We start from the raw sequence: 72,089 nt of genomic DNA, 5'->3' as shown, positions 1-72,089 counted from the left end.
ATCAACCCCTCACTTTAACTCTACAGTAATCGCTGTAAGTTACTGCCACATAGTAGTCGCTGTGGGCTGGCACTGCGCAAGCAAATAAAAGGGTTTAAATTTATTTACAATCATAAAGAAGTTATGGACAAACATTTTTGTGGAAAATATATATCTTAAAAAAATTATGTGCGAAACCATTCAGTCATTAGAGTCTAACTATGTGGACGATAAGAGACAAGATGCTTCGTATGATATTGCTCACACCCAGGTAGCCAAAACATTTTACATGCTTCTCGAGTTTCGTCTTTGTCGCAGCAACACATGGGAGTCATAATATAAATATGTACATGTATTAGATTAGATTAGATCTTTATTAGCGATAGAATTATAAGCATACTAACTTATACTGATTAGCGAGGACTAATTGTAACAATAGTGACTGCTGCAGTTTTAACTGACATTACAGGTCGCTGTGGACTCTTTACTTTATTTAGCTAGCTAGTAGGCAAAGTGAGTACAGATTAAAATTATAAAACAAAACTGTTTCTAGCCACTACCGTAAGAGCCAGGTTCGTGTACGGTGTGGTCTTAGTCAATAATATAACATAAAATTTACAAAGAGAATTTACTGAATACGGTGAGCTAATTAACTTAATTCAAACCGAAAAATAACACACGAGCAAAAAAAAAAAAAAAGAAGAAGAAAGTAAAAAAGAGAAAAAACACATTTAATATAAATTGACAATCGGACAGAAGCCATTGATATTCAATAAAAACATGAATATAGTCGACAGAAATAAAAGGTAAAAAAAAAAAAAATACATACATTTGTTAATGTTATATATCATGAATAATTTTATAAATTTCTTTTTTAAAACGTTCAGTTTTAAAATATTTCAAATTTGGAAAATAGTTTGTAATTTTATTATAAAGTCTTGGGCCGAAACTAGCATCATGTTTAAGTGCTGCACTTGTATGACATTTAGGCTCAATTAATGGAAGTAGACTTTTGTCTTCGAGTACAATATTGATGTCGATTAGATTTATGTTTTATTAGATTTCTGTGATAGTAAGTTAGTAAACTATATTTATAAATTTCTTCAGTAGTTCATTGTTCCTGAACTGTTAATAACTGTTAAGCAAATGCGAGTTCAGAGCTTAAAATTTGTGTCAATAATGAGAAGTCTTTTATTGAAAGCTTTGAAAATTGGGAAGAAATTGGGATGACAGGTACGTGAGAAAATCATATTAATAGTTCTCAGTGGAGCAACAGTCTGTACGCAAGCACTGGAAGATTAAAAATATATATATATGTGTGTTGAAGACCTTAAATAGAAAGTGAGAAAAGTTGTTGTTTTCTAATGCCAGGCGTTTGACAATAAAGTCATTTGACCTCTTGCACTCCAATATTTTTCAAAGATATTATCATGGCCAGCCACTGAAGCACAGATTTTGTGGTGTTCCGAATCCATTTCTTGGTTTGAGTTGCACAATGGGCAGTTAGGGGACTGATATATTCCAATTCTATGCAGGTGTTTGGCCAAACAAGTAAAGTTAGCAATTCGGAAGCATAATTTCAACTTTGGTCCCTTCAGATCGCATTGTTGGGGCCCTGCTGTACTTATGAATTGTATTTTATTTTAAGGGTTACAAGGTGGATGACACACACAGTTATGTCATTCAGCTGGTTCGCACTGGTTTGCCTGAACCGCTTGTTAAATTTGTTGTAGTTCATAGAACCAGTTGTTAATTTTTTTAAGTGAAAATGTAAGCTTCTTTACAGAAAGGAAGAACATTAATTCAACAAGAAATTCCCCAACTTTTAATATTGCAGTAAACATAATGCAAAAATAAACGACAATACAGCTCGAAGTGATCATATTATTATATTGTTATTTCTCGCCAAAGTATGGAAACAATCAGAACAGGAATATGGCAATTATGCCTGCAACCTTGAAACCCATCTGCGATTACATCGACAGTCCAGTACCTCTTCCGCTTCAATGCTAATAGCGCATGTAGAACAATGAAATGTAGTGTTCAAAAACATAATTTAGCGAAATTCGGAGAAAACATCTTTGCTTATGTACGCAGATGATATGGATCTTGTATCGCCACATAAACAAGATCTTTAAAGAGCCTTGAATGCTTTGACAGAATTGGCAGACAAAACTCATTTATGCATGAATGAAAGTAATACAGTCCAGATGGTTTTTAGAAGAGGAGGCCGACTTGCAAAAAAGGACTCAATAATGCGCTAGTGTCAACAACTTGGGATTGTCAACTCCTTCAAGTGCTTAGGGATCACCCTACAACCAACAACAACATTATACCGCATTCATATACAGGACAGAACTGCAGTAGCAACAAAAGCTATGTTCGAAATAAAGACCTTCACATGCTCTCATTGGACACTGTCACTGTACTTTTCTACTGTAAAATTGTCCCTATACTGATAATCAGTTACAGACTAGAATTAATTGGTATAAACTAAGTCTCAAACACCTAGTCACTATTGAGGAAGTGAAACCTTGGTTTCTCGAAATGTAGGCTACACTTTCCTGGCTGATTTCCGAACTGGCCAAGGAAACTTTACTGCTTGAAGACCTCAGGATGCGACTCTCACCGCCCTCTACCATCCACTCATCAGACCATCTATATATATAATTTGAATGGAAATTATGGGAAATCGGCTGAATGGATTTTAATAAATAATCCCTCATTTCGAAGTTTGGAATCCAAAGTTTTTCAGAAAAATAGTTGTTTTCAGTGAAATGTCAATTTTCCTACATCATTTTCCTATTTTCCAAAATCCATCTGTCGTCAGTTTTGAGAAATAATGGCTTTTCAGAATAAAACAAAACACAAACACACTACAATAAACAATATCACACAAAGGCTATATGACCTGCAGGATTGCTGACATATTTAGAGTTCAGATGGCTCAGATTCTCTGACATCATAAATATGTCGACCTTCATTTGTGTAACTTTTTCAGAACGTTTCTGTAATATTGGTTACTGAAAACTTCAAGACTTGCTAAAAAGAATTTACAGGTCAGATTCTCTGGTGTGTAATTTTCTGAGTACAGCCGTGTGTGTATTGGATATTAAAAACTACAAAACTTAAGAATGTTTGATGACATTATTACCATCAAAATGAAATAGGAGAATGGAGAAAGTTAGACAACGCAGAACTACACGCATTGTATTCTTCACCTAATATAATTAGGAATATTAAATCTAGATGTTTGAGATGGCAGCGCATGTAGCACGTATGGGTTAATCTAGAAATGGATGTAGAATGTTAGTTGGAAGACCTGAAGGGAAAAGACCTTGAGGGAGGCAGACGTAGATAGAAGGATAATATTAAAATGGATTTGAGAGAGGTGGGATATGATTGTAGAGGCTGGATTAATCTTGCTCAGGATAGAGACCGATAGTGAGCTTATGTGAGGATGGCAATGAACCTCCGGGTTCCTTAAAAGCTATTTGTAAGTAAGTGATATAGATATTTATATGTGTGATTCTCTTCAGTATTGTCTGGAGGAAGCGCAAAAGTTATAATGTCTAAGGAAAGACCAAAAGATATTACTTATTGATAAAATAAGAGGCCTACAAAATGTTGTAGTGTCCCCAATCACTTTAGCAAGATCTCATAGCAGGATAAGATGATTCTACCCTCTACATTTCAAGGTAGTTCACGAAACATGCAGCTATATCTATTGTTGGAAAGCATGGCAAACCTGATATTTTATTAACTCTCACCTACAATCCGCAATGACCTGAAATAGCTACTGCTTCACTTCCACATGAAAAATGGACCGATCGTCCTGACATTATTACTTGCGTTTTCGCATTGAAACTCAGGAACTGAAGATGTATAGGTTCAATAAAAAGTATTTAGCAAAAAGAAAACCATTCAGAGGGGTATGGAAGCAAATAACTACCAAAATGTCTGGTATTCTTCATTGGAAATAAATTTGAAAAATTTTAATTTGAACTTCTAATGAACTTAGTTTGCAGCATTTGCTGCACAAGCCACTAATCTACTAGAAAGACGCCTGAAAAGAGAAGAGATGTAGTCAAACTTCTACTGCACTGATAATATGATGAATAGTATGGACACAACTAAATTAAGATCTACGACATACGCTTACAAGCTTGGCAGTTCATGGTTACCACCACAAAATATGCAAGACAACCTACTACCATACACCTGAAGATGACTGTGTGTTCTTTATGTGAATCACATTGCGACAGATACCACATAACAAAATGCAGAAATTAATCTGTTTCTATAAAAGAATATAGCAAAGTGTAAACACTCAACAATATACATGTTAGTGTGCTCTTCCTCTTATTAAAAACATAACTTAAAAAATATATAGACTTTCTACTACTGTCATGCCTATACACATTTTTGTGATAGACTGGAATGATAGAATACCATGCAGCCACTTAATGTTATTACAGAAGAGAAAAATTGCTGCCTGGTTTGAATTTGGAAACAGTATCGCTCAAATTAAGCGTTTACTCTGTAGACGAAGTGTTTCCAGGCAGGTGGATCAGCCAAACAAGCTCAATCTGTTGGCCTCCGCGATCACCTGATTTAACTGCCCTGGACTTCTTTTTCTGCGGATTCATCAAGGATCTATCTATGCGACTAAACCAAGCACCATTCCTGAATTAATGGAATGAATTGAACGCATGACATGCTCACCAGAGTCCATGAAGAGTTGATACGTCGCTTACATTTGTGCAGTCAGCAAACAGAAGATAGTTTGAAAATTGTACACCATAATTTGTCAACAATTGAAACTGGTTTTACATTTATGTGTTTTAATGAAGGTTTAAAACATTAACCATTCTTTCATTTAACAGCTCTTGCAGTGAGGGGAGGGAGTGTTTGTTTCCAAATCGACTGTACGGCACGGGGAAGAGTTTTTTCTCGTGAGGATGAACATCATTTCAAAAAAATTATCCAAAATAATTCATTTTTCAATAGACCCTGTACACTATTAAGTACATAAATAAGATACCGTCATTTCCCATAACTATAGTCCTGGAGCACAACTATGGTCCATTCAAATTTTGTACTATATGACATAGTACCTTGTTTATCTATATTTTTTTTCTATACTGTAGTTTGAAGTCAAGTCACTGCAGCTATCTACAAACGGTCTATGTTACTTCTACAATGTTCTTTGAATAGTTGTATCATGTACCATAGTTGTTCCAGGATCATAGTTATGGGAAATGACAGTACTTAATTTTCCTGTTTTTACACTTGTCCTACAATTTTTAATTCCATTTTTATGAAATAAATTACTTTTTTCGTTAAGAGTATGGTATTGGCAATACTGAATCTTATGTTTGAATCTCTTTCCTCTTATTTGCAGAGAGCAATCAGTATAGTGCTGTAGTGCAATGAAATGTCAAAACATTTTATCAAGTTTTTTTTTCAGTAGTGGCGGTAGAAATAACACTGAAAAAAGTAAAATAGATGATAGAGAGGTTGATGTTTCGGAAAGTGAAAAGTTAGAGGCTGTAAGTGCATGTGTAGATGCATTTTCAGATATTCAAAGCTAATAGATGTTGCAAATATTCTATATTTCTCTTCTCTCAACATTTGTGAGTTTTTAAATAACTCTACACATAATTCTTCAATAGCATGTAGCTGTGCAGTTTCTCTTTATTTATAGTTGCTTATTATCTTACTTAACATATGATGTTAAATTGTATAAAGTCATTGACAAACAACAAGACGTTTTTGATCTACAGCATGATTTGGACAGACTATATAGATGGAGTATCGATGATTTTCTTTTGTTGAATCTTAATAAATGTTGCTTTATGACGTATTCTAAAAATAAGCAGTTGCTCAAAATTCGTATGAAATTAATGGTGTGAAGTTACCTAGAGTACAATCATTTAAGGATTTGGGTATATTTTATTTTACACACAACTTATGTTTTAAAATGCACTTAAATCGCGTGGTAATTGATGCATATAGAAAATTAGGATTTATAATCAGAAATACAAAAGAATTAAAAAATATAAATACTATTGATACTCTATATAAAACTCTAGTTAGGAGTAAGCTAGAGTATGCGTCTGTAATGTGGTCACCTCAGTTTCATTCCCATCAGATGCAAATAGAAAGGATACAGAAAAGATTTTTACGTTATTTATATTTTAAAAAAACATCACATGTCGTCTAATGACAAGCAAATTTCATATAATCAGTTACTTTTTGAATTTAATTATGAAACTTTAACATCTCGACGATTAATAAATAGCCAAATTTTACTCTATAAGACTGTTAACGGTATATTGAATAACTGTAACTTTCTTAAATTCCTTCAGTTCATTGTAAAAAAAAAACAATTACGTCATAGGCAACCTTTTGTTATTCCCATTCCTAGAACTGTTTTCTTCAAGAACTCTCCGTTGTTTGTTATGTGTAATACTTACAACTCTCTGTCTATAAACTGTGATTCTCAATTAGATTTCAGTTTAACAGTTGAAAAATTTCATACGATATTAAAAAGAATTGTATTTCCTTAGATATTTAAATTATGAAGAAGTGTATTATAATGTTTTTACTCTAGTTTTTAAATATTTTGCATCATTATATTGACATTTGGCACTATATTAACTGCAAGGGCGGCCGGGTAGCTCAGTTGGTAGAGCAGCTGGCTACGGACTGGAAGGTCCGGGGTTCGATTCCAGGTGGTGACAGGATTTTTTCTCGTTGCCAAACATTCAGAACGGCCCTGAGGTTCACTCAGCCTCCTATAAAATTGAGTACCGGGTCTTTCCCGGGGGTAAAAGGCGGTCAGAGCGTGGTGCCGACCACACCACCTCATTCTAGTGCCGAGGTCATGGAAAGCATGGGGCTCTACCTCTATGCCCCCCAAGTGCCTTCATGGCATGTTATGGGAATATCTTTACCTTTACCTTTACCATTAACTGCAATACTATATTCTAGCATCTATTACCATTATGAATATTTTCTTTCTTTCGTTTGTGTTGTTTGTTTTGTGTTTTTCTCTTATTGGTATTTTGTGTATGTATCTGTGTAAGCCACCTGTAATTGGAAGCCTGCTTTTGTTGGTGGTGGATTTAAATAAATAAATATTTCATATTAAAATTATGAAATTTGGGTCATTAGCGAAAGAACTGTTTGTTGGAAAATTAGAATACCACCACTGATTACACATAAAATAGCTTCCTGTACAATTTTATTTTGCAGTTTTGAGGCAACAGAGTGGCCCAATGGACATTATGTACACACCATAGCAGGCTACAAGGAGGAGCCATCTTGTTATCATTATTGGCTGCTGTATCAGGTCCCCACACTGCCTGAACCAACCAGTCCTCCTGGAAATAATTTTGTCACACCAGTCGGTAAGTTGAATTATTGTTAAACTGATGCTCAGGTAGTATATCTTGCATGTATTTAAAAATGGGAGTAAGAAGACCATAAAAATTCGAAATTTATCTTTTGAAGAGGTGGAGAAGTTCAAATATCTTGGAGCAACAGTAACAAATATAAATGATATTCGGGAGGAAATTAAACACAGAATAAATATGGGAAATGCCTGTTATTATTCGGTTGAGAAGCTTTTATCAACCAGTCTGCTGTCAAAAAATGTGAAAGTTAGAATTTATAAAACAGTTATATTACCGGTTGTTCTTTATGGTTGTGAAACGTGGACTCTCACTCTGAGAGAGCAACATAGGTTAAGGGTGTTTGAGAATAAGGTGCTTAGGAAAATATTTGGGGCTAAGAGGGATGAAGTAACAGGAGAATGGAGAAAGTTACACAACACAGAACTACACGCATTGTATTCTTCACCTGACATAATTAGGAACATTAAATCCAGACGTTTGAGATGGACAGGGCATGTAGCATGTATGGGCGAATCCAGAAATGCATATAGAGTGTTAGTTGGGAGGACGGAGGGAAAAAGACCTTTGGGAAGGCCGAGACGTAGATGGGAGGATAATATTATAATGGATTTGAGGGAGGTAGGATATGATGATAGAGACTGGATTAATCTTGCTCAGGATAAGGACCAATGGCGGGCTTATGTGAGGGCGGCAATGAACCTCCGGGTTCCTTAAAAGCCAGTAAGTAAGTAAGTAAGTAAGTAGGAAGGCCATATTGATTTCAGTTTTTAGGATTTTTAGGTTATGTTTTTGAACATTTGAGAGAAAACAAACCTGTTTCATTCATTATACAGTACATGCTCTGAGACGTGGCATGAATAAACTCTGTCCTTATAACTCCTTTTATAGACGTACATATTTTATTTTATTTTTCACATCATTTTTGACACATTCATTCATAGTGTTCTGCCCAAGGGCAAGTCTTTCAATTCAATTTATTAAGCCATTACAACATACAGTGATAGGCTTCGTCATAATACAGAAGGGAGGAAAAAAAATCATAGGCTACATTTGAAAATACACATATAATTGAAAACAGTAAAGTTTAATTAGAATGAAGACACAAAACATTTTGAAACTCTAAAATTAATGAAAACACTTCACTCTTAATGTAATAATTGTAACTAAATCTAAATAACTTTATTTATTAAAAAACAATTTCGTATGAATTTATGTTAAGAAACTCATCTACAGAGTAGAAAGGATTAATTAAAAACCAATTATAAAATCTAGCTTTGAAACTATTGGTTGGTAACTTATAATATTGACTGGGAAGCTTATTATATAATTTCATCCCCATGAGAAAAATTTGTACTAGTTTTATGTAATCACAGTATGGAATATTAATTGTTCACTATTTCTTATTTCATGATCATGTATATTGGCTATTAATGAGTAATTGTCTATATTTTGTCCAGTCCTTCCTATTTTCTGTCTTCCTCTTTATCTCCTCATATGATCCATATATCCTAATGTTGTCTGTCATCTGATACCGTCTTCTGCTCTGAACTCCTCCCGTTCACCATTCCTTCCAGTACATCCTTCAGTAGGCAGTTTCTTCTCAGCCAGTGACCCAGCCAATTTCTTTTCCTCTTTCTGATCAGTTTCAGAATCATTCTTTCTTCATTCACTCTTTCCAACACAACTTCGTTTCTTACTGTGTCTGTTCATTTCACATGCTCCATCCTTCTCCATATCCACATTTCAAGTGCTTCTATTCACTTCTCTTCACTTCGTCTTAACGTCCAGGTTTCTGCCCCCATACATGTTTCTGCTATACTTCACACAAAGCACTTCACTTCCACAGATCCACAGAAGATGCTCCTTTTTCTATTAAAAGCTTCCTTTGCCGCTGTTATTGCCCTTTTGACTTTTAGCATATTTTACTTCTAAATATTTCTTTGCAATTAGATCGTTACAACAGTTTCTCGACAGCGATATCTTAAAGACAATACATTTTGTCTATTTTCATTCCATTATGTCCTACGGAATAATATTTTTTGGGGAAATTCAGCAGATAGTAAAAATATAGCCTTTTCATATTACCAAAAAGAGCAGTTAGAATAGGTAATAATTGAAACAAAGGCTAGAGAATCATATAGACCATTTTAATTAGAGATTCTGACCTTAACAAATCTGTTGAGGCGTTCAGAGCTAAAGTGAATCAAGTCACAAATTTTCATAAATTGAGTTTAATTCATTTTCTGTTTATCTGAAGTTGGATCTTTTCTGAGGAGTAATGGATCAAGTCTTAATTCCAAGCATTCGCCGGTAGGTGACACCAGTTACTTTTGGCTCAGATTATTTGTTCATGATGTTCTGAGCCATAGTGGATTCAAGTCAACAAAGCGTTGCATCAGTTAACATCACAATTGTTTATGTTTTATAAATCTAGAATTTGAGAATGGAGCAATAAAATTATAGCTAGTCAAATTAGATAATCCACTAGAGTAAGTTAACTTTAAGTCCTGTTATCTCAAAACTACGTCTCATGGACTTGACTCACTTTAGCCCTGAATGTCTTATATATACTTTTTAATGAATTTCCTCTTATGTAATAAAGAAAATTTTCCAACTAATCCAGCCATATAGTATAAATAAGCTTACTCGCAGAAAGAATTATTTTCATATGCCATCACCATATTTATAATGCTATGAAAGGGGAGTACTGGTATGTTACATGGCAGTAAAAATTTTCAATAGTCTTCCTGAAGACATTAAGAATCATAACCAAAACCCTGCATTATTTAAGGTAAAACTAAAAAATTACTTAATATCTCACACTTTCTATTCTGTAGATGAATTCTTGACATTTCACAGTACTGTGTAAATATTTAATACTATTAAATGGTAAACATATTGCTTTGTATAATACGTTATTGTTATTAAAGTTTTAATTTTGTATATATTTCATATTAGCATCCATCCAGAAACCTAGTAACCTTACAGCCACTTCAGATTCAATATCACTCTTAACGGTAGTGTCATCTGCTAAGATAATTTTCCCTGGAATGTAGCTGGTAAATCATTGACATCAACAATAAAAAGAAACGGACAGAAAATTGAGCCTTAAGCAACTTCAACATTAAGAGTAGGTATTTTCCCCTCAAATTCAACAAGTTGCTGCCTATTCGTAAGATAACCATTCTACTAAGGAAATCTCGTTTCCTTTCTACCATAAAATTTAAGTTTCTTCAGCAATAATCTATATCAGGAATAGAGACAGTCCAAATTCTTGAATAAAAGGGGCTAAAATTCTTGATTAAAAAGGATAAAAATTCTTGAGTAAACCTGAAATTTTCACCCTGTTTTATTAAATTATTATGTTGCTTAAGATAATTGACAATTATAATTATATATTCAAAGTTTTACGTTGACAAGAATTCTAAGATACTTAACACTATTTAACAGCCAAAGTTGTACACAGACAACAGTTCTAAGTTTATCATTGTAAGGTTTGTTCTTCTATTTGTTAGCACACACGAGAACTGTGAAAAAAAAGTTCACAGTCAGCATTAGAAACTGGAACCCATATAGCTTGGAGTGTTCCATCCACAAAATCACTGTGATCTTCACGTAATGACAGCAAACCTTCTCGCACTGAAAGTCCAGGACTATTTTTAACTATATGCATTTTTCAAACAGAAGTTCTAAAATTTCCAAATTTAGATAATGCATTTATTAATTGATGAAAAATTGCCTCCTTTCTTGAATTACGACAGAAAATATGCTAAATTCGAGATTCATAGGATTTTTACGATCTTTTGCGAGTGTTGCGCGAGTTGAAACCTGTAATTATGTGATATTTTTTATGTGAACCATGTTTAAACTATGTTTATTTCATTTTTAGGTTTTTCGCAAGTCACAAATTTTGACTGTCTCTAATCATGAGGCAAGCGATCAAATGCCTTACACAAATCACATAAACAAGTCAGGGAATTCTGTTTTAAGAAAACCTATAAAACAACATTTTCTACCATTAAGGCAGTTGATTTACCATGCTAAATCTGCCTAAAACCAATGTATTGCTCATAAAGCAAATTGTTTTCTTCAAAATATGTAAAAACTCTCTATTAATGACATTCTCTAAGACTTTAGATAATTGTTCAAATTATACTTAAGTAAATAAGGATATTATAATATATCGGGTACCTGTATATTCAGATACAGCAATAATATGCCGACTTCAAAACTGTTAAAATTCAATTCTGTTACAGTAAATTTGCCAGTACAGTAATTAACTGAAGTGTATAAAGTATTTTAATTGTTTAATAAAGTTTGAATTGAAATTCTAATCAAAATTATTTACAGACATACTGCTGCAAGATTCTTCATAAATGTGTTCGAAATAACATAAACACAAAGTTTTAATCAGCGAAAAGCTCAATGTTCAATGTTGTTATTATTGTTGTTGTTGTTGTTTTCTAATGCCAGGCGTTTGACAATAAAGTCATTTGACCTCTTGCACTCCAATATTTTTCAAAGATATTATCATGGCCAGCCACTGAAGCACAGATTTTGAGGTGTTCCGAATCCATTTCTTGGTTTGAGTTGCACAATGGGCAGTTAGGGGACTGATATACTCCAATTCTATGCAGGTATTTGGTCAAACAATCATGGCCTGTTGCCAATCTAAATGCAGCTACAGACGATTTTCGTGGTAAATCGGGAATTAACTGTGAATTTTGATGCAGAGAGTTCCATTTTTTCCCTTGAGATTTGTTATCAAATTTTGTTTGTTGAAGTCTAAGTATGTAGATTTAATAAATCTTTTCACAGAGTAATATGTAGATTTAGTAACAGGTCTGTAAGTAGCAGTGCTGCCCTTCTTTGCTAAAGCATCCGCATTCTCGTTTCCCAGGATTCCACAATGGGATGGTATCCATTGGAATACAATTCTTTTATTCAATGTTCAATGTAATAAATTGCCTACGATAGATAGAACTGAAGAAACACAAGAACGTCCTGATTTCTTCAGAGCTTGTACGACAAGATTCTGTGAGAAGTGATGGAGTATATTTTGAAAAGCATTATGGCTTTAACCCTACCACAGGCTATTTAGCATCAGTATTACACTGTTGAAACATGCTTACGTATAGTTTATTTTGACAAATTAGATTTCATTATTAGAAAATTGACCATATTTGACAGTATGAAAAATTGAAATTACTTCAGACTTCGTTAATAATGCTATTGCTTCTTTATCACTCAATGTTTTGTTTTGAGAATACCTTCTTCTTCTTCTTCTTCTTCTTCTTCTTCTTCTTCTTCTTCTGCCTGACAAGTGTTAGACCACAAGGCCTGTTACAATCTCACATAAAATTTTCACGCCATCTCTTAGCAGGACGACTCACAGATCTTTGGCCATGTGGTACATAATCATAAATTGCCTTTGGGAGTCTACTATTACTCATTCTTTCCAAATGATGTTTCCAATTAGACTGATATTGAACAATGTAATCTAAATCTGGTTGATTTTTTAGTTCCTTTAAAATTTCACAATTTCTTTTCAGATCCCACTTAGTATAGCCCGCTGTTCTTCGCATGAATCGCATTTCACAAGCCGTTATACTGCTTTTATCTGCTTTCCTCAGTGTCCATTCTTTGCTGCCAAAGCTGAGCATCGGTTGTGCCAATGTGTTGTAGAGATGTATGCGGGTGTGTTTCTGAACCAAGGATGGTTTCATCACACTATTTATAATGCTCATAGCTCTTGTGTATTTATTAATTTTCTGTGATATGTCCAATTCTTCAAAAATGGAAAGATTGTAACCTAAATATGGGAAACTATTACATCTTTCTAATGTTTTATTATCGAGACAAATTTTACTTTGTATTGGGTATTTCCCACAGTATGCCATAATTTTTGTTTTATCTGTTGAAATTTCCATATTGTATGTGGCTGCTACTTGCTGCAAATTATATATTTACCTTTAGAGGTCGTCTTCTGAAAGTGCTAATAATACCAAATCATCTGCAAAGAGAATTGAATCCAATTTAAGGTGTCTGCTAATTTGTATATATCCATGGCGAGTTTGCTTCCACTCTTTAATTATTTTGTTCATATAAATAATAAAGAGAATGTGTTCTATCATTGTAAATATAGAATAATTGAACATAAATACTGAGTGGGGCAGATAAAAGTAGCCCACCTTCCGTTTGAATGAGAATGTGATATTTTGACTGCTTGAAATTCCATTATTGTATCCTATCGTATCATAACGAAATGGGTAAACAGCTACAATAATAGACAATTTTATGCAATAATCGATTGTTGGCATTCTTCCTGGCAGTATTTCATCAATAGTTATTAGTCGAATTACACTGTCTGTTCGCATTCTGCAAAATGATTTACTCGATACAAGAAAGAGTGGAAATTGTGGAAGCTTATGTGAGAACAGATTCGATTAAGGAAACCTACGAAATTTTCAGAGACAAGTTTTCTGGATAGAGGACAACCGGCAAAGAGAGTAATAGAGGGTTTGGTAAAAAAGTGACTATAAGATCTGTTCAAAATGTAAAAAGATAAAGTGTTACTTTAGTTCGCACACCAGAAGTTGTTGAGGGCATCCGCCAAAGGATTATTGCATAAAATTGTCCATTGTTGTAGTTGTTTACTCATTTCATTATGATATGATACGATAGAATATGATAATGGAATTTCAAGCAGTCAAAATATCGCATTTACATTCAAATGGGAGGTGGGCTACTTTTATCTGTGCCACACTGTACATTTTGCTGTATAATCATCACACTTGAAAATTCGGTTGTGAATTTTTTTTTTTTTGGAGTTCAATGTACCCTTCATAACTGTAAATTTTTTTTAACTTCACAGTTATCACTTTTCTTTTAAAAGAAGCATATTAATGTAGAGGCTGATTGTAAACTTGCGGCAACTGTGTGAAAGACGAATTGGCATCCACTTACATGGACTCACCAAGAGTCTTGTTGGGGGGTGTTTGAACAGTACGCTCTATGAGTAAGCATTCACCCACACACAGAACCCTCCACTCCGAAGTCTCAGAAAGAAGTTTGCGCATGTTGATGCCATGAGATTGCGATAGGGCTCTAGCTAGTTCAAGGTTTCATTTGAACACTTATTTCTCAAAATTATGTATAGAGTCGGGAGTCCGAGGACACCTTTAACTTCGGAGACAGAAGGAAAAATGTAAAATATTTGAGTATCTCATGAAAGAATAGGTGAAGATGCTAACCTATGCTGGTATTTTTGGATTGTGGCCGCCATCTTAGAGCAGGGTCCATATTTTAAATGGGAGAGGGTCATGTGCATATCAAATGAGTACGGCTAGGATTTTAATGACCTATAAATCATAAAAAAATGTCCTAAAAAGAATGCATTTATGACGTAAAAATCTTTCAAAAATGCCCTTAAAAATGCCCTAAAAATTGTTCTTACATAATTGGCTTAGTAGGAAAAGAGATTTTGTACTTACTTAATATTTAGCCTAGTAATTAAATTAAATTCTATGAGTAGTACCAATATTTAAGTTTATTTAATTTTACATATTTTTTTCTAAGTGGTACACTTTAATTAATTATTTTACCTTATGTAATTTCCATGTAGCTCACCACAAGGCCACTCTTATCCAGAATTAGCAGGTATAAAGGAATCTGTGGATCTCGTAAGCAACGGTATGTACCGTATGTACTGTCGACAACTGATGACCATGGATAAATATTATTGGCCTATATGACCTTGGCAAGTTTGGAACGAGGCAGCTAATTATAGTTGTCACGTGGGCGAAGCGAAGAGATAAGATAAAGTACGCCTTTGTATTGAATAGAATACAATACAGAGTCTCGCGCAAAGCCAATGTACCCAGAATATGTAGACCATGTTATAAAGTTATCGGTCGGCTAAATTATGATTCGTTATCTCTTCTCTTTTTATATATTTGTCGTGAATATCATTTATATTATCAACTGAGTGTATAACATAATTTATCCGTTAATTGATATTTCACTAATGATAAATCCAAAGAACAATGGGAAATAAGGGACTAAACACTGAAAAATAAATAAAATAAGAGAATTGACGTTCATAATTATAATGTTGTCGGGGTTTTGTTATACTTTACTTTGAATTATTTTAACTTGCAACACAAAAAAGTATGAAAATTAATGTTAACATTACCTATTTAGTTATGATAGTAGTATATTGGAAAATTTGTGCATATAGCCTTATTACAATATATAAATAATACTATCCTAACCTAAGCAATAGTAGTCTTATTTCATACATGTTCGTATAATTATACAAAAACAGGAATAATCTAGTGTGCAGCCTGTGATGTCTCGTTTACAGTATTATATAATATACATATTACGATATTTACTAGGTACTTTAACAATATATAGTTAATAATATTATAAAATATACAGGCCTAATCCATTACCAAGAAATAGCCCTTCCCTCACATGTTCAATACTGTTTACCTCAAAAGGCCTTCAAACCTTAAAAACTATTAGAAACTGGATTAAAATAGTCATGTTGATGTAGGCCTACAACATTACATTTTTTGTCACTACTCCTGATCCCATTCTAACAGTTTCAGGTTTTGTAATTTGTAACAATACTAACAATACTGATGGGTCATTCCATAGTCACACACATAACATTTTCGAAGTAGCTATGATCTTCACAGGATACTTAATCAAATACTTAGGAGTTCATGAAAGACACATCACTGTTTTTTAACGTAAGCATTCCAAGATATAAGCAGAAAATCGTAATGAAAAGGAATAATTAATAATGTAAAAAATATTAAATATTATATGGTGTGACACATGAACATTTTCTTGCCACTTAATTTATTACCAAAATGGAAAATGTTCATATTATTGTGCCAAATGTCATAAATGCATTTAGTTGTTTTCGAAACAATTAAGACATTTGTGAAGTACATGTAACTGCTAAATCGCATACTTTAATAAAAATAACAGTGCCATTAACAAATAAAATATTACAAATTATATTGAGACACACGAACATTTCTGTCAAGTTGATTACTAATCTTTTCAAATGCATATAGAGATTTACCGTATACACTGTTCTTATTATACAAAGCAACACTTGATTACACTAAAGTACACTTTCAGATTTAAAATATCCACGGTTGTTTACAACTATATGTGGTGATATCTCCTGTGTAATGTCACGTAACAAATACATCAATATAGGCCATCCACTTTTTCTGCCATTTGTAGTACTTCCCTTTTTTTAACAACACAGACACTTTAAATTCTTCGCCACCACAAGCTTTTGTAACTTCCTCTGCTTATCTGACGTCTTTTTTTAAATCTATTATTTAACAATGTTGTATCAACTACTAGGTTATTTAGCCTCGATGGGATTGGTGACAGTGAAATGATATTTGGCGAGATGAGGTTGAGGATTCACCATAGATTACATGACATTCGCCTTACAATTGGGGAAAACCTCGGAAAAAACCTCAACCAGGTAACTTGTCCCAATCAGGATTTGAACCCGGGCCCACTCATTTCACGGTCAGATGTGCCTACCATTACTCCACAGCAGTGGACGAACATGGGTTATGTACATTAATTCTTTTCACTTTCGGTTAGCTTTCTTAAGAATACGCATAAAGAAATGTAGTGTTTTCCAGGCTATCCTTGTAATATTAGTGACTTATTTCAACCAGTTTGTTACTAAAATATATACTTACTTACTTACTGGCTTTTAAGGAACCCGGAGGTTCATTGCCGCCCTCACATAAGCCCGCCATTGGTCCCTATCTTGAGCAAAATTAATCCAGTCTCTACCATCATATCCCACCTCCCTCAAATCCATTTTAATATTATACTAAAATATATACAGTACCTAAGTGTTTACTTGTGGCACTGGTGATCCATTTAATTGGTATATGAGACGAATTTAATTTTGTGTTTTACAGAAGGATACATATTGATTTACTTTTGCTCACATTGATTTTAATTTTATTTGTTGTAGTCCAGTTTTCAATAACGTCATGCTAGTTTTGCAAGGCGGTGATATAAGATTTATCACTAATTTTTTCTATATATTATACAGTCATCCACGAATAACCTTGCCTGAGAAGTGGCATTTCTATTCAAATCCTACAATAATTTTCAGTAAATATTTTGCACCGAGAAGCTATTATAATTTAATTTTACTTCTGAGACCAGTGAAATATTTGCCAATTTTATTAGAAAGGTGCATGTATAATTATCCAATAGCATGATGTTATCTGCAACAAAAACTAAAGGGCATGAAAGAAAAGAAGAAAACATTAATGCTGTGGTTCTTAGAGTTCCATTAGAGTTACATGTACATTGTCCACTGAAAGTTGTATTTCTCTATTGAAGTGTAAAAGAGAAACTCTCATAAATTATGTCAGAAACAAAAAAAGGCACCACCCAAATATGTGGGATAATTAATTTAATAATGTTATTACCGGGACTTGAAAAAAGCAATCATATGTAATGGGTGGGGAAAAAAATACTTTTTAATCACGCTTCTATAGTTCGACAATGCTGACTATTCAGAGTTTTGCCTGACAGGTGAGCTACTGTAAATTCCTTGAAGTCCTAGTTATTACTGAAGCCAAATGTGTGTCTATTGTCAAGAGTCCATTTTATTTATACTTGTTAAGACATCATTCATAGACTAGTTACCGCTTTCAGTTTTGATACTACATACATTGAAATTAATCTATTATTATTTGTCCTATTTATAAATTTATATTGAATGATTCGGTCTACCTTCATAACACATCTCATCAACAATACTCGATAAGAGTTGAATTAGCTTCCATGCTGCGTTGTATTTATTTTGTCATGTTCCTATAGCAGGAATATTAAATAGGAATTCCTTAAAACAGATTTATATTCACTCCTGTGCCTTTATATAGAATACCAGTACATATACTGTATTTCTTAAGATTTGGTTACTTTATAAACAGTATGTTAGTGCAAGAACTCTTTTTTTTTTTTCATATTTAATAATTCTGGCATGTGTCAATAAATATGCTTGAGACCTCTGTCTCTCTGAATTACTCTTTACTAACTGGAAACATATTCCAAATTTATATTTTAAAAAAGTATTAAAATATCCTCACAATTTAGAGCATAACAGTTCCCGAAATAATCATCCTACATTAAATTATTAAGATAAAAATGATTCAATCTATCGCTTGTAACAATACCTTTATGGTCCTAATAAATTAAGAAATAATTTACATCCAACAGATTTATTTTAAAATGGTCTGCAGTTATTATTTTGAATTTTATTGTACCTTAATAAATTGAGTTAAGGTACAATAAAATTTCATCAAGTTTCAAACAAAGTAATTCCATCTTTCCAACAGGGGGACAATAAATACTTAAAGTAATGCTAAATTCGAAAAACTTATTGATGCAACTTAATTTCATATTCTATACCACTAGCACCAAAAAAAAGTGTCCTATTGTTCATACTGATTCAAGATGAATAGTTTCTTAGTGTTTGTCCATTCCACTTTTTTTATTGTCCTTCCCATTTCTATTTCTCTCATTTTTAGTAGGTACTTCACATGTAGTATATGTTTTATTTTAATACATATAATGACCATGAAGATATTTGGATATGTCTTACAAAATTGTTGCTGAAGACCATTGTGGTAATATTCTGCCGCATCTCTAGTTTGTACATTTCGAAATTTTCGTGCTTCAGCCCAGAATTCAGGCGGGGGGAGGGGAGGTTGAAGTGTCAGTATAGTTTTCCAGAATATAATAATATTCAAAACATTCTCTAATAGGAGGGGCCTCTGATATTAGCTCTGCAAAAATTCTGATACTCCTAATGCTGGTAAATAAGAAAGAACGAAATATTAAAATTTTTAACCACTTTCGAATTTCAGGTGTTTTTTGTCTCAGCTTCTCGTTTGATATACTGTTTGTTTCCTTTAATTTTCCAGAGCAAAAACTGTCCTAAGCGAAATTTACACTCTGTAATTTTAACACTGGGAACATTTATTTTGGCAGCATTGTGTGATGCTATTTCATAATATAACAAGAGCTTTGAAATGATTAACTGCTAACTACTTACCTGGGTGAAGCGGTTCCTGTGATTTCTGAAGTGAAAACCGTTCAATTTATAAGGAATTTTTTTGTGGAGATGCAGTTGATTATATATGCAAGGTGTAAAAGTGCCTAAACTAACTGACCCCAGTGCTGTCATGGAGGCCACACCAGGCCATATATTGTATGCAACCTACAATTTTTTTTAATTAATCGTATGGGGAAATGAAAATTTTGTCTGTAAGGAGCCATACGGCATATGGGTGCCTAAGTTTTGTACGTGGAGATCTATACAGATCTTAGATCATCTCTTCCTGTTCCTACAGTACCTACCGGTAGCCTATTTTGTTTGATGTTCATAAACAAAAATTATCCATCTCTTCAGCACTGGAATCCAGAATTATATAAAATAACGGTTGAAAAACAAGAAGTGCTGCAAATATACACTCCAAGATTCATCGAGACAAGTGTGCATCTATGGTGGTGCTACATGGTGTATTCTTTAAATCAAACTTGTACAATTAAATTGTAAAGCGAAACAATTTCTTTACTTCTTCTTTAATATTAAAAAAATAATAATAATTAAATGACAATTGGAGAGATAGAGAGAGGAGAGTAAAATATATTTCAAGGGAGAAAACAAGGGGTGGGGTGCATGGCCAAGAAAAAAATTACCATGACAGCACTGACCAAACCTAACCTGTTACAGACTCATGTATGCAAGGTGAATAAGCTGAGTATGAAGGAAACTACCTCATCGCTAGTTTAACTCTTATAGATGAACTATATAAAGAACTTCAAGTGTCAGTATTGTCTCGAAGGTCTCTATATAACAAACTATTCATTTAGAAATGTCCATCTGCGATTTCCAATTAAGAACAAGGAAAGGCTACAAAAATTATTTTTGATTTCCCCTTATAAATTGAACGATTTTCACTTCAGAAATCACCGTAACTACCTCAGCACTAGTTTCATTAATTTAAGGACCAGTATAAATGAAATTTGATTAAAGTGAGAAAGAAATTCGTAAGGGAGGTGGTCAGGAGGGATTAGGTTGCTTACTAGTAGTCGCTACAAACAATTATTATAGGCTATTTCATTTGACTAATGACGATTTGTAGAGAGCAAAATACCTACAGTAGGGTAGAGAATCTAAATCAGTACGTTTATGAGAACGGATATAAAAGTGTCAGGAAATTAACAGAATTACCATATATTGCAATTAGCTCTGCATTGGCAGAGAAACCGCACAGGGTATTGTAAATCTGCTGAATATTAGAAAATTGTGTAAAAAAATGCATTCAGAGCGAATTTTCCAGCCTGATAATATCTCGCCCACGTTATGGACATAATTCAATACCGTTAGTCTGATATGAATGAATACTAGAACAATTTAACCAAAGACGATGTTCAGTAGTTATTTAACAACATACAGAGCAAATAAAAACATAAACGCATATTCTAGCAATAGTTCAGATGAAAAGAAAATGATTAGTACGACCACTTATTCGTAAAAAGAACACTGCCAGCTGTGTAGCCTACATGAAGCAATATATCAGGCCTACGTTATGAACATGTTGAATTTAATGTGGACGAGAAACGTACAGTTATTATTTATCTGCTTCCATATCGCATCATATAATACACCTGTAAAATGAAAACATGTAGGCATAGAAAAGAGGAATCATGTTGGGGGAGGGGGTTGTAATTCTTCCCATTTCGGATAAATTTCAGAAGACGGATACCTGCTTTTCCTTCATATTCAAAAAATTGTAATATTGTGCACACAAAATAAATTAGTGTCTTTTCGTGAGCATCATGATGTGCATTCAACAAACGCAGACAAATCTGCTCTTTTTAGTATTTTGTGATAATTGTTGCTAGTGAGTATTGTTTACTGAAAATTAAAAACAATTAGATATCGTACATCAAATGATGACAGATTATATATTGAACACAAACAACATTATATCAGCCATGTACCAAAATGTCATCTGTGTGTTGAAAAATTTGGATAAAACAAGCTTCTGTATGCTACAATTTAGTGACACATCAAAGTCTTATTGTAACATAACCTCACATTACAATGAGAAAGAAATTCGCAACTGGTATGACGTAAAAAAGTCATCCCACAGTTGTATTACTCTATGTGCTTTTCAGGTACTCTGCCATCTAGTGTTGGTTATCGCAAGCTCATTTCTCGACACTAGCGACGCATAGCATCCGTTATTTTCCACATGCGTCCATATTTAATACAGGCTTGGCTGATCTGTAATATATATGATCTAGGGTATTAGTGAGGAATCTCATAGAATCTATTGGAGTTGTTTTGATTCCACCAGTAATGAGCCTGAGAGCTTGGTTTTGAAACTATTCTATTTCGTGAATGAAAGGTGAAGTAATTAAAATTTCTCTGCAGTATGTCAGCACTGGCTGTATAAACATTTTGTATGTAGTGTTCAAAGTATTCCTAGAGCATCCCCATTTCTTTCCTGCTAGTCTTTTTAGAAGGGAGAATCTTTTACGAGCTTTTTCAGAAATGTATTTCAAATGGTTGCTCCATGTTAACTTACTATCGAAAATAACTCCAAGATATTTGGATTCATAAGTCCTAGGAAAGTGTTGGCCATTGAATTGGATATAGAATTCTCTTTCTTTTTTACCAAGTGAAAATATTTGGTAGTTACTTTTGCTTAAATTGAGTGTCATCAAATTTGATGTATTCCATTCATGTAGTTGATTTAGAGCTTTAAGAGCAGAATTTTTAATTTTGTGTCTATGTCTGTAAGATCCGGAAGTCCACAAAACTATATCATCTGCAGAAAGTGTTGTTTTCATGTTTGATTCCTCTAATAGGGTGGGTAAGTCATTTATATAAATATTGAATAAAGTTGCGCCGAGGACAGATATACAGAGGTGTGAAAATTATTAGAATAATCTTAATTTTAAAGGTTTTTTAATAGTTCCTTCACAAATATTAATTGAATTGATGAATATTGGTATATATTACTATATTGATGTAGGATATATTTATAGTATACGATCCAGATCAGAAGAACGAAGACCCAGTGACTTCACACATTAATTATAGCTCTAATATAGAACAAATTATTACCTTATGGGCGATACTGATAATAACGAATCCTCAATATCCAAGATAATTCAACAGCATATGAATATGAATGATATTTGCTCTTCCCCTACCATTTCAACTCCTTGCCTGGTTTCAACAGCTCTATGTAAGGCATGTGGCAAATCTTTTTCTCAACGGGGTATCAATCTTCACATTGCCCGATGTCATGAATCTTTGAATCATAATCCAACAGTTTCGTGTGACATTTCTGTCAATAATTCTCATGTTTTGATCGATTCAAGTCCTTCTTCCAATAATATTACGGAAGGATTCTTTTCATGCCCTATTTGTCCTTCTACAGATTCCAAGATTTTCAAATCTGCTAGAGGATTAAAGATTCATTGTTCTCGAGTTCATTCTCAATCTTTTATTCCAGATTCTTCTACACCTAATTCTATAGATGATTTTTTCTCTAAACTAAGTACCTACAAGAAAAATGTTAATGTATTACGCCGAATACCTAAAGGCGCTAGATCTTCAGCTGCCAGTCGCTTAAGTCAACAAATTGATTTTTGTTTATCGCACAATACTACTACCTCCTGGCATGATTTATTTCTTTTCGTATATTTAGCTCTTCGAGTTCCTGGTCGTTCTGCTAATAAATCTCTAATATCTAAAATCAAAGACAATGTGACAAACTTCCCATCCAATCCTCCTCATGTCAAGAATCGTTCATATAAAGGTGATTCTCCTTCTAATCACATCCGTCGTGTAGAATAGAAATTTTCGGAAGGAGATATCCGTGGCGCTGTTCGCTTCTTATCTTCAGATATGGGAGTTGCAGATCCAACAACTGCTACATATGATGTTTTAAAATCTAAACATCCACCTCCTTCTAGACCCTCCTCCTTCCCTGACCTTCCTGATTCTACAGCACCTCGTCTATCAGTCACCAGCGAAGACGTTTTGAAATCTCTACAGAGCTTTCCACAAGGTTCCGCGGCTGGTATCGATGGTTTACGACCTCAACACCTTAAGGATCTGGTTTTTTGTATCTGCAGGTGATTCCGGTAAACGGCTTCTTTCTTCGTTAACTGACCTTTGCAATTTTCTGTTACATGGCGACTTAGATCCTGGGATTTGTCCTGTATTTTACGGAGCTTTCCTTATTGCAATCAATAAGAAGGATGGTGGCATCAGACCTATTGCCATTGGGAACACTTTCCGAAGATTGGTATCCAAAATAGCTTGTGTTAGTGTCAAAGAAGAAATTAGTGCATATTTTAGACCGAATCAATTTGGCTTCGGTTCACCTCAGGGCTGTGAAAGTATTATTCACTCATTGCGCTCATTCATTTCCGCCAATTCTAACTCTGATAAAATCGTTCTTAAGTTAGATTTCAGAAATGCCTTCAATTGTATTGAAAGAGATACCATGTTGCAAGCTGTCAAACTTAAAATTCCACAACTTTTCCCCTATTTCTGGCAATCATACAGACACCCTTCTACTTTATTTTTTGGTTCTGATACAATTATGTCTCAATCAGGTTGCCAACAAGGGGATCCGGCTGGCCCTTTACTTTTTAGTCTAACAATTCATCTCCTTATTAAAGAACTTATTAGTGAACTCAACCTTTTTTACTTAGATGATGGTTGCTTAAGTGGAGCCCCTTCAGACGTTTTGCAAGATCTTAATAAAATCATTCAATTCGGTTCAACTATAGAGTTAGAACTTAATCCTGATAAATGTGAAATTTATTTTTGTTCTAAGTTTAATCCAACTGTTTTCTCTACTTTTCAAAAACTTGCTCTGGGTATTTTACTAATGTCAAAATCCACTTTAACGATTCTTGGATCTCCCATCTTTTTGGAAGCTGACGATCACATCGCTGAAGAAAAACTAATTTCTTTGCAATATTTCATCGATCGTTTAAAACTAATACATCCTCATATTTCTTATTATCTCCTTAAAAATTGTTTTCTAATCCCTAAGATGACTTACTTTATGCGTACTACTCCTTTATGGCTTCTTCCAACTTTCCTACATAAAGCTGATGCTCTTTTTCGATCCAGTTTGGAAATGATCCTCAATATAAGTTTTGCCGATACTAGTTGGACTCAAGCCTCTCTCCCAATTAAATTTGGTGGTGTGGGCATTTGGAAACTTTCTGACGTTTGTATACCTGCTTTTCTTCCTTCTGCCTTTGGAGTTTTCCGTTGCATCAAATCGCTCTTTCCTTTATACAGTGATGCAGCTGAAATCTGCCATGTGCGTGATGCTCTGACAAGTTGGTGTACTTCGTCACAAACCACTCATCCTCCTGCCCATCCTGAATTTCAACAACAGTGGGACGTTATCTTTTCCCAAAAAATTTTAGATACACTCCTTTCTTCTTTCACATCCGAACAAGACATTGCACGTCTCCTAGCTCTTCAAGAGAGTGAGTCTGGAGCTTGGTTACACGCATTACCTTCTCCTCACATCGGCACCCTAATAGATAGCACATCCTTTAAAATCGCAATGGCTTTACGCCTTGGTTGTAAACTCTGCCAGCCACACCAATGTATTTGCGGGGGAATTGCTGATATTTACGGTTATCATGCACTCAGCTGTGCGAGGAGCAAGTGTCGCATTCCCAGACATACATCACTCAATGATATCATTAAAAGATCTCTGACTTCTTGTGGCATCCCGTCTCTTTTGGAACCACCAGGTATTAGTCGTGCAGATGGTAAACGACCCGATGGTCTTACCTTTATTCCATGGTCTAGAGGAAAATCTTTAATTTGGGACTCCACTTGCGTTGACACTCTAGCTCCATCTCACTTACCGAATACCTCCAGACACGCAGCATCTGCTGCTGAATTAGCCGTGAAGAAGAAAGTCAATAAATATGCTCATCTTTTAGACAATTATATCTTTGTCCCCTTTGCTGTGGAGACCTTCTGTCCTTGGAGTCATGACGCTAAAGTTTTGGTATCTCAAATTGGCCAAATTTTGATCTCCATTACTGGTGATCGCCGTTGCACTACTTATTTGCGTCAACGCTTAAGTATTGCTATTCAACGCGGAAATGCAATGAGCGTTTTGGGTACTCTTCCAGAGTCCAGTCCTTTGGACGAACTTTTTCTCCTGTAAAATTTTTTATCTCTATGTAAATGTTTATATTTAGTGTTTATATATATGTAATTGTAACGGTGGAAATATTGTTAATCCAATAATTTATTATTATTTTTTTTTTCATAAGTATATATTATTTTTGGGAGTGTTTTTGTAAGTAATTTTATGAGGTTGTTATTGATATGCTGATAAATTATTTGTGAATTATAATTTGCTATATGTACTGGATATATTTACTACTAACAATGCCGGAAAGCATTGTTGTACATTGGTATTTTTCTTATTTTACAATTGTTATGGGAATTCCAGAAGGCTATTAAGGTAGCAGCCCTACCACTGGACTACTGTGCGACAGGCTTGTAACCTATCCACAGGAACTCCATATTACATTCAAGTCTCATAATATTAACAGCCGGACTGCAGAATCTGTTGACGACTATGGCGTGAATAGGACTAATGGCCTAAACAGATTCTTACTTATGTACCAAGAGGAAAGAGGAAATTGGGAAGACCACGCAAGCGCTGGCATGAGACCGTAACAGATCCTGTAGGGTCTAATACGTGAGGGATATGATGATGATGATGATGATGGGAATTCAGAAATTATTATATATGTTGGCGGAATTGGAAACATAAAAAATTATATGCACAAAACAGATGTATACGTTCATTTGAACCTTCACAACAATGTAAACGCAAAGAAGAATTTGTTTAAAGCATTTCTTAATTAATTTTTGATGTTTCCAATTCCGCCAACATAATATAATAATTTCTGAATTCCCATAACAATTGTAAAATAAGAAAAATACCAATGTACAACAATGCTTTCCGGCATTGTTAGTAGTAAATATATCCTACATCAGTATAGTAATATTATATACTAACATTCATCAATTCAATGAATATTTGTGAAGGAAGTATTAAAAAACCTTTAAAATTAAGATTATTCTAATAATTTTCGCACCTCTGTAAATGTAGCAATTTAATGACTTCACTTCAGTAACTACTCTTAACATAATCCGTTCACTTATTCTGTTTCACTTATTACACAAATATGTGCATGGATATTCCTGCCAATTTGTTGAAGAGTTTTATTCCTTTCAGAGATTACCTGCGGTCACTGGCTCCAGTTACTTCTGTGCGAACTAAGTTGGCATTAAAGGAAACTCCCAAGAAGGAGAGTCCTGCAGTTGCGAAGCAAGAGATAGAGGAAGAGGAGCAGGACAATGTCGTGTTACCTACAGATGTAAGATGGTCACTTCTACTTCAGTCCTTAGTAGGAATGTGTGAATATGACTATTTCCTCACACTCTTGTGTTGGATTGCATTGAAAGCATAAATACTATCAGAATACTTATAGCACAATGAAATGACCAGATTGATAACTTTAACTTCAGTGATAAATTTAACTTCAGGGAACCTCATTAAACATCTGAGTTAAAATGCAGCAAAAACCTAACTATATTATTTATGGTTATACAGGTTGGACCGCTCGAATGTACCTAATTTCAATTGTATGTGACTGGTAAACGGTTGAAGATAGAAACCTACAGTAACGTTTATATGAAAGGAAAACTCAACAAGTTTTGACATGCACATCATATCTCTACGTGAGCTCCAGCTGTCACTGTGATGATATCGAGGCGATGAACGATTTCTTGCCAAGCACGTTGGAGCATGTCTTCTGGAATGCTCTCAATAGCCTCTGTGATGCGCTCCCGAAGATCACGAAGGTCTCTGACTGGAGTGGCGTACACTTTATCTTTGACGTAGCCCCAGAGAAAGAAATCAAGTGGTGTTAAAATCAGAATCAGCGCTGAGACGGTCTAGCATCATATTGGCGAATTCCACTCATTTGGGTTTGTCATCTGGCTCCAGACGTTGCATTAACTGCACTTTGTATACATACAGTTTGAGACGTTTGTGGACAATTCGTTGCAATGTTTATTTTGGTATTTGAAGTTCCAGCGAAGCTTTTCTTATTGACTTCTGCAGGCTTCGCTCATATGCGGCTTGAACATTTGCAACCATTTCGTCGGATGTTCTGCGACCACCACCATGCTTCAACACCGATCCTGTAGCTAAAAATGTATTGTGCCACTTCTTAATGCTTTTAGCAGTTGGAGCATCATGGTTAAACACTCGCTGATACTCCCTTTGAACTCTAACAATTGATTTTAACTCTGCATACCACAACACAGTTTGCACTTTCATCTGTCGTGTCGCCATTTTGACAATCGATACAATCTACGAAAAGAAACCGTGTCTACGCACCATCTACCGACAGGATTCGAAACTTGTTGAGTTTTCCTTTCATATAAATGTTATCATAAGTTATATCTTCAACCGTTCACCAGTCACATACAATTGAAATTAGGTACACCCTGTATTCATAATGATATTTAGATGAGGTATGAAATATGTCTATGCTCTGTTTCAATGGGATTCAATCTTTTTTGCTAGCATACTCCCAAAATACATTTTATTTTACCTTTGTTGTACCCCCAAACTGCATTGCAGTTACTGTATATAAGGAATAACAAATAATTATGTTTGATGTATGAAAAATATGTTGTTGTTGTTCCTGTTGTTATTATTATTATTATTATTGTTGTTGTTGTTGTTGTTGTTGTTGTTATTGTTATTGCTCCGAAGAATCTTATGAGCTTGTTTTATTTAAGTGCATCTACAACATTGCCAGAATTTTTCTAAAAATAAATGACGAATATCTTAATTTCTGCAGGAATCTTGAAACTGAAAAACAAGATGCTCTCCAATTAATGAACGGGTTGACCAAGTTCAGCACGAATTGATATTCTTAAGGATGTTACTACCATACCTGATTAAGCACCAAAAATGAAATATAAAGTCTCCTCAGAGTGGACCAATGCCATAAAGATTTCCACAAACATCACAGCAGTATGATCTGTACTAGATCGTTTCTTTCAAGATCAAAATTGTCGCCATCTAGGATGCAGTGAAGTAGAAACCCTTGGGTTATTGTCCTAAAGGAAAATTACTGAGGACCAATCTCCACAATGAAGTGAGAAGTTTCATGAAACCAATCTTCAAAAGGCAAAGTGGAATGTTTACGAAGGAGTGCACTGCTTGGCTCAGAAGAGCAGACATAACAGCCATCAATTGCTGGAATCCAAGAAGCCTCATTCTTGACCCCCCTGTCCAGTTTGTGAAGGGTGATAACAAGCCAATAATGTTAACGACGAAAAGAAGTCTATTTACAATTCATGTTTCCTCACTTTAGTGAGAGATACAAAATGAATATTAATACATGGGAAGTGAAAGAACTTCTCTTTGGTACTAGGGGAACTTCATTTAAGTTAACCAAAACCATTCTCCTTTCTCTTAAATTTTCCAATGAGGACATTAACAAAATTTGTGTAATGATATTGAGAGATTCATTGTCCAGTTTACACAATCACTTGTATAACACTACATTCATTCATTCATTCATAATATTCTACCCAAGGGCAGATCTTTCACTGCAAACCCAGCATTCTCCAATCTTTCCTATTTTCAGACTTTTTTGCGGAAGCATATAATCCATACATCTTAATGTCGTCTATCATCTGCTATATCCTTCTGCCCTGAACTCTTCTCCCGTTCACCATTCCTTCCAGTGCATCCTTTAGTAGGCAGTTTCTTCTCAGCCAATGACCCAACCAATTCCTTTTCCTCTTCCTGACCAGTTGCATGCAGCAGTATTCTCTCTTCACCCACTTTTTCCAACACAGCTTCATTTCTTATTCTCTCTGTTCAATTCACATGTTCCATTCTTCTCCATATCCACATTTCAAATGCTTCTAATCGCTTCTCTTCACTTCGTCGTAATGTCCATGTTTCTGCCCCATACAATGCCACACTCCACACAAAGCACTTCACTAGTCTCTTCCTTAGTTCTTTTTCCAGAGGTCCGCAGAAGATGCTCCTTTTTCTGTTGAAAGCTTCCTTGGCCATTGCTATCCTCCTTTTGACTTCCTGGCTGCAGCTCATGTTACTGCTCATAGTACACCCCAAGTATGTGAAGGTCATCTTGCAGTACTGCTTCATTTAGAATTCGCAAGTTTACCTTCTTTATTTTACTTCCTATGACCATGGTCTTCGTCGTATTTGCATTTATCTTCATCTCATACTGTTCACAGCTGTAATTTGGCTACTACATAACTTAATATTATTTAATTCATTTCAATTATTTATTGTACTTTTATCTCACATTTCTCAGCAAATCAAAGTATACTTTATTTTTAAGTTTATCCTTGTTTTGTATTCTCTCTGCAAATGAAATAGTGTTTTTTGTATTCTGGATCCTAATGTCCAGCCATAGATGTCAGCATTTTTACATATCTAGTTGGGATGTGTACCCTTGAGACAACCAACCCACGTACCCGGTATGTGTACCATAGATTGAATACCACTGTTCTATGCCTACTTATTTTTTTTATCTGGAACTACCATTTGTATTCAGGTTTGTCATAATTCATTGTTAGGAAAATCATTTTTACTCCTTTTACATTTCCCTAAATCTGTCCTATGAATCTGTCAAACGAATCATCAAAAGCAAGATCAACCACAATTACAATATTAAAATATTAGCAGAAAGTGAAAATACCAAATGGAAAAATCTGTTGGAAAACACTAGTCTAATGCCTGAACTTCCTCATAAATCTGCTTTTGCTATGTTCACGCTACTCACTGGCCATGATTGTTTAAGTAAACATCTCCACAGAATCGGTATACTGACTTCACCACATTGTCTGTTATGCTGTCAGGAGCAGGAAATGGATATGGATCATCTGGCAAGCTGCACAGCCCTTCAAATAGCTCAAGACATCACATCGAAATATTGGGAAGCACGAAGGAGGACTTCATTGTAAAATCAAGAGCATTAGATACATACATACATACATATACATACATACATGCATACATACATACATACTTTCTCTGACTTTCTTTTTAGAGAAAGTATTGTGATACTGCAAAAAATCGATTTCGAGATTTTCACGTAAATACATGTTTTCACATCACTGATACCTAAAATGGTTTTAAGCCTGCCATCTGTCTGAATGTCATTCGTCCCTCTGTATTCAGTGATATTTATTCTAAACACTTCTATGGAATTTGTTTATATTCAGTATTTACGAGTTTATTTGGGAATGAAATACTGGTACAGTAATTTTAGTAAAAAGTTAATATATCTTTCTTTGAAATGAAAAACACAAAATGACGAACTTGGAAACAGCTCAAAAGATATTTCTTGAAACTGTTTCTTGCTTAAGATAAGATAAATGAAATGTGCTGCCTGTATGTCCCAATGCAATTGTGGCTCAGAGAAATTAGTTATTTACAGAATTATTTCTACTTTTCATTGTGAATATTCTAAATCCAAATAGTTTCTGGGTCGAGCGTGGTGTAGCTACTACTCTCAGAAAAGAGGATTAGCATTCCTTGTTGTAAACCCATTTGTTACACCTGAGTGAACCAAAAATTTTAATATGTTTTAATATATATGTCACCTTTACATGGCAATACTGTAGAGATCAAATCATCTTTACAAGGATTTCAATAGATAGTGAAAAATTGTGTTCGTTTATTACATTGAAATTCCATTATGATGGAGCCGTGATGGAATTCAGTATTGATTGCAGTGCAATTATTCTATGCTGAAAAATAAAGAAAGATATAATAATACAATATTTCTAAGTCAATTATAATGATATCACATATCAGGAGCTCACAACCAGAGTGGACCAAATACACCAGTGGCCAGTTTGTGGATTAATACAATTTCGGATGAAGAAAACTTAGATTTATTCATTGCCATAACAAAACAAGTCCATAAATCATTTGTTACTCCACAGAGGGCAGCATTTCCTACGGAAAGTGAAGGTTGCTAAGCATGGGCCAGGAACTTTAAGATTCAATTTCTCAAAATTATTCCAGAAGGACTTGGTCCACTCTGGTTGTGAACCCCTTATTATTTTTGACGAATGTCTTCCATTTATTAAGGAACGAAAATATGGAAGTTTTGCTAGCTCAATATTTGCTTGAAATTACTGAAGGATATACCTCCTGAACCCAGAAGACTAGCAGTTGCAAGCTTTCGTCTTAACACTGAACATGACATCCTGGGTAAACACCTCAATCGTCTTGGCATTCTTCCATCAGCATCCTGCATTTTGTGCCATCAACAGGAAGACTTTTAAGTTTCTTTTCATTTTTCTTTTATTCTAAATAGGCTATTTATATTTATAATGTACTTTTTGATTTGCACATGGGCTTTACAATCCTCTCTAAAACTTGTTTCACTGGAACCAAAGGTCACCATCATATTTACATCGAAAATTGACACACAGTTTCTCCCCTGTATAAATGAATGTCATTTTTTTTTTTTGCCTTTTACTAAATATCACTGCTCAACAAAATTAAACATTTTTTTTGTTAAAAGATAAAGAAGAGATGATTCTTACAGTGTTTTTCGTGCTGATTTCAGATCTGTTTTCACTACACCCAGGTTTTTGAGCAATTATATGAAATGTACTTCAGACTTTTCTAGTATTGTTACCTTTTGACATTTTACCTAAAATCATATTTATGTACCTAAAATAGATTTTAGGCTATACTTCGCTTGAAAACCCTCTATTTTGAGTGTTCAACAGTAGTCGGACAATATTTGGGCTCCATTTTTCCTGGTAGCGCCTTTCCATTTCAGAAAAATCCTGTCCATGTTCGTCACTCACTACGAAGGTTTTGAGGAAAGAAAAATAGATGAGAATCCAAGAAGTTATCTTCAGAGATACACAACACCATCACGTTATAGTTCTGAATCAGCTTGCTGACAAGTTCTCTGTAATTTTTTGATCTGTGGTTCCTAGAACGTAACAATCTGTTGAATGATCCTTAGGTTCTCTGCATATCATTGGAACTGGAAAGGCATATGACCGGACCCTTTTAGTTAACCAGTTAGGCTAATAGAATTACATTGAGCACAACAGATTTCAGGGGCCCATTTCCAGTCCTCATCTAATTTGCAATCAAAAGAATACTCCTAAGCTCTTTTAACTAGTGTAGTAAAATTCACCTGTGTGCTTTCAAAGTTAATTACCGTAATCATAAACGTAACAAAAATTGTTTGTGATTTATACAGTATTTCGAGGTATGTTTCACTTTATACGATACTTTTACCACACTTAAAATTAGGACAAAGAAAACATGGGTTATGAAACTTGTTTCATGATTGTAAATTTCAACTCAACTAAGAATTAATATTAACTTTCACTGTCTTATGAAGAATAAAATTCATTTTTATGAATTCTGACTTCACAAGCAACAGTGATCTAAAGTTACAGGTCAATTGTTAAAGCAATAAAATGAAATATTTGAAATAATTTCTTTCCATTAGCATTTTAAGGACTGTATATAGCAATAAAAATAAATAAATTTTTCTAAACTTATAAAAAAAAATGGTTGGTGGTAGAAAAATTTTGACTTAATTTTTGGAATCGTCAGATGACATTACATAAGAAACAGCAGAAATTGTATGTTTTAAAAAAATCACTGTTGACCAGTGATACAGTAGGATCAAACATGTAATCACTAGTGCATCAATCAGTAAATCCATCATTGCACTTACTCGTACAACTTTCGAAGAGTTCACAAAGTGACTGAGAGACGAGACAGACAAGTAATAAGGGGCATTGACTTACAATAGTGGACGAGGAAAGTACTTGTGGAGTTGGGTTGCGGGAAATACCAAGAATTCGTGACAGTGTAAACAGTTAAATGAGTGGAAGCTTGGCAGGAACTTTGTATATAAAGTTTTTGGAGCATAAACTTCTGTGCCTACTCATAACATCTCTCCTCAATGATAGATGTTTAAGCGTGTTGACTTACAGATGGATTTGAACTGCCAGGAAGGGGAGAAAGAGAAAGAAAACTTGTTGAACAAAAGCGAGCAGCAAGTGTCAGCCTCACCACATTCGAAACCTGCAGTCAATGGGTAAGTTAATTCTCTCTTTTTACTTTCTCCACATGTAAGATGTTTTAAGATCATAAAGTTGTTGTTTTCTAATGCCAGGCATTTGACAATTAAGTCATTTGACCTCTTGCGCTCCAATATTTTTCAAAGATATTATCATGGCCAGCCACTGAAGCACAGATTTTGAGGTGTTCCGAATCCATTTCTTGGTTTGAGTTGCACAATGGGCAGTTAGGGGACTGATATACTCCAATTCTATGCAGGTATTTGGTCAAACAATCATGGCCTGTTGCCAATCTAAATGCAGCTACAGACGATTTTCGTGGTAAATCGGGAATTAACTGTGGATTATGATGCAGAGAGTTCCATTTTTTCCCTTGAGATTGTGTTATCAAATTTTGTTTGTTGAAATCTAAATATGTACGAGGGGGATCCAGGAAATAACGACCGTTTTGTTGTAATAATTAAAAAATATATATTTATTTGAAAAAACAAATTCCGTTACATAACAAAGTCTGTTACTTCTCTACATAATCACCACTTACATTTAAACATTTGTCGTATCTGTTCACTAGCTTTAGAATTCCCGTGTTATACTCCTCTGCCGCCAGTTCATTAAGCCAGGTGTTCACCGTCTTCTTCAACTATTCATCACTTCCAAAACGCGTACCACCCAGAAAGTCTTTCAGCTTAGTGAAAAGGTGAAAATCGCTAGGAGCAAGGTCTGGACTATAGGGCGGATGATCAAAGATTTCCCAACCGAATTGATCCAGCAATTCTCGAGTTGAAGCAGCAGTGTGTGGGCGGGCGTTGTCGTGAAGAAGCACAACTCCTCTTGAAAGCATTCCTAGCCTCTTGTCTTGGATGGCTCACCATAGTTTTCGTAAAGTCTCACAATAACGATTTGCATTGATTGTAGTGCCTTTTGGCATGAAATCCAGCAAAAGAACACCTTTGCAATCCCAAAAGACAGTAGCCATGACTTTTTGTGTTGAGAGAGTCTGTTTGAATTTTCTCTGTTTCTTGGGCGATGAGGGATGATGCTGCTGACGTGATTGGCGCTTGGTCTCTGGGGTGTTGTGAGACACCCAGGTCTCATCACCAGTCACAATTTGATCAAGAAAGGCGTCTCCATCTGTGTGATATTACATCAAGAATGTCAATGCTGAGGCCATTCTCTGAGTTTTGTGTTGGTCACTCAGTTGCTGTGGAGCCCATCGTGCACAGATTTTGTGGTAGCCAAGATGTTGCGACACAATTTCACCAAGCAAAGAACGAGAAATGTCAGGAAAGGCAATATGCAATTCGTCGAGTGATGTGCGCCTGTCTTGCAAGATTCTGTCGTCTACTTTAGTCTTCAGGTCTTCTGTGATGAGCAGACATCGGATTCTAGGGCAAATGCCTATTTTGTTTCTTTAGGAGAAAAGTAAAAATAATTATTAATATTTATGTGTCATGGAAATTGAAAGGTATTCAAAGAGTTTCATAGTGCCCTAAAATGCCCTAAAACGGTTATTAGAGCCTAATTTGTTAATATTCGCCTAAAATGCCTAACTGACTGTAAAGTTTCGCATTTTACTCTTACTTTTTATAATTTATACATGCATTCACTGCGAAATTTAAGGCATTTAAAAAGTGGAAAGTTTGCTTCACACCGGCCATGAAACCATTGATAAAGGAAACAAAATGTTTTGAATCTCATGACACTCACAATAGATTTCACCGAATTTAACATGTTTGGAGGCATAAATGCCGACAAAGAACCAACCTTAGTTTTGAAGCAGGCAACAATCACAACATGTGCTGCTACCGATTCAGAGATATACTATACTATAAAAATGACTGTTTTCGGTCTGAAACCAATTACCTGTACTGCCCTTCAGTGTGTCATAAAATCACAATTTTTGGAGAAAGAGTGTTTTTGAAATATTTATGAAAAGTCGTAAAACTGCGAATTAGTAGGGTAAACCGTTACAAAATATTTAAAAGAATGGCCCTCCTAGTGTTAACACTACCAGGAAATGCAACAATAAGTGGAACTTTGTATTTTTGTCCAATTGAATCTCAATAACAACGGTTCATTTGAATGCTCGTTAACAGTTGCTCTTTCCCTCACCTTATTTGTGTTGAGAAGTTTTGAGCAGTAGGATGTTTTCCTGTGAAGTTTAACGCGATAATGCCGAAAAATATAAGTGCAAAATCTACATTGATCCGGCAATGGCTAACAGAATATTCAGAATTCACTTATGATGGAAAAATAATATTCAGCAAGATTTGTAGCAAACAGGTATGTAACAATAGTTGAAATATATAAATTCTATTAATTTTAATGAGTAGGCCTATAATATTTATACATTGACTGAGCTATCCTGAGGTATAATTCTTTTTAAGACCACTACACTTTAACCTTTTAAATTCCGATAGTTAAAGTATTTGCAGGTCATTAAAATCTTGATTGTTCGAACCCACTAACTTTGTGATAGAAATACGGCAATACAACAATTAGGATTTTATTTTAATTCAGTTTACTTTACATTTTTAGATTTCGCAAGAAAAGAAGTGCCACCTAAAGCAGCATGTGCAAGGAGCGGCTCATAAGGCTAAAGCTCAGCAGAAAAATCAACTGCAACAAACTTTACTAACACAGCCTACTTCATCCAATCTCAGCAGCAATTTCTATGCTGATTTAACCAGAGCGTTTGTTGCTGCTAACATTCCCTGGAATGCAATTGAAAATCCGGTTTTAAGACAGTTTTTACAAAAATACTGCAAACAAAATATCCCATCTGAGTCGACCCTAAGAAAAAATTACTTAGACAGAATATACAACGAAACTTTAGCTTCCATTCGGGAGGATATAGGTGATTCTTACATATGGGTCTCTGTGGATGAAACCTCAGATCCTATGAATAGGTATATAGCAAATATGGTAGTAGGAAAACTTAGTCCTGATGGACCTTTGATTCCACACCTCGTATGTGTTGAGGAACTTTCGAAAGTGAATAGCCAAGCCATTGCTTATTTTGTAAATAAAGGCCTACAGTCTTTATACTCAGGTAATATAGACGATTCTAAAGTTCTGTTGTTTTGTACTGATGCTGCCTCATACATGGTTGCTGCAGCTCCACTTCTTAAAACATTTTATCCTAACCTCACGCATGTAACCTGTCTAGCACATGGCCTTCACAGGGTTTCTGAAACAATCCGGAATGAATTTCCTCTTGTCAATTCGTTTATTTCTAACACAAGCAAAATGTTTTTGTAAAGCCCCATCCAGGATTTCAATATTCAGAGAGAACTTTCCAGATATCCCACTCCCACCTCAGCCAGTTGTTACACGATAGGGAACCTGGATTCAGTCAGTGGTGTATTATTCTAAGTATTTTAAAGAAGTGGTCACAGTTATTGATAAATTACCTGAAACTGATAGTGTAGCGTGTGTGAAAGCAGTGAAAGATTGTCTGAATGACTCACGAGTGAAAAACGATATTGCCTGCATAACATCAAACTTTTCTTTCATACCTGCAAGCATTGAACAATTAGAACATGAAAAACAATCTCTTTGTAGCCAAATAGCAATAGTAAAGGAAGCTCAAGTGAACATACATTCTGCTTTGGGCGAAACTGGGAAAAAAGTTAAAAATAAGTGGGACAACGTATTAAATAAGAATGTAGGATTTTCATTGTTGGAAAAAGTATCAAGAGTGATATCGGGGGAAAGTGTAAATGTTCCAGTAAGTATTGATGTTTCTATTGTACCTAAATTAAAATTTGCGCCTCTCACATCAGTTTCGGTTGAAAGAAGTTTTTCTGCTTTCAAAATGATTCTCAGTGACAAAAGGCAAAGGTTAACTGTGGAGAATTTAGAAAAAATTCTGGTGGTGTACTGTGCAGATAATTATAATAAAGTCTGAGCATGGAACTGAATTTCAATAACTTAAAATGAGTAATCTTGATATCAATAATCATTATTTCATTAGTTTCAATATATTAAATTTGTGCAGCTCTGTTTATAAATATAATATAGTATTCTTTTTTAATGTTTAAACATACTTTTTTGTGCGTATTTTAGTGTATAACTAAAAATTTCAATGAAAGAAATAAGTATGATACCTTGATGTGCCTAAAATGCCTATTTTCATTAAAATAGAGCCTAATTTTACAAATTTTGAGCTTATTTTAGGCGCCTAAAACTGCAATTTTTAGTGCTTAAAAATCCGATGTCTAGTGATGAGTGATGGGCGTCCAGGTCGAGTTTCATCGTGGACATTTGTTCGCCCATTGTTGAACATTTCACACCATTTTCTCACATTTCTTTCATTCATTACAGTATCACCATACACTTCTTTCAATTGCCGGTAAATTTCTGCAGGTTTCAAATGTCGGGCATTCAAAAATCGAATCACACTCCTCATCTCACAGTCGGCGGGATTATCAATCACGTCGTTCATTTTGAAGTAACACAAAATGCACAATGGCGACTTGTTGCAACCAGTACTCACAACATTATGAGAACACATCTTAAGGAAGCCAGTTGACCTTCAAACAAGGAAGGGAAGTCAGCTGCGCGGCAGGTATGTGCGAACGGTCGTTATTTCCTGGATCCCCCTCATAGAATTAATAAATCTCTTCACAGAGTAATACGTAGATTTAGTAACAGGTCTGTAAGTAGCAGTGCTGCCCTTCTTTGCTAAAACATTCACATTCTTGTTTCCCAGGATTCCACAATGGGATGGTATCCATTGGAATACAATTCTTTTTGGAATATGTATAATAAGACTTTCTTGTGTTAAATTCTAACATACCTTGTTTACATGTCTCTACCTATTATGGGTCATCTCAGTACTGGTCATTGCTGGTCTTGGCGCCTCTTTTTTATTTTTCTGTGAATGTGTGTTCGTGTGGTGTAAAGTGGAGTCAAAGAGTGTGTGTGTTCTGAAATTGAGTTGTGTGTTGACAATTTCATTGGGGTGTGTTTTTGTTGGTGTGAAATTCTCAACACACAACTCAATTTCAGAAAATACACACTCTTTGACTTCACTTTACACCACACGAACACACCCTTACAGGAAACAAAACAAGAGGCGCCAAGACCAACAATGACCAGTTCTGAAGATGACCCATAATAGGTCGAGACATGTAAACAAGGGACGTTAGAATGTAACACAAGAAAGTCTTATCATACATATTCCGAAGTGAATATGTGTAATCAAGATGTACAATTCTTTTATTGAGTGATATTAATTGAGAGAGCATTTTAGTTATTTCTGCTGTTTGAGATGAAGGTGTGTGGCTAGAGACTATTGATAGAATAGATACTTTGGAGTCTGACAATATAACTGCATTCTTAAATTTATTGATGTGGCATAGAAGATTCCTGAGATTTTCATTTATTGGAATGATTTCTCCATCAAAACTTGTTTATCTATATCCAAGAGATCTATAAAGTGACATGTAACATCTGCACCAGCACCTTGTTCCCTGGAGATCAAGGATCCGTCAGTGTATAAATGAAGTCAGAAATGGCAAGTTGTAGCCGATTTAAGTGAACACCATATTTTAATGTTCATCAAGATCATAAAGTTTCAGTGAATGTATTTATTCTTATGCTTATGGCGTTCAAACACATTTTGATTCACACATTGCAGCTTTACTCCTGAAATGTTTGCTATTTTTTCTCGTATGTTGTTTTGTGACATCTTTGATTTGATTTGATTTGATTTGATTTCTTGTTCTTGTTCCTGTAGCTTTGAATTTGTTGACTTTTATGACCTGTTGTCCTATTAGATGGATCAATCTCAGGAAATCATTCCTGAAATTTTCCACTACACTGGACAGGTGATTCCTTTTTTTAAAAGTTACAGCAAGTGAAAATTCTTTGTTTGGTAGTAAATCTTCGAACCATGTGGTAAACAGTAGACATAAACAGAGAACTTAAAACTGCACTGCACACATCTCTCAAAACTATTAGGCTCATGTATTATGCCACCTTATCGTTGTTTGACTACTCTGCTTGTGCTGCCATTGTCACATGCCCAAGCAAAATAAATGCACTGTAAATTCATGTGAATCACTATGTGTGAATTCCTCACATGTAGGCAAATAACCTCTCTGTATGTTAAAGGAAAGTTGCAGTAATAATATATATACGAACACTTGATAAGTTTTTATTTAGGGGATAAATTTTTTAACAGTGGTAAGGATTACTGAAGCTGTTTTTATAGGGACTGTGAAAAATATTGGGATTATGAGAGATCAGAATAAGGTCACTGGCATAACTCAGGTGTAAGGAAGGATGCAGTTGGGTGTTGTTTCGAATTCCATTTCGGCTAATTATCTAGGTGGGTTTTCCCCTACATTTTTCTCAACTGTAATGTGAATGTCAGGTAATTTCTGATGAATCCTTGGTTTTGTCTTTCCGTATATCTTCTGTCATCAATTTCACATTACTAAACAACCTTGCAGTTGACACAGTGTCGTTAAGTAATTAAAACACACGTAAGAAGAGCAATGTTTGAGAGAAACTTAATGATCATCGTCATCAAATACATCGTGGTTTAGGCCCTTAGGCCTGTTCCATTTCCAGGAAATCAGAACTGTTCTCTCCATCTCTTTCTGGGGCTACCAAGACCCCTTCTACCATTTGGTTGATATAGGAACATCTGTACAGGAGTGCGGTTTATGTCCATTCTCATCAGATGTTGGTACCACTGCTGTCTATGAAGTCAAGAAGACTTTGTATTTGTAACTCTTCACGAATTTCACTGTTTCTCTTCTGATCTTTCAATCTGTAACCAGCAAGAGGTCTTAATAATCTCATCTCCGCCACCTCTATTCTTCTACGTTGTTGTTTGGTCAGTACTCAATTTTCGGCTCCATATGTTAACAATGGTATAGCCATTGTCTTATAAAATTTCAGTATTGTTTCTTTCCGGAATCTTTTCATTAGAGTTCGTTTCATTGTTCCCAGGAGCTGTAGAAATCTGGAGAGTTTAGTTTCTTGGTCGTTTGGTTGGTCATATGTAATATTACACCCTAGGTAATTAAAATTTGAAACCTCTTCTAAATTAATATCATTGATTGAAATTTTGGTTCGATTGGGTTGAGATCCTATGAATCCGAAAATTGTTGTTTTCTTTGTAATCGAAAGCTATTTTATACATGCTGAATACTGTTTTTTGTAGATTGTGTTCATTATCTGAGAGGATCAATAAATCATCAGCAAAAAGCATAAAATTTAGAGATGTTTTTTCGATAAAATTAACATTCAGTTGTGCTTCCCAGAAACTTAATGATAAGTGTCATATTTTATGAAGAAGTAATTTCTCGTGTTCATTTGAATTTTATATCAATTTATAGGTAAGTAAAAAGCGCAGTGGTCGAATGGATTCAGTGAACAGAATATTTACTACCATATGATTGAAATATTCTCACCTGACTCTCTTCACTTTCAAGTTATATTCCCATAATATTTCGCAGTTTTATATCTGAAATTTTCTTTCATTTACAAGCTTTTGTATTCTCTCTTTTGACTTCAGAGTCTTGAAGCCAAAGGCGAGCATAGAGGAACAGTTGCCTGCTGTATGGGAAGCAATGGCAGGCGCAGGTGTGAATAACACTGCTGCAACTGCCACTCATCAGCACAGAATCTGGGGAAAAGGTTTGTGCTCCTTGCCTTAGTTAAAAGCTAGAATATTGTTGAAACTACTATAGGTCATCTTTCCAAATTTCAAAACATAAATCATATCTAATATAACAGCAAGAGTACTTCTGGAGGATCTTTAAAAATGAATAGTAGAAACATTGAATATAATTTGTGAGTAATGTTCAGTGGAATGATTGTTTAAATACTAAACTTTACAATATCACTAAAACTTTCCTTAGCAAAATGCGATAAATTTAGAAGTGAACGAAAAATAGTTGATAAATTTTGCCTATTATAAATTATTGTGAAATTTACTTATCTTTTGAAGGAGCTCTGACTTTTTTCTCCATGCTGTTCCTCTTTCCTCAAGATGGAAGTAGCTACAGCATGCCTTTTTTTATTTACTTCCTTTTGTAGCTGTGTTATCAGTTCCCCTTACATGCCTCACACTGTACACACTGTCTGAGATCAAAACCGTTCAATTTAAAAACATAAACAATTCAATCAGTTGAGATATACAAAAATAGATAATACTTATCACGCAAATTACTTCAATTTACGGCATATACAATTCATCTGTTGAGTTATACAAAAATATACATTGCATAGTAAACAGATTAATTCAATTTACAAGCATACTTTAGTTAGTTCTACCCCATGAAAGTCTCCATAACCATTCAGCTGCTTCTGCCAGCAGAAAGAGAAACTTAAAAATCTAAACAAAGAATATGTACGTGTATGTATATATATATATATATATATATATATATATATATATATATATATATATATATATATATATATATATCTCAGTTCACAAAGTGCAGTCGTAGAGAACGGTTGTGTAGTAAGCAGCATATACAAGTAGGTTAGCTTGTGAAGAAGGTATGGGCGACGATCTAAATTCTTACAGGGCGCGAATCGGGAACTTCAATGAAGGGCAGTGTTGCAGATGTTCAGAAGGTGAAAATGCAATAGTGTCTGATAGAATCTACATATTTGTGGCCGCAGCTGTTTTATCAATTTTACTGATTATTGGAAATGTGGAGTTAAACCTGGTCCTGGAGATACAGAAGGAAGAGTCTACAGTGATGAAGTGTTTCAAAGAGAATGGATAAACTACATGAAAGAAACGAGAGAAGACAGACAAAAGGCAAGTGTTCTACTAAACAAAGTAGCAAGTGATATAGATACATTAGTAAACAGATACACTGAAGTGGAAAAGAAGTTAAAGTCCAAGAGCGGGTGGTGTTAAAATCGATAGTTGAAAAATGGGAAAATGATAGTAGAATTAATAACATGGTGATTTATGGTGTTGAAGAGTGCAATCATGAAAAAGGTATTGATACTGGTTTCGTAGTGTTAGAATTATTAACTAAGTATTTCAGTCTAAACTTGGACATAAGTGCGATAAATAATGCGTATAGAGTCGGTAACGGAAAAAAAGACCAGTTATTGTGAAATTGAACAGTTACTCTATCAAAGAGCACATCACTGCCAATATGCGTCAACTCAAAGACACAAATATATTCATAGAAAATGACTTTGCAAAAGAAATTAGAGAGAAACGAAAGAAATTAATACCAATATTAAAAGAAGCTCGAGGTAAAGGATTTAGGGCAACTTTAGTAAAAGATAAAATGAAGATAAACGGAAACATAGTTAACGTAGAGTCCATAAATAATCAAAACATTGAGGATTTATTCAGATGCTGCAACAAGAACAGAAATAAGGAAATTGAGACTTGTGGAAATAGAGCATCATCTCCACCACACGTAAACAGAAGTGCATCACGAAACAGGAAGTCTGGAAGCGTAGAGAGGACTGATAAGAAAAGTAACTCATCAAGTGGGCAGAAGCAATCAGAAGTAACAAATAGAAGAATTGATGAGCTTACAGGAGTGAATGATATAAGAGCATACCTAAGTAAACTAGAGAACACTGTTTTCACAGATCCCTTTAGAAAAAAGAAGAGTGAAGAAGGAAAACCTAGTATGGAAGAAGATGCTGGAACCAGTGAAGATGCTGTTTGGGGAGCTGTGGCACAGACTGAGAGAATGACCAGTGAGGGTAGTCCGAGGCGCGGGAGTGAAAATACAACAAGGAGAAGCGATTGTGGATGAACCGGCAAGGCCAGCGCAAGTGAAGATCAGTTAATAAGAATGCCACCGGCCGTTGGTAGTCTGGGGTGCTCGAGAGGAAGTGCTACAATATGGAGGAGCTGTGCGATACCGACCGATGAAGTAGAAGCAGGTGACGAACAGTTAATAAGAGGTAAAATGACAAGTAGAAACTGTAACAGAAATAAGGTAAATTCAATCAAGGATATAGATACTGAACAAAACTACCTACTAAGAGATAGGCATCAACAAAGATTAAATTTTCCTAAAATTAGAAAAACTAATTATGAACTAAATAAGATAAGAAAGGTTTTGAAAATAAGATAGAATAACGTCAAGGTTTTAAAATAATAAAAAAAAATTGAAAATAGAGAATTAATGAAGTAATTAATGTATTCTGATAGCTACATTAATTAGTAAATGTTCAGAAGATAATTTGACTTTATAAATTGGTTAACCACTATATTTTAAATTCAATAAGAATGCATTTATAATAAATTTATTAGTCATCATAATAGCAATGAATCGAAAAGGAATGCATGCGATACAATGATGAAACTAAATTGAGGTTGATTATGTAAGCAACTTGCCAAGTTTGTGTTCAAACAGGTATGCGGTAGTCTTCATAGAAGTTACACTAACGCTTCTGCTGACAAGAAAATATTGCAAGAGTAAGATTAATCTACATATGGAATGTACCGATTCAGCTATTTCAGGCTCATGACTTACAGTATGTCGACATCTTCTCACCTATTTGAAATAATAAGTTATTATGTAAAATAAGACCTGAAAATTAAACATAAATACTGGATAAATAGAGCAACAGGAAAGATTGATTAACACTTGTTTATTGTAGAGTTAAAATTAAAAAAAGTATTAAAAATATTTATGGTAGTAAATTGTGAAAAGGAGCAGATAAGTAAGGTCTTAATGGTTATTACGATTGGTTTAAACATGCACTTAAACCAGACGTAAGTGCAAGTTTGAACTAATAAATTATTGAGATTTGCGATAAATTAATTAGTTTAGGAAATTGTATACCGGTATTTATTATGTATAACTACTTCTGTATATAGATTTTTTTGTTAAATTATTAAATTTTGTACTTTTATGAACTAATATCAATAAATCTATCACTATATATATATATATATATATATATATATATATATATATATATACATACATACATACATACATACATACATACATACATACATACATACATACATGCATAGTGTTTTGCCCAAGAGCAGGTCTTTAACTGCAAACCCAGCATTTTCCATTCTTTCCAATTTCTTGTTTTCCTCTTAATCTCCTCATTCGATACACATACCTTGACAATGTCTATCAGCTGATATCTTTTGCCCCGAACTCTTCTCCCGTTCACCATTCCTCATATGTAGCCTATGTACATTATATTCCTACTCACTAGTCCCCTACAAGTATTGCAAATTAACAAATTAGCCTACACCGAAATAAAAGGAATCAATCACTGCACTACAGGCACTTATGCCAGAAATAGTCTCATATGTTTATGTATATATTTTTTTATTGTTATTTATGTACAATGGCTGGAGAGGGCGTTCTGCACGTATAAGACCCTGAAACGGCCTCTGGCTCAAAGCCAGAAATGTCAATAAATAAACTACTACTGCTACTGCTACTGCTTTAGTTAAGCTATACAAAATTGTACAATTCATATCAAGTAGACTAATTCAATTTACAAGCATAAACAATTCCTCAGTTGTGTAGAAGCCCAGATTACATATAGATTGCCCATTTCTATGTTAAAATCGGTTGCACTTTGAAGAGAACAACTGCCAGGATCGTCACCAGTCTGCCGTAAATGAACACGAGATGGCAGTACAGTTGCTACTTATGACGTGACTCCTTATGTAACAACTAGATGGCAGCATAGTAAACCTGACAAAAGTTGTTACCATCAAAGCCTATAACATCGAGCAATCTAGGTATATATGACCTAGGGTAGAAGGTATGAGTATACAGACATTTGGTTAATTCTGTTCTAAACATTTTTTCTCATTATCCTTTAAAGCTTTAAGATAATTAGGCAGTGCATTAATGCCTTAATAGTGAACTCGTGAACTTTTTTTTTTATAACAGCTTAGGCTAACAGAAGGTAGATAGAGATCTGATTTATATCTGGTATTAAAATTATGAATGTCTTGATTAGTACTGAATGTATCTTGGTTTTTAATATAAAACATCAGAGAGAAACAATGTACTCACAAGGTCAGGTCAAGATTTCTAAATTTTAGAAAATGTCCTTTTATGCACACCGGTTATTATTCCTGTATCTTTCTTTTGTAAAACAAAAATGTGTCAGCTTCAGACAAGTTAATATTTGAGGAGAAAAATTCGCTCCGGCGCCGGGGATCGTACCCGGGTCCTTGGTTCTACATACCAAGCGCTCTCACCATTGAGCTACGCTGAAGTCCAATCCAGCTCCCCTCCTCCAGTGTTGTTTCCCTTAGTGGCCTGACTCCAAGTTGGGCATATGTGTTGACGTTTATATTCAAGTCAACTGCCATTGTACAAGGAGCGCACTCGGCTGAGTGACTAATGGCCGGGATTCCACAGTAATCGGTACAGATATATGCACTGTAGCTAGATTAATTCAGACAAGTTGCCTCAGAATAAATCCATATTTCATTACAGAATGAAAATATGCAAAGTATGACATTTAAAATGTGTTTATATTGCCAATAGAAGGTAAGGATCTTGAAGCATAGCAGGCAGAGCTCAGTTTAGGAGTAATGTGTGTTTTCCAGTTCAAGTGATCATCTAACTCTATATCAAGAAACTTTGTGCTTATATATTCTTTTAAATAAGCTCCAAATGCTATAGAATCCTCAATTTATTATGTATATATATATATATGTTCTTCTGTAGATATTGTAGGTTCTGCGGATGTTCTGGTGGGATGCATATGAGGAGGGCTTTAAGCAGCCTGGCGTTGTGTTTGTTTGGCAAAGTATGGATTGAGTCTGCGAAAGCTCATGTCAGCTGCTGTGTTGCTGTGAAGAATATTCAGAGAAGAATTTACTTGCTACCTCGAGAGAAGGTGGGTTCATTTTCCCATGTACAATTCTCATTTTGTACAAAGAAAGAACATTGAGAGTTCATATTTAATACATATTTGTACTCTTACTCCATAAAGTACTATAATCAACTGCGAATAATTTGGGTTCTTGGTGCATCCTGAAGTTTGTGGTTTAGAGAGGTTCCTTACAATTGAGACACAGAAATCAAAAACTCCCTAATTCCAATAAACCAAATTTTACAGGAGAGACAAAAAACTTATCATCTGTCGTACTAACTATAAATATTATATTGTGAAAAATTACATTTTTTATCACTTAAATACTTCAAAACCTAAATTTTTAGATTATCTTACGCTACAATTTGAAATAAACATTGCTGGAATTAGTGGTTTTCTGATTTCCACAGTGTATGAATTAAGAAAAGTGAATAAATATGAGCCATGTGAAGTAAAAAGATAAGTATATCATAATTCCCTGATGATACATTGGAATATACGAGAAAATGGAAGTTTATTATTAAGATTAACATTGCTACATTTTTTTAAATTTCAAATATATGAGACAGAAAATCACAAATTACCATAAAGCACATCAAAATCACAAATAAAACCACAAACAATATTAAAATGTTAACAGTCTGATTCGTGTTACAGTCTCTCTCTCTCTCTCTCTCTCCCTCTCTCTCTTTTTTTCGTTCCTGTGCCTCTAGATTCTAGATTATTACTGTCCTCAAACAGACTTTGGTAATTCATCCTACTTTGCTCAGAAATAAACTGCATTAAATTTTCCAAGTCCTTTAGCTTTCTTCTTTCCATGGCAATGCTGAATTGTACTTTAGTTGACTGGAGAATAATGCATCTGTATTGCGTTTCTGGAAGTTAAATCGACTCCATATTGTGCCTTTCATAGTCTTACATGGATTTCATAGATTTCTGTGAGATTCTGAATTCCTTATCACTTTACTTAGCTGGTTGAGCGATAGTGTTGCCACCTACTGGAAAGTTAAGCTTGGAATGCAAAAACTCTCTTTTTCAATGGAATAAGTGGAGTTCTGACTTCCACGAGTTTTAAAACAGCCCCCAGAATGCAGATGAATGTCGACATTAGTGTATTCTTGCCTTCCACGCATACGCGACAAACTAAACAACACCATCCAGCCCATAATCAATTTTGTCAAAAATTGGAGTTAGTGAATTTTTTATCCCCTTATCTCAATTGGTGATTCCTCTGGTTATGTTTATTGTGTTTTCTATATCCAAACAGTGTCAGGGGTGAAAGTTGTTTGAAATGTGACTTTGCAGAGGCACTTCTATGACAGTGAGGGGTAGAATGATGGCTGGGATAATTTTAAAGGCAGTAACCTATGATACCTAATTATTTCTTCTCTATGCATGTTAGAACACAGTTTGGGGTGTGTGTCAAAGCATTTCTAGTAGGACAGAATTCATAATTAGTAAATCAATCTTTAATATCATTACTTACGGAGATTTTAATGAGTTTTGCCTTAAAGAATCTTACAGAATGTTAGCTTGCAGTTTCAGTTATGATTAAATGGTCGTATAAGAAATTCTAATCGATGAATATATTTTCTCGACTTATGATGTGGTTACATCATTCTGATGAATCTGTTGTAAATTAAAAATATAGTAAGTCGAATATCAACATGACATGATAAGTAAATAATTACTGTAGCTAACTAAATACCAGTAATTGAGAAGCAAATAAATACAAGTTCTTGAGTGTACATTACTGTACAGTATAGAATATGTTTTACAGTACATTAACAGTGCAGTATATGCTCTAAGTCGAAATATAGTAAGTCAAGGAACATCATTATTAACTGTTGAGAAACGGAGTATGGGTGCAAGTGTATGTAATTCATATTATTATATATATTTACTGGTTAATAAAGAGCCTTGTAGTGGCAAAAAAAAAACCGGACCGACGGAATAATCAAAATCCCCGAAATGAACTGCTGCGCATACCACGCCCGCATTCACAAGATAGCGACTAATATATTGAAATTGTTGTAGTTTCGACTGCTGATGTAGCCCATTTCGAAAGCCATTACAAAATAAGCTGGTAAAATTCATGTTCTGGGAATAATAAGTTAATTAAGTATTAAAATATCGCTGCAATCGAAAAGTATTGGGAATAAATTTGAATAAGAAACAAAAAAATTTCCTTCCCAGGTAGGATCCAGCCAGGAAAGTCTTAGTTACCAGTCTATCCTGGCTCTGGAGTGAACAAGGCTCTGAAGTCAGCTACGAGGATCGGTCCGGTTTTTTTTTGCCACTACTGTACATAAAAACGGAAATTCACTGATAATTCATGGCACAAAAAATAAGTAGTGGAAAAACCAAATACTAAGATATGGTTAATTTATTGATTCCTTCATAACATTATAGCTTGACTTCTTATGTTCATAAGGACTGCATTTTATTCATAACTAACATATAATAATGATGATGTTCATGGCAGCATTATGACATGAAAACGAAGACTGATAAAGAGGAAGAGGTGACCATGATGGATGTGTACAAAGAGTTCAATGAGAAGATACCAGAAAGCCACAAAATCCTGCAGTTCAAATCCCGCAAAGTTGACGCAACTACGCATTTGATATTCCAGAGTACCTGGAGGTTGTATACCCTGTAAGTAATGGGAAGGAAAGTTCTTTCCGTGACATTGATTCTTACATGAAATCAGAATTAAAAGTAGTGGTTTCACAGAAAGATACACGAACAGACTGATCCAAATTTTGGTATCATTTGTAATGAGAAATGTTATTACTCATGGGTTTCATACAATTGTTGCAGAGATGTAATATAATACCAATTTGTAAAATCTTTCACAGCTCTGATTTAGCTTTTGTATGTTCACAGGTTGTCTCATGCTTGCTCAGGGGGGATTATGTATATAGACGAATCCAAAATTTTCAGTTTGCGTAAATGTTCAACAAGACAGATGTGTTCTATTTCTAAATTAACTGTTGCTACTTCTTTTCTTGGTTTAAATACGGTTTCCTTGCAAATTTTTTGTCCAGTGGTTCCTTCTCTTACCTTACACGAGTTTTGTGTAATAAAAGTAGTTTTATTGCATTTCATTTTTAATGTTATAATATATTATAATAACGACATTTTCTACTTAGAATACAAATTGGACTGAAAGATATTTCTGTATTAAGTGTAAAATGAACAACCATAACAAGCATTGATTGTTTATGTGCAGGCTAATGGTACCAAGTGATCTGCAGGTCGAGGTATTCAGCCATGTGTTTGGCACCAATACAAGTGCACTGGAGCATTTACTGCGGGGCCTTGCTGGCTGGCTGGACCTGTCTGCTGGTGCGTACCAAAGATTCAAAAGGGAGATGTCTAGGCTGGTATTTTTACTATTTAACATTTTCAATTAACACTTATGCTATAAATAGGGGTGTGATTTTTTAGTATTAACAATATACACGAAATGTGTTAAAAACTTAATTCTATGCATGGAGCATGCAATTCCCTTAATGGAAGTACAAAATCATCATCATCATCATCATCATCATCATCATCATCATCATCATCATCATCATCATATCCCTCACGTATTAAACCCTGCAGGATCTGTTACAGTCTCATGCCAGCGCTTGCGTGTCTTTCCAATTAGAAGTACAAAATTAAGTGGAATATATCCGCGAAACTAATAGAAATCAATGAAATTACTTCAATAATCATGATATTTTCAATAAAAAGCAGGTTTCGTGGAGAATTCGCACGAAAAAAGACTCTGTCTTTCAAACAAAGCGTAAATTTTTTTTCGTTACAAGATATACATGAACATTTCTATATATTTGACCCTTCAGTATTATGTGCCTGTGACATTTGGCAACAATGTATGCATAGTTTCAAGGACTACTTCCAGGGAACAGCGCAAGCAGACAATGGTCATTTCTCTTTCCCGCAACAACTGTCTTTCCATTTAACATGGAATAAGAATATTTTGGCTGTCTGAGAAAATTGCTCCAATGTCTGGTATTTTGAAAAGGCTTAAAAGATCTTTGTCTATATCTTGTCTCTTGAATGGATATTATGCTTTTATCCATTCTCATTTAATGTATATGTAATTTATTTGGGGACATAATAAGAAAACTCCTTTGAGACCTTTACAAATTGTTCAAAATAGAGCTTTAAGAAATTTATTGGGTTTTCATTATTTGACTCCAGTTAAATATCTATATCAATTTTCTTTCGTTCTACCAGTTGAATCAATTATCAAATTAGGTGCTGCCATTTTCATGTACAAAGTTATTAACAATTTAATACATAGTAATATTACATTTCAGTTTAATAAAAACATACATACTTATTTAACAAGACAAAAAGACAATATATTTTTTTCTCAGCATAGCTCCGTAACTTATGGAATGAAAGGATCTAACCATTATTAACAACTTTTAACCAACTTCCTTTAGAATATAAACTTTTACCAAATTGCCCGTGTTTTAATATGTTTTTGAGAAGATTATTTATTTTAATTCTCAGTTGATTTATTTTTTTTCATGGTTTAAAACTTTTTCTTCTTTCTGCCCAAAACTTTATGTTATCTTACTATTTGTTCTTATTTTGCTTTCTTTCTTTCATAAATTCTTGTGTTATTGTTTGTTTTCACAGACTGCAGTTTCATGACTTTTCAATTGCATTGTATAACATATGCATGTGTTCTTGTATAGCCCCTACATATGAGTTATACTCGTTGGGGCATACTCAATAAATTAAAAAAAAAAAAAGCCAGTGCTGTCACCTCTCGCAGTTGAATGAAATTGAATTATGAATTTAATTAAATTACTGTACTTGGTTCACTCGTGAAACTTTATAAACTGTACAAGACTCCATAATATGTCATCTACATGGGCAGGCTGAAGAGAGTGGAAGGAGTATATCAGTATATCTTTCAGAGAAAAAATTATGGAAAGTTTTCAACCCACAAAATAACTAAAGCTGAAGCTGCAAAGTTGGAAAAACAGGATGTGCAAAAGACTCTAGTGACTTGCATGACATGTCCTTTAAAAATTCAATCAGTGAATCAGAAGATTCCTGAACCAGCTTATTCTCAACATCAAAATACGGAATTCCCAGTTGAATTGAAGTCAAACATAGACATATGAATTTATTAAGAGAACTTCATATATCTTACCTTGTGCTTACATTCCAAATGTAGAAAAATACATACGATTATTACCTTAAAAACCTAGAAATACACGATAATAAATCAAAGCAAGAGTGGTTCTGTTATCAAAAGTCGGAAATGAATTACAGTTCATGACCAACATTTCGTTGTTTCTTATTAGGACAGTTTTGTATTGTAAAAACTTCTTTCACTTCACACTAGTGGTGCTCCCATGTGAAAGGGGTCAACCCCTCCCCTACCAAAAAAAAAAGAAAAGGGAGAAAGAAGAAACTTTTTATTGCCGTGACATGACTGCAGGGTGCAAATTAAGATTTCTGATGAAGTAGTTATAGAATCCTAGATAGAGAATACCGTGCATAAAATTATTATTACCCTCATTCGATACAGCTCAATGCTTGGTCGCACTGAGTTGCTTGTCTTGCATTTTGATCATAATAATAATAATAATAATATTCATGAACAGGCTTAAGATTATATATGTAATTCCTAAGTTATTGATTGTTGTCAGCTAGCCGGTGATGATAATACATCAATATTATTTTCTTTGCTTACTTTGTATCTACTTTATAAAGTATACTCGTATTAAAACAATTATATTACATAGAAGTTATCCCTGGCAGGGATATTAATATAAATTTATGAGAGGGGGATAACTTTTCAATGGGGGGAAATCCCCCCCCCATCCCCTCCGTTAATTCGCACCCTGCATGACTGTACCTATTATTGTGGAAAGTGTATGATCTGTGAAATATTTACTGTACCACATTTTCTCAAATACCCTGCACACTTTTTTCCGAAATACACAAGTAAAAAATACGAGTGTGTGGCTTATTCTAAATGAAGTTGGCAACATTGCCCAATTTTCCTCCTGCACAATTCCTAAGATGGTAGCACTTGTCACTATCTTCCCGTGCGGGTGTTTCAATTCTTAACATTGTTAAATGGCATTTGATTAACAATATGTGTGTCAGAATAAAGTTCAAGTGTATAGTTTGTGCGTCTTATATTTTCAATGGATCCTTCTCCCTTTTGTTGAAAGATATGAGTAGTAGTTAGTTCCATTGTAAACCATAAATAGAATGTGTAAACATTTTGGTACTCAGAAGTTTCACAATATTTTTGTGGTGGTAATGTTGATAGAAGTTTCATTCTAGTCCACAAATAAAATTAATAATACTTCAACATCACTTTATGTTAGTAGTGCAAATAGACATTCCACTCTTTTCCATGAATGTAATATATTATCTTCAGTACTGTGTCCAGAATTTTCATATAATCTTATGGTGGCAGTGTTGAAGCAATTTTATTTTTCTATACCTGAAATTTTCACTTAATTGCTATTGTGACATTTGCGCATGATGTTGCAGCCTTCACGAGACCATCACACATGGCCTGGCCAGTTGACTTCAATGCTGCATCATCACACTACCTCTCCACAAAGCTGGAGAAGATGGACACAGAACGAGCCCTTCCGGGCCAAGCTGACCCTGACCTGATCGTGGGTCACGATCTTCATGGCTATGGGCTGGCACCACATGAATGTTAACAAGATTCCACAGTGGTCCAAGCTTGGCACACTGCGTAGAGCCAACATACAGACCAACAAGGTGTGTGAACTAATTGGTTTCGTTTGCTGTACTATTACCTGTTATTCTGTTATTACATGGGACAGGAAAGAAACTAATGCAGCAATAATTTATTTTAAAGATTACTTTACTATAAAATAGCTTCAAAGGGTTTCAATCAATCAATCCAATCAATCAATCTTCTTAATGTATCCAGCTGTTTGCTGATAACATAAAGTCCACTATAGTCCACTGCAGTCTATTCAGTTGTTTTTCACGAGAAATGAGGAATATTTTGATCAGTGTTCATTATAGATGCCTGTTGCTATAGTCCTGATGCTGTTATTTCCGGTGTGACTCCACCTCTTTGCTTACGTCTTAGAAAGTGAAGGCTCTATAAAGTCTAGGTAGGTAGTATCATTCGCCATTTTTGTTCTTACGTTGCCGAGCTACCATACGAGGAATCTATTTGCAACACCTTTAAACATTATCATGTCGTAACTTCTATGATAATAAATCAAACGCAATGTAATTCAGCAAATAATTGAGCAGCAAATAACGTCTTCGTGTGCTTTCTGTGAATGCCAACTAAAGAGCTAAAATGGCGGGCGATTATATTAACTATTTATCGAGCCTTAAGAAATGAATCAGCGAATCACAATACACACACGTTTAAATGTAGCCAACCTGCAACGCGACTGGCTGCCGGAAATTAGAGCGACGGGACTTTAGTAGCCAGAGTTGGGGTGCAGTAAATATATACTGTAAGGCTGTGTCTTCTGCAACTGGTACTGATGATTTTAATTTACTTCTTTTGTGATTTATGGATAGACAGTATAGAAGAATGTGTTCCAGATCTTCATTATGATTATTACACCACAGACAAGTAGGATTATCAGAAAGGGTTTCAAATGTGGTGAAATGTATGTGGGGGGGAGGGGGAACCTGCTTCTTATTTTTATTGGAATTGCGATATTTTCATGCCTCTGCACATATGCTTTCTGTCATAGAGTCCATCCTCTTCATGTATTTTCTGAGTTATATCATCTGCCCCAGATTATTGATATCAAACTGATATCAACCATTTGGTGCCCACAAAGTATACACTCATGATTTCTGTTACGCATATGATCACCAAGTTGTAGTTCAATACTGTGATCATAGGGGTCAGGAGTAACCAAAATGTAAAGGCGTGCATAGATCACATTTCTGTACTCTGTTTTCTTTGTCATGAACTCAAGTAGGCACTGACGTTTCCTGCTGTAAAGTAGTTGCTTGAGGTTGTGGTATACTTGTTTGGTGTTGTGCTCAGTCTGTGATTCGTTTTTCTAGTAATTTGGAAGAGTCATGAGTGTTACTACGGGATCCACAGCTTCTATGCACAGTGCGGCTGTTGTTGAGAAGGTAAAGGGTTTGAAGAAGCGTGTGGATAAAAGTAAATGGAAAAGAAATATAGCAAAAGTCAACCGAGCATCAGGTAAGCAATATGTTGCTACAACCGGCACAGTCTTAGCAAAGAAGAAGTTTCAACGAGTCCACAACCTGCTGTAACAAACAATGTTATAAACACGTAACTATTGGTGAATAGAAGTCTCTTTTCCACAGCTTTCCATCCATGGTTGATTAGGGGCAACAGGACATGTATCTCGCAACAATATTAATCCTTGTAGAGCGTAAATAATACACAGCAAAACCCAAGAATATTCCTAGCATTTTAAACTGGAAATATGAAGTGATACATTTAGAACGTAAACATTCAGTTTGTAAGTAGTTTGTGATAGAACTTTTCCAGTGCGGTCCTAAGAGATTGCGAACCATCCAGCAAAAGCTGTGTGCCGGGATATCATCTGTACTTGCTGACATGAGGGAAAGCTTTCTAATCGACCGAACAAGATTGCCTCCCAAGTTTGGGATATAGTACAAGAACATTGGCCAATGCTTCCACAAAAAAATACACACTATTGTGCTGCCTCAACGTCGTGAAAATATATTGATAATCCTGGTCTAAACATCCGGGAATTATTCAATCTATTCTCTGAGCTTTTTCGTGAAAAGACTGGGCAGAGACTTCAGATGAAGTACGCAACATATCATCGATACTTTAGAGAAAACTCTGAGTTCTCATTCCGGCATCCTCGCACGGATACTTGTGACTTCTGAGCTCAATGTGAGATTGTACTCAAAGAAAATTCGAATGACACGTGCAAAGCTGACTACCAGATTCATAAGAACAATGTAAATTCATACACACAACTCAAAGACAGAATGATCCGTCTGGCTCGTGGTGATCAAAGTGTTTTGGTTTTTGAGTTTGATTATGTGCAGAATTTGCATATTGAGCATATTTTTCCAGTACGCGGCCATTCTTGTTGTGTTTGCGACCGTAACTTTGGACTCTACGGGACTGTGAAAAAACGGCAAGAAAGACTTTGTACTCCTGAATCATACCTAAAGATATTTTCTAGCTGTCGAAAAAATCCAAGTCCATTTGAAGTTCGAAAAGGTTCAAGTCTCATCAAGGACTGGGGCACAGGTCTGAACACACTATTCAGAGCTCAGCCAACAAGCAAAACCAGTAAGTTTAAAACCCAAGAGAGTGTTCAGATACACTATTTTCATTTCGGCATAATGTCTGCATCCAAATTGTACGCAGCTGTCTTTGAGCCCCTCAAGTATTGGCAAGACCACAAGCTGGAACTTCTTAACTTCGGAGAACTTCAAGCACCGTCCATCAAAAAGAGCAAGCTAGACGACCTAAGAGACCTTAGGAAGTTCTTGTCAACTGAAGAAAGGGAGTGGTATGATAGAAGCATTTTTATTTCTAGTACTCAAAATGACGCCACTGAACATGATGAAATAGATTTTGATTCAGGCAGTGACTATCAAGATGAACATCTGTAATACTTGAACATGCTAGTGTTTACAGTAACACACACATTGTCTTTTGTTTTTATTTGCTTAAGGCCCAGTGCTTGTATTTGTTTTCATAACGCCACAAATTGTTAGAGAAGTTCGATATTTTCATTTGGTATAACGTATTAAAGGTTAAAATTATTATTTTGTTTGGATTTATTCACAACATTTCATGTTTACTGGTTCTAACGTGTTCTCTGCAAGAAGGGCAGATTATTGGTCTTTTGTTTTACTCGTTTTCAGTATTTCCTTTTTATATGCAGTACAAAATATGTTTGTAAGTAGTTACTAAAGACAACTATATTCCATATGGCATAAACCTTGTTATTATCAAAGATGATTCAATAACATTATTACGGTTTGAATTTTCAACATCAATTTTCTCAAAACTTGCATTTGAGAAAAGTGCCTTTCTTGCACCCAACCCCTCAATTTTGAGTGAGAAAATTAAAAAAGTAATATTTCATTTATTTAAAAAATGAAAAAGCTATTTTAAAAATATTTTTTTATAATTATATATTAGAAAAATCATAAAAATTGTAAATTAACAGATAACAAAATTCCATCTCTCCAAATCACTCGTTCGTAGGCTATGTCTTCATCATGCCATGCAAATTTGAAGTATTTATCTTTAATGGCTACAGAGTTCTTACAGTTTCATCATCATCATCATCATCATTGGCTCAACAACCCATTGAGAGTCCTAGCCTTCCTCAGTATTTTATTCCAGCCATCTCTACTTCTGGCCTTGACTGTCCACATTCATGCACCAATAAAGTTGGCATCTTCGTATACATTATCCTCCCATCTGCTCCTCGGTCTTCCTTTGGATCTGCTTCCTCCAGGATTGGATGTAAAGGCTCTTTTAGCAGGTCTAGTATCGTCCATTCTTACCAGGTGTCCAGCCCACTGCAATCGACCAATTGTAATAACTGTTATAATGTCTGGCTCCTTAAACAGATCGTATATTTCTTTATTATATCTAATTCTCCATTCATTATTTATTTTGACGGGTCCATAAATTGCTCTCAGAATTTTCCTCTCGAAGATACTAAGTCTTCTGATGTCCTGTTTGTTCATAGTCCAAGTTTCCAAGGCATACATCAACACCGGCCTAATAAGCGTCTTATATATTCTTATTTTAGTTGAGATGGTTAAGAATTTCGATTTAATATATTTCAGTAATCCAAAGTAACATTTATTTGTTACATATATTCTTCTCTTAATTTCAAGACTGGTGTTGTTGTCATTATTGATCATGGAGCCAAGATATATAAAATTTTTTACATATTCAAATTTGTAATTTTCAATTGTAAGATATGTTGGTGCTTTATTAATAATACTTCCTTTGCGGCTGGAGATCATGTATTTAGTCTTGCTCTCATTAACTCTCAATCTCATTATCTTTGCTGCCTTTTCCAGGGAGATAAATGCCTCTTCTAGTGCTTTCTGTGATCTAGCAATAATATCTAGGTCGTCTGCGAATGCCAGAACTTGAACAGACTTATAGCATATTGTGTTAGTTGTCTGTATTCCTGATTCTCTGATCGCTTTTTCCAAGGCTATGTTAAATAGCAAGCAGGCCAATGCAGCTCCTTGTCTTATACCTCTATTGGTTTGAAATTCCCCTGATAAGTCTCACTGGATCTTAATACAGTTTATAGTTTCTTTCATTGTCATCTGGGCTAGTTCTAATGAGTTTATTAGGTATTTTCAGTACTGCTATTGCTTGATATAGTTGTTGCTATTAATAGTATCATACGCCACTTGGAAGTCAATGAATAGATGGTGTGTCGTTATGTTGTATTCGTTAGTTTTACCTAAAATTTGTCTGAGTGTATATATCTGTTCTATGGTCGATCTGTTGGGCCTAAAGCCACATTGGTAGTTTCCGATTTCTCTTCCTGTGTATTTAGATAGTCTTTTATAAAGAACATTTGAGAAAACTTTATAGACATTGCTCAGCAGACTGATGCCTCTATAATTGCTACATTCCAAGGGGTCCTGTTTTTTTTTAATATAGGACATATAATACTGATTTTCCAATCTTTTGGCATGGTTTAATATGTCCAAACTTTACATATGACTTCATGTATCTGTTTGGGGCATTCCTCTCCTTGCTTGAACAATTCCTGGAGCTTTATCATTCCTCATCCTAGGTATTGCGCTTTGTATCTCTTCCATTGTGGGTGGTTCTTCTTTGTTTATTAGATCTTCATCATTAAAAACGTCATTACTGATATCCATATTCTCCTGCTGCGTTGGTTTACTCGATAAGAGATTGTTAAAATACTCTTTCCATCTACGTAGAATTTTGGTTTTATCGGTAATCAGTTCTCCATTTTTGTTTTTACATATAGTTAATCTAGGCTTATATTCTTTCCTTGATTTATTTAGTTCCCCATAAAATAATTTTACTTCATTTTTCGTATTTAGATTTTCTATTTCTTCAAACTTACGGTTTTCATATTCTCTCTTTCTCTTTCTGTGGGTCTTCTTCTCCTTCTTTCTTGCTTGTCCATATTCTTACAATGCACCTCTCGTAAAGTTTTTCTGATACATTTTATTATATAGTTATTTTTTTCTTCTGTGGCCCTCTTACATTCATCATCATACCAGTTATTCCTGTTGTTTCTACTATTTACTTCCGCCATTCCTAATACCTGTTGTGCTGTCTTCCTAATCCCATTCGACAAATAGTGCCACCTGTTCCCAATAGAGGTTTGTCCATTTAACTGGTTACTTCGAAAATAGGCATTTAATTTCTTAGTATACTCATATCTAATTTCTGGATCTTTAAATTTTTTACAATCATATCTCCGTGTTTTTGTACTTTGTATTTTTCTTCCATTACTAATTCTCGCTCGGAGTCGTGATATTACCAAATAATGGTTGTATCAATGTTGGCGCCTCTATATGTTCTGGCATCCATTAGATCGGTTGCATGTCTTCTATCAATTAAGACGTGGTCGATCTGGTTGAAGTATTGTCTGGCAGGTGTACTCCATGTAGCTAGGTGTATTTTCTTGTGATCGAACATAGTAGATCCTATTACCATGTTTTGAGAGACAGCAAAATTAATGAGGTGCTCTCCATTATCATTAGTCACCTCATGTAGGCTATATTTGCCTATTATGGGTCTATATGCATCTTCCTTGCGAATTTGTGCATTGGCATCTCCAATGATAACCTTTATATCATGTTTTGGACATTTATCATATGTTTTCGTGAGAATATCATAAAAGATATCCTTCTCATTATCCTCTTTGTCTTCTGTTGGAGCATGGAGATTAATTATACTGTAATTCAAAAATGTTCCTTTAAATCTTAAATAACAAATTCCTTCATTAATTGCATTAAAATTCAAAATATTATGTTTAATTTTATTATTCACAATTAAGCCTACGCCAAGCTTGTGTTCCTTCGTGTGTCCACTATAAAATACTGTAAAATCCTTTTTTTCAATGACCCCATGTCCGGGCCACCGTATTTCTTGTAAACATGTAATATCTCATTTATAGCATTGAAGTTGATCTATTAGCATCATCAGGGCTTCAAGTCTGTACAGAGATAAAATGTTCCATGTTCCGAGATTCAAGTCCTTATTACATTTGCCAGGTCTTCGTCCATAAGACAATCTGGCTTTCATTTTTACTTTGGAATTCGTAACAGTGGGTTTTTCCGGGATGGGGTCGTCATCCCTAAGTCCAACCATCCAGCAATTCTGGGTGGCCGATGATTTTCTGTTAGGGTTTACTTCCGTAGCTGATAGTTCCCAATTATAGCATCGGGGGCTCGCTTTTGCGTTCTTGTATGCTTAGCCGTAAAACGTTTCCAGGGCCACTACGAGGAAGTGCATACATAGAGCTTGGTAGGAATAAATGGCATTTCTCAAGCTTTTGAATAGCACACAACCATCAGCAGATTGTGTGCCCTTGAGGCCACATACTACCCCATGACACCCTTCTTACAGTTTAAAGAATGAAAAGTGTAGGAATTTTGTTTATCAGGAAATGACAAAAGAAGTTTCACGTTACTATTCTACCTTTTACAACTATGTTTCTTGTATGGCTGCTTTAACTTACTTGAACTATTTAGAAGTCGAAAAACTCTTCTTGGGTTCTCAGCCAGGTGAGTTGGAGATTTGTTTCCAAGCTTTTGATGGCTAGCTCTGCTATCTTCTTCTTCATTCCCTGAATAACTCTTCTCGGGTTCTCAGCCAGGTGAGTTGGAGATTTGCTTCCAAGCTTTTGATGGCTAGCTCTGCCATCTTCTTCTTCATTCCCTGAAGAAGATGGCAGAGCTAGCCATCGAAAGCTTGGAAGCAAATCTCCAACTCACCTGGCTGAGAATCCGAGAAGAATTATTCTACATCAAACGCTGGGAAAGCCTCAAGTCATACATTATTTAGAAGTCTCCTGCACCATAGGTTGGGCCCTCAGTCTGCTTTTGTTGTTCCTCAACCCTGTTTTTGCCAATTCGAACAGCTTTACAATACCTCCGGATTTTTTCATTTCTTTGAAATTTACTGTGAGATACTCTGCTGTGGTTCTTCTGCGTGCAACTTTCATTGTGTTTTTTTCCTGGTGTGAGACCTCCTTTTCCCAATCTCTTGACAATGTAAAGGCTGCTTCCACTGTTGAATTGTGTAATTCCTTCAATCACTGCCACTTCAATTCTTTTTTGTGTCACCATGGTAGTCTTGGGGCATTTGGACCATATCACAGAGTGTAGACACTCATCGGCATTTTGCGTCTTTCCTTCTTTGCACCTCATTAACAAGTCATCACTGGTCAGTCTCTGGAACACTGACATCATTTTGGCAACCACAAAATCTGATAATGGGGTTTTTATCTTATGCTTGGGTAAAGGTGGTGGCACATTCCTTGCAGCATCTCTATTGAAAATGCACCATGAATCTTCATCAATAAGACACTTCTTATGTTGTGGGTTTTCGTCAGTAGATCTGTAGTGATTCAATATGGCATAAATTGCAGTTTTCATTTCCGCAGGATCCTTATTATTGCGAATAGCATTTCCATAATACTTTTGAACCTTTTCGACCATGTTTTTCGTCAAAGGACCAGCACGTTTGCTCCCTAAAGTGGTGCCCTTCTTTGTCTCACTAATAAGTTGACGCAAAGCAGTGCCCATTCGTTTCAGAACATGGTTCACACATTCCTCTTTCTCAATGGGGTGACTGTCTCCATATACATTTAGCCTGACCAGTTCTTTGAAAGCTTTGGAATCCCCATTACTGAGTATTGTTGTATATCTAAATCCATGGCCAACAGATCTTGTCCACAAGCATACAGCAGCTTCTCGTTCCACGGCAGGAGAGGAACCAGTATAGTTTATGTTACAATCTGGTTTATGGCCTTCAAACCAAAAGTGAAATTCTGCACTGTTCTCATGAAGCTTTTTTTTTGCTACTGAACATCTTTGGCTGTTTTCGATAAAACAACAAAATCTATCACATATCCTGTGACTACATCAGTCACACAACCGACACCAAAGTTTGAGGTATGGCCTCGTTTGTGCCAAGTACCATCGAAACTGACCATAATATTATGTATTGTCGCACCATCGGAACTGTGCCCCTTCAGCGCTGTCGTCGTTCTTGGAAAAGTTAATGCCTCTACTCACTCCATTCCACCCGTTTCTCTCCCACTACGTCAAACAGCAGGCCACGAACCTTCCCGAATAGGGATGTTAACAAACTTCCGTCAAACAGTGTCATATCTCTTGAATATTGCTTATAATAATGTAAGGTTAATTATTACTTATTCATAATTTAATTTAAATACGTCTTTCAATCAAAATACATCTTGTATTCCTACATTTTTTAAATCTAAATCCCATGTCTCGAATAAATTTCCGTAGCGTTTCTCTCCCTCCTTGGAAATTTATTGCTTCTCTCGCAACCTTCAATAATTTCTCCAATGTCGGAACTTCTTTCTGCATCGTATAAAATTCTTGTATCTTTCTTGTTAAAATACATCTGTCCATATCATCTACAAGAATTAAAGGTTCCCTTGGTCTGTTCTTCCCTGATGACTCTAGCTTTTCATCTCCTGCACAGACTCTCTCTCTCCTGATTTTCTTTATTAGGCGCTCTGACCTGCCTATATAAATTACATTAAAAAGCTGTATTATATTAGTATTAGTTAAGTAAGTCATTTTAAAACGTAATCAATTGAAATACAATAAGCCTCACCTGTGATCGCAGCTGCTCTTTTCGTTGCCTGATTTATAGGAAACAAATATTGACCTGTTTGTTTCTCTTCATCGCAAAATGCTGTTACGTACTTGCTTAATAAATTTTTTCACCACTCCGTGCTACAGTATTCATGTTGAGTTGACAACACTGGACTGCAAGTGCAAATAAACTGTCCCGCAAGAAGGCTCAAAATTGTGAGTAGTGGGGGAGAGAAAGAGAGAGGGATAGAAAAGAGAGAAATAGGAATACAGGGAGAGAAATGAATTGCCGAGGCTGAAAAGGAATTAAGGTTCAGTTCGCATATCTTACGGGGGCACAGATCCGATGGTCGGACTATAGCTGTCTCTCCAGTCCACACTCACAGACCAGTCTGTGGGCATCAAGCACTTCTTGTCTAGGATAAACTAGAACATCTGTACTAGTGTGTGTAGCAGCAACACATATTTTACTTAGATGGTCATTGTATGCAGTTTTAGACAATGGGTTCATATCCATGACCATTGCGAAACTTTCTTGTACCATGTAACCTTTTCCAATTTCGGAAAATGCTCGTACAATCCTGCGTTTGACATCAAGAGCAAGGCTTGAAGTATTACCACATTTTATCCTACTTGTTGAAGTAACATTTCCTCCAAAGCCACAATCTTCGCATGCAAAACCAGTGTGTGACTATAACCACGAGAAGAACTTATTTCAAGGTTGGCTCTGTCTCCATACTTGCATCCCAGCCTCCCAACTAATTCAAATAGTTTATTTGTAGATAAAAATAAATAATTGGGACCCTCAATATCATCATCAAGCCTACCATTACTGTTTCCACATTTTGAAAAATATTAAAATCTAGTCATACCTGTGCCCTTCACTGCACTTGTTAGAAATAAATATGAAGTAATTACATAATTAAAATAGGACATCTGGTCCAGGGAACATCCGTGTTTGATAGGAGAATAAATCGTTTAATATGTTACTTAATTGAAATTGCATTTAAATAATTAAAATACGATCATTTTGGTCCAGAGAGCACTCATTTCCTGCAAGGATAATTCTTTTAACACGTGCTTAAATATATAACACTAGTAAGTTGCCCATTTATCAATCTTCTGTAATAAAGTGTTAAAAGTAGTGTACACAAGACTCAAGATGGACTGTAATATTCCGTCTGACGTATTATCGTAATTCATAAAATAACGCTTATTACATTAGCTTTCATCAATATTTTTCATAGCAATACAGTCCTGGCCTTATAAATGAGAAGAGAAGTGTAGACGTATGATTACTGTGTAACTAAGACCTCAACCATGTTGGTTTTCTGAAAAATCAGGCAGAAAAATTATAACCACACAAACTTTGGCAAACATAGACCATTCTATTTCATGTGCTCTGGAAATATAACGTAACAATATGAAATATGGCCCATTTTGTTCTGTTCAAATAATGGTTGGCATATCCCATTTTGATTAATTCATTAATAATAATATATCCCATTTTCATCTATGTACTGATTTTCTCCATGCATTTTACACGTCTAAAATAAACCATTTTGAAACTGAACCTTTCTCTGTATAAAGTCTTCAACCCAAACTTGCCCATGACGTCAATAACTCATTTTCTAAAAAAAGTCACATAGCCCATTTTGATCTCAGGCACCTCATTTGAAAAGAGTAAAATGCTGTCTTAGAAATACGATGAGAGAAGAGGGACTGATCGCATTAGCCATTTGTCAATTGAAAAGACTATGTTAAACGACATTAATAAGAAGGTGATTCAAAAGTCTGCAACCTATAAGACAAGACAAATGGAACTAATCTTTAAATAAGAAAGTTGCATGATTTATAATGTATACAGCCTCTCTGAATTCAATACCCACGAGCCACTACTGTTATTAATTATATTTTGTCTTAAATTTTCATTATTTCTTGTACTTCCATTTGCAGATGGTGTCTAGATGATAACCCTCTGAAACAGTCAACATATCACATGAAGGGCCTGGGTGCACTGGTTCTAGTGGGTGAAAAAGATGATACTTTATGACTTTTTAAAATATATCTCTCATTTGTAGCATTTCTCTGTTATGTATAATAAAAAACCACAGATTTTCTAATTAGTTGTGAAGATTGTTCCACTCAGTGCGACATCTGGAAAGTGAAGATTCCATGTATGAACAATCCAAGCATTGTTTACGAAGTTCCTTCTTTCTCCTTCACCTACACACTGCAGACAATGATCGTGAAGCAATTGAAAGGAATGGTGGAAGGCCATGTATAGAATTCTGTTCTGTCTTTACCACATCAAAATACAGTGAAACCTGTTCAAAACGGAAGTGACATGGTCCTATTTTTTTTTTCCGTTGTGGACAGGTTTCCGTATTATTCAGGTGTGAAGTTAAAATGGAATATTTTATCATTTGTATAAATAAAAAACAAAATGGCATGCTGCAAATTGTAGGAATCACAAAATATTCCGTTTAACACTAGTGATATTAAATTAGCTTCCTTTCGCTTATGTAATTGGTGAATGATCTTGATGAAAATCTCATTTCCTGTATAAATTGTATTGTAACTCACTCATTAAACACTATAAAGTTGATTAATTACACTAAATTTAATATCTAACTCTATACTATAATACTGGACTGTATATCACAACACATTATTTAATTGGACTAGGAGTCTTTCATTAGAAGCCTTGAATTCTGGATTATCCAATCTCTTTTCCAGTTCAAGGGTTTGCATTGCAGAATAGATCCAGAAATTGGCACGATCTTTGAAAGAGCAAGAAGAATCCACTCTCACAACAGTTCATTTATTTCTATGTAACCAGTTGTTTTCTGTTTCCTTTTTATGTCACCATTATTGACAGCAAACCACTCACTCATGATATGGCCTTTATTTCTGAAAGTGTTAAGTTACACCTGAGTTTTCCATTCCTAAATTTCAACATTATTTTCCATACGCTTCGTTTCTAATTTTCCTTGATAACTTTTACTTCATCAGTTAATGATAGTGCAAAATTTCATCACGAAATCACTAATAGACTTTCGTTCTACCCAGCTACGACAGTATACAGGGGTGAAGCATTGAATTTCTCTACCTAGTCAATAGGGTAATAAAATTTATGACCACCAGGCCAACAAACCCTCGCACCCTCAAAAATTTTGCGAAGAAAACTTGTTTTTATCTTAGTGACCTACGTATTTCATACATTCCTTGAAAGTACATACTGTTTCAAAATATAGTTTACATTACAGTAATGTGTCGAAAATATTATTTCCATTTTGAACAATAGCAGACAATTTCCGTTTTATTCAGAAAAAATTACACATAATATATAAGAATTTTGTCGGGACCAATAAATTGTTCCGAAATAGACAGGATTCCGGATTATTCAGGTTCCGATTTGAACAGGTTTCACTGTAACACCTTTCCAAGGTTACTTTGATTTCTGGGAACAAAAATAAGTCGCATGGTGCTAAGATCGGTGATTACCTGACTACAATAGATGAGACAACACATATTTTTTTTTGTGCTGATCAGAAACTTCCTAGTAATGAAAGCCTTATGACTTACTGTGTAGTCAGGCAATAGGAACAAACTGTTTTCTTCTTGACACTTACACTGTACACAATGGAATCTGAAAGTTTCCAGATAATACTAACTGTCACAAGCATTTTGTGCACAACTGCCTTGCTGTCATACAAAATGACTTACAGCCTTGTTTATTTTTTATACAGCCGAACCTCGATACAACATATTACTATGATGTACCGAAGTATATATGGAGTTTCAGTGCAGTAATTCTGCATTTCCATATGGTGAAGAATTGGTAGGACAGAAAAAAAATTCTCTCTGGCACCGAGACTCGAACTCGGGTTTCCAGCTTTATGTGCTGGTGCTTTATCCACTAAGCCACAGAGAGAAGAGAGAACTTCTCTCTGTTCTCTTCACCATCTCAATACAACAGTTTTCTGGGGACTAGAAAAATTGTATTATATTAGGGTTATTGTTGTATTGAAGGATTATGAAATTTTTCCCAAATTTTCTGTTGTGAAAGAGAGAGTATAGTACAAATAACTATGAAACATTACATACTGTGAAATAACATTTGATTACCAGCACTGTGTTTGATTTTTCTTCTACAGCTACCACTTTAATGAAAGTAATCCTCCCATGTCTGACTTTAAAACCTTGTAGCCAATTGTTGTTTGCTTTGAAGTTCGAATCACATTGACAAAATTAACTGCTTTTGACATACAATAGGGCCTGTATGACACTTCTGCCCAGCTAAACTGTAAATGTTATGTTCTTTCTTTTGTTTCATTCTTGCTTTATGACACGCACGCACACACACACACACACACACACACACACAGTTATAAGAGAGACCTATAGTTCTTCTCACACATTTCCTTCTCAAATGGCGTCAGTTTATGATGACCTTCAGTGTAGCACTTTTAAGAACGATCTCTCTTTGGATTCATATTCACCTCTGGTAGATGACAGCACCAGTTGATGCCTCGTAACACTAGTCCCGTGTTTCAGTTGCCGCACTGAGTGATCTAGTACTTGGAACATTTGGACGAACTTTTTTTTTACCAACAAGGCAAATATATTTGTTTCATATTGTCCTATACTTAGCCTTCATCTGTCATTTTTAAAGGTCTGACATCCATTTTTAAAATGCTATGCGCAGCTCTTAATTATAAACTTTTCATGATATAGATTTTTAACTTTAAAAAATCAAAGAATATTATCACGTAAAAATTATGATTTCTATTAATATTTTTATCTCATTAACCAATACTCAACTCTAAAAATCCATGCACAGTTTTCCTAATCATGAGATGTAATTTAAAAAATGCAAGTAACAAATCTGAAGCTGTGAGGAATGTTTTGAATTTATACATAATTTAATTAAAATAAGTGAACATTATTACCTAAGGAACTAACTGAAACTTTATGAAATTTGTTACTATCATTTAAATGTACAGACACAGGAAACACAACGTATTTGGAAGCAATTGATAAAAAGTTTTTAAAGTTTCTAAACTCAGTCCCAGTGACCCTTTATAGGAACAAAGGAATGATTTGAAATCACAATAAAAACACAGGACAGTATGAACTATAAGTACAGTGAGAACTCACACTCGGCAGTTGGTGTCAAACATGTAAAGGAAAAATATCCAGATTGTACACGGTTTGACAGAAGATCATGACGTGACTGTATTGGACATGCCTTAGATATCACAGAAAATGCTCCAAGAAAACAAAATTCTTGGAATCGATTTTTTGCAACAGATAGCTCTGAAACAGAGTACTGAATTAAGGAATGGGAATGCAAAGAAACTGTGGTTTCAGAAATAATCAAAAGAAAAAAAAAGGGGTGGGGCTGCTGATTTGCTTCAAATGTAGTAAAGGTTTTATTCATCGAGAATTTGTCTCTTTACTGTAACTTCTTTCTTCTTCATTGACAGCACAAACTTTAGTCAGTCGGAAGCACTAAGGCTCACTGTGATTGTCATTGGAGAGTACAATAGAATCTCCATTATCCAGCCCTCAACTAACCATACTGTGGATTATTTGCATCAAAAAGAAAGAACGCGATTTTTTAAGTGGTATACAATGATGGTTTTAGACTACTCTTTTCTAGTTCCTGAATTGTGCTCATAGTAAAGAGGTAGGTTTGGAAGTAAATCCCGAAAAGATAAAGTATATATGTGTATGTCTCGTGACTGGAATATAGTACGAAATGGAAATATACAAATTGGAAATTTAAATTTATTCTTTGAAAAGATGGAAAAGAACATATATATAAAACCTTAATAAGACTAGTTGTTTTATATGGTGCAGAAACATGAACGTTAAATGTTGAAACGTGAAACAGGCTAGCAGTTTTTGAAAGAAAGATTTTGAGGAAGATATTGAGAGCGGTTCATGATGGTATCAACTGATGAAGAAGATATAATAATGAGTTGAAGGATATGTATGGTTAGTTGGGAGACCGGAGGGAAAAAGACCTTTGGGGAGGCCGAGACATAGATGGGAGGATAATATAAAAATGGATTTGAGAGAGGTGGGATATGATGGTATTGAATGGATTAATCTTGCTAGCTTATGTGAAGGCGGCAATGAACCTCCAGTTCTCTAAAAGCCATAAGTATGCTTAAGAATTCTTTTGGTATAAGTCTCCTTTTCTGTAGGCCTATATAATTCCCTTGTGTCTTCATGAATAGAATTATTAAAAAGAATGGGTGAAAGGAGACATGCTTGTTATTGTTCTGTGGCCCCTATGTACTACTTCACTTTCACTTTGATGTTCGTGTTATAATGCAGTCTTTGTATGATATGTTGAAGTACACATTCTTGTTATTGACCACATTTTGTAAAATATAATTAAATAATATGTGAATTCATTGTACGGTTGGTTCTTTTAGGGCCATTCATTCTCATTGTTCTTTCTGACTTTTCATTGTGTAGTGCAACAGTACGTTTTAAACTGTGCATATTTTTTACATTTCAGATGGTTTCATCTGTATGTTGGTTCATTTGTGCCCCTCGTATAGTCTGTTTACAACCTGAGCTTCAAGTTTAAAAATTAATAAACGTGTGGCACAACAGCCTGTAGAGGATCAAGGCCGACTGCTGGCAAAGGTGAACGATCATCCGACTAGTATGGGGATAGCTTATGGTAATTGCATTTATATTTTTTATTTATTCTGATATGTTAAAAGGAGTTTGTAAGCCTACTTAAAAGAAAGTAGTGAGTTTTGTCGTAAACATACAAATAACCAAATTTTGGATAAATTAGACCTACTTGAGGTTTTCTGGAAACATATTCCTCGATACTTCGTACATGGTTCTGAAATGTACTGATGACAGGAAATGAATTTGGTAATTCTCTAAAAGAATTACACCGAAGGAGGCACATCTGCCTTTGCTCCCTTCTTGCTAAACAGACGAGAGGTTCAAGACGCAATACTAGGGAAGCAGACCATTTCCCTAGTAATTCGTTCTGGACCTCTCGCGTGTTATGTTGGTATTTAGTAGTGGAGAGAAAGAGAGATGTACCTCCTTTGATGTTTTTCTGGAGAATTTATTTCAATTTTATTACATTGTTGTCAGTTTAGTCAACTGTCTGAGGACGGGTTGGAGCCCCATAAGTGACACCAGTAAGGTAACACTCATGAGGTAACTAAGCTATGAGATAATGGGGTAGGATGGCCAGTTCCTTTCCCTCTTCATTTCATACATCATTGACTAGTAACGTATTTCACTAATCGGACTTAGAATGTTGTTGTTGTTGTTTTCTAATGCCAGGCGTTTGACAATAAAGTCATTTGACCTCTTGCACTCCAATATTTTTCAAAGATATTATCATGACCAGCCAATGAAGCACAGATTTTGAGGTGTTCCGTATCCATTTCTTGGTTTGAGTTGCACAATGGACAGTTAGGGGATGATATATTCCAATTCTATGCAGGTGTTTGGCCAAACAATCATGGCCTGTTGCCAATCTAAATGCAGCTACAGACGATTTTCGTGGTAAATCGGGAATTAACTGTGGATTTTGATGCAGAGAGTTACATTTTTTCCCTTGGGATTGTGTTATCAAATTTTGTTTGTTGAAGTCTAACTATGTAGATTTAATAAATCTTTTCACAGAGTAATACGTAGATTTAGTAACAGGTCTGTAAGTAGCAGTGCTGCCCTTCTTTGCTAAAGCATCCGCATTCTCGTTTCCCAGGATTCCACAATGGGATGGTATCCATTGGAATACAATTCTTTTATTGAGTGATATTAATTGAGAGAGCATTTTAGTTATTTCTGCTGTTTGAGATGAAGGTGTGTGTTTAGAGACTATTGATAGAATAGCTGCTTTGGAGTCTGACAATATAACTGCATTTTTAAATTTACTGATGTGGCATAGAAGATTCCTGAGACTTTCACTTATTGCAGTGATTTCTCCATCAAAACTTGTTGTTCCATACCCAACAGATCTATAAAGTGAGAAGAGGCAGCACGTAACACCTGCACCGGCACCTTGTTCTCTGGAGATCAAGGATCCGTCAGTGTATAAATGAAGCCAGTTTTGTGGAGGGTATCTAATATTAATTGTCTCTAAAGACAATTGTTTTAGTATTTCAGTGTTTACTTCTGATTTCAGTATTTCTTCTGTTAAATGTAGATTATATTCCATATTTAATAGAGTTAAAGGGTTTGGTTTAATTTGTAGGTTTTCTTTTAAATTCGGGATATTCATTTTCTGTTTTAATTCTTGAACAATGGATATGAAACTTTTTTGAGTTTTCAATCTACAGAGAGGACTGTATGAATGCCAATTGTTTCCTGGTAATCTAATAAGCTTTTCATATTGAATCAGTGCTTTTTCTTCTATTGTCATTTTGATGCTGTTAATATTAGTGAAGAATCTCATAGAATCTATTGGACTTGTTTTGATTCCACCAGTAATGAGTCTGAGAGCTTGGTTTTGAACATATTCTATTTCGTTTATGAAAGGTGAAGTAATTAAAATTTCTCCACAGTATGTCAGCACTGGCTGTGTAAACATTTTTTATGTAGTGTTCAAAGTATTCCTAGAGCATCCCCATTTCTTTCCTGCTAGTCTTTTTAGAAGGGAGAATCTTTTACGAGCTTTTTCAGAAATGTATTTCAAATGGTTGCTCCATGTTAACTTACTATCGAAAATAACTCCAAGATATTTGGATTCATAAGTCCGAGGAAGGTGTTGGCCATTGTATTGGATATTGAATTCTCTTTCTTTTTTACCAAGTGAAAATATTTGGTAGTTACTTTTGCTTAAATTGAGTGTCATCAAATTTGATGTATTCCATTTATATAGTTGATTTAGAGCTTTAAGAGCAGAATTTTGAATTTTGTCTCTATGTCTGTAAGATCCGGAAGTCCACAAAACTATATCATCTGCAAATAGTGCTGTTTTCATGTTTGATTCCTCTAATAGGGAGGGTAAGTCATTTATATAAATATTGAATAAAGTTGTGCTGAGGACAGCGCCCTGAGGTAGACCTCGATATGTTTGTCTGTAACTAGAAAGTGAGTTATTGAATTTAGTGGCAATGAATCTTTGACTAAGGAATTCTGATATCCATCTGAACATATTGCTGGAGATAACTAATTTCTGTAGTTTTAGTAATAATTTATTTCTACAAACAGAGTCATATGCTACCTGAAAGTCAATAAATATTGCCAAGGTATCTTCTTTCTTGTTAAAACTGTCTTTTATTTCTTGGCCGAGGCGTATGACTTGTTCATTGGTAGAGTGTAGTTGTCGAAAGCCGGCTTGTCTTGGTGATAAAAGATTTTGGGATTCTAAATACCAAGTTAATCTGTTGGAGATCATGGACTCCATGGTTTTTGCTATCATGCTTAATAGTGCTATTGGTCGATAACTATTAACATCTTGAGCAGGTTTCTCTTTTTTGTGAATTGGTACAATGATTGCTTTTTTCGAAGCTGCAGGAACTGAAGTGGTCCATGATAAATTGAAAATGGATAAAAGTACAGACTTGGCTTTTTCCCCCAGATATTAAAAAAATTCGGAATGAATGTTATCGGGGCCAGGAGATTTCTTGGTTTTTAAATTTTGTAAAGCTAGAGTTAATTCTTTGGAAGTAAAATTTTGATGAAATATTTCAGGTTTTGTACTAGTAATATTGTTT

General features: G+C 34.9%; 1 protein-coding gene across 7 annotated transcripts; it reads left to right on the top strand.

Moving 5' to 3' along the window:
• Positions 1 to 26,801: 26,801 nt before the first annotated feature.
• Positions 26,802 to 69,264, top strand: LOC138692934 (DNA polymerase alpha catalytic subunit-like). Of its 7 annotated transcripts, none has more exons than XR_011330170.1 (8): positions 26,802 to 26,939; positions 33,607 to 33,710; positions 41,228 to 41,349; positions 46,371 to 46,542; positions 49,004 to 49,176; positions 49,754 to 49,907; positions 53,065 to 53,304; positions 68,912 to 69,264. XR_011330170.1 is itself a non-coding variant. In XM_069816323.1 (7 exons), the coding sequence occupies exons 4-7, from the start codon at positions 46,402 to 46,404 to the stop codon at positions 53,191 to 53,193; spliced, it is 597 nt and encodes a 198-aa protein (XP_069672424.1). In that variant the 5' UTR covers positions 26,802 to 26,939; positions 33,607 to 33,710; positions 41,228 to 41,349; positions 46,371 to 46,401; the 3' UTR covers positions 53,194 to 56,677. The 7 variants fall into 7 exon arrangements, 2 of the variants coding, with proteins under 2 accessions (XP_069672424.1, XP_069672423.1); XR_011330168.1 differs by having other exon boundaries at positions 49,754 to 49,869; positions 68,912 to 69,248; XR_011330169.1 differs by lacking the exon at positions 68,912 to 69,264 and adding an exon at positions 64,330 to 68,868.
• Positions 69,265 to 72,089: the final 2,825 nt, after the last annotated feature.

The sequence above is a fragment of the Periplaneta americana genome, chromosome 17, assembly GCF_040183065.1.
Source record: "Periplaneta americana isolate PAMFEO1 chromosome 17, P.americana_PAMFEO1_priV1, whole genome shotgun sequence".
NCBI lineage: Eukaryota > Metazoa > Arthropoda > Insecta > Blattodea > Blattidae > Periplaneta > Periplaneta americana.
The sequence above is the reverse complement of the archived record's forward strand: the minus strand, read 5'-3'. Positions and strand labels throughout refer to the sequence as shown.

What these genes read in the sequence shown, in the direction of transcription:
- LOC138692934 (XM_069816322.1), top strand. Translation starts at nt 46,402, where the DNA reads ATGCATATGAGGAGGGCTTTAAGCAGCCTGGCGTTGTGTTTGTTTGGC. An exon ending in ACCTGGAGGTTGTATACCCT is followed by an intron (nt 49,177 to 49,753) that starts GTAAGTAATGGG and finishes GTTTATGTGCAG; the next exon opens with GCTAATGGTACCAAGTGATC. An exon ending in CTGGCTGGACCTGTCTGCTG is followed by an intron (nt 49,870 to 53,064) that starts GTGCGTACCAAA and finishes ATGATGTTGCAG; the next exon opens with CCTTCACGAGACCATCACAC.